The sequence below is a fragment of the Dipteris shenzhenensis genome, chromosome 22 (genome assembly GCF_047967505.1).
Source record: "Dipteris shenzhenensis isolate YYH24624 ecotype China chromosome 22, Dip_SZ_1.0, whole genome shotgun sequence".
Lineage (NCBI taxonomy): Eukaryota > Viridiplantae > Streptophyta > Polypodiopsida > Gleicheniales > Dipteridaceae > Dipteris > Dipteris shenzhenensis.
Genome location: NC_141617.1, coordinates 52,227,108 through 52,299,196, shown reverse-complemented (window position 1 = coordinate 52,299,196; position 72,089 = coordinate 52,227,108). Strand labels below are relative to the sequence as shown.

The following is a 72,089-nucleotide window of genomic DNA, read 5'->3' as shown; positions in this document are numbered from 1 at the left end:
GTAACTTGCACCAAAATATGCATATGATGTGACGAGCACGTAGAGCACAAAAAACCAAGCGACTTTCCTTTTTGGAGTGCCCTCAAATTCTTCCTAGATCAAGAGACACGACTTGATCTAGGCAGAGGGGCAAAAGGAGTGCAAATGGTGCTCAATGATGATGTGCCCCTATGGGTCACATGCAATGATGATGTGGCACTGTGCCTAGCAAGATGTGTGCCAGTGGAGCCCTGTGCTAAGGTGGCAAGAGTGGTCACATGCAGTGACTGTGGAGCATTGTGTGTGCCTGCAGAGGTCCAATGTGCCACGTGGCACTGATGATGTGGCAGATGCTAATGTCAGTAAAGGTGATGTGGCAACTGACATGGCAGATGATGTGGCACAAGTGGTGTGACAGATGATGTGGACTGTTGATGTGGCAGTGCTGATGTGGACTGTTGATGTGGCAACTGAGCTAGCAATGATGACGTGGTAGAGCTGAGGTGGCATAGGTGACGTGGTAGCTGATGTGGACTACCACTGTGGCAGATGACATGGCAATGTTGACTTTGATTGATGATGTGGTAGATAAGGTTGATAATGTGACAGCCTCACGGGGTTGCTAACATGGTAGTTGGATGTGATGATGTGGAAGATAAGATCTACCATATGGCAAGTAGGCTTGTACATAGATGACATGGCAAGTAATGATGACATGGCACACGGGCCACATGTCAGTCAACTGACCTTAGGTGATAAGGTTGGTGGTGACCTTGGGATAAGGTGGCCACCACATGTTGTAGGGAGGCACAACAGAATCTTTAAAGATTTTGACAAAGGACGTTGATTCCGTCTTTTGTGCTTCATCAAGCTCAAAATTTCAGCATCTCAGTTTCGCTAAGGACATAGCCACTCTATGGAGCATTCAACTCGAGCATTCAGCTCCTCTCACAGTTCTTGAGGTTGTAGGCTCTATGGCGCTAGAGCATTAATGGTCGTAGTGAGCTAGGCTACCAACCACGAATGCTTTGCTGTATCATTGACTCTCAGGCCGCCTTTGATCCTCATCCTTAGCCCTCAGGCCTCCAGAAAAGTGACAGTCAAGCCCAGGATTACGAGCCTCCTACTATTGGATGCTGCAAGGGCTGAGAGCCTTAGAATGGGAGTGAGGTCGTTGAAGGAGAAGCTTGCTAGTGCCCATTGGTTATGGTCGTTTCATCGGAGCTTTCTAAGCTTGTAAGGTCATTTGGAGAGCCATAAAGGCCATTGTGGAACGTGGCTGCCGTTGCATGTGGAAGGAGCTAGGAGATCTGCCAGCTAACCACAATGTTTCGGATGACTAGACTCAAAGTTTTTATGGATATCAGTGATGCGCAATATAGAACCGCATCGAGGCTGAGTGTTGGTGAAGAGCCACCACTATGAAGTGCCTGATGATAGCGATGAAGCTATCCTTGTTGTTGAGATAGTTCGTGGAGTGTATTGCCCGCCTACTACTACTAGTCACTAGGAGAAACCATCGTTGAAGGAGGCACTGGGTGTCAGAGCCTTAGAGGCTCTTGAAGGCTATTGCCATGAGTGCTAGCTGTGGAGCTATGTTATGTCACTGCTGCTATAGTAGAAGTGTAGGTGAGGCTTGGTAGTAGGTCAGAACATTGGAAGGCTGTTGGAGGTGTCGTGAGGCGGCACTTGTTGTAGAGGTTGATAGAAACTGCCTCAAGGATGCCTCAGGACTGCTGAGCCATTTGAGTCCGGAGCCAAACATGGACTCTAGAGTAGATGGCGAGATGGCTGAGGAGCACGTTTGGAGGCTACAAACTTTGGAAGCCAGTTCTTGATGAACTTTGAAAGCTTTATCAGTCTCTTAATCCGATGAACAAATCTCTCTCTCTCTCTCTCACAAGAAGCTCTCAAATCACAATGGAATGAACGGAATTTCCTTTTCTCAAAAGAGAAGAAAGCACTCAACAATCTTTCTCACATGGATGGAATCGAACACTCAATGAATGGAAATGTCTCTCTCAACGGAAGTGAACTTCCTCAAAGAACACTCAAGAGGACCTCACAATCTCTCTATCACTCTCACAAGAAGGATGGCACCTCAGCGGAAGGGAGAACCAAGCTTTGATACCATGACAAAATATGAAGAGGGGAGAGGAGAAGAGTGGAGATGAGGAGAGAGGGCACAGCTAGAGAGCACACCACAAATTGACTAACTGTACACTAGATTTAGTTGAAAAAATAGAATATATACAAACCCATTTAGGGTTAGGGTTAGGGGATCAAACCCTTTCCTTTATAGCACTCTATTGGGTTAGTGCTATGCACATATGATCACATGATGGTGCTATGCACACATGATCACATGATGTTGAGCGTGAACTCTCAATAATAACTACCCCTATAGCCACCCCCTTTTTGATCATATGAATTAGAGGCACAATACAAAGGGAAAACAACAATGAGGCCATAGAGCACTTTTGATGAACCAACTGATGAAGATGAAACCAACCCACTACCCCCCCAATTTAAGCATATGACAATCAAGGCATTACTAAACAACCCACCAACCATTTTGCAAAACCCCTCACCAAAGGGAAGTACTGCAAGCATGAAGTCCCACCTCACCCTATCATAGGATTGCTGACATTGAAACCGAGTAGAACACACCTTTGACTCAAGCAACATGATCCAAATAGCGAAGGTGTTTAGGATGCTCTCATATATATCTCTTGCCTTTGTGAAGCCATTTTGTTCTCTATTGACCACCTTCATGTAGATATCTTTGATTTTAAAAGTAAGATCCTTTGCTATAATTTTATATGAAGTCTTCAACATTGAGATCAATCAGCAATCTCTCATGTTCAACCTATTTTGTCTTTGAGGAAGCAACTTAACCAGACCCACATCAACATCCTCTGGTAACTAGCCTAGAGTCATTGCCTCATTTACCATTTCCACAAAATGTTTTTTACTTAGATTCCAAAAGGCAACATGAAATTCAGTAGTCAAACCATCTGGCCCTGAGGCTTTATCTTCCTCGAGTGCATCTAATGCTTCCCATAGTCCTTTCTTCGAGAACTCTCTCTCTAGCCTTGCCCTTTATCTTGTCTTGCTTGGATTTGATGTGTTTGTAAACTCTCTAGAGGGGGTTTGTTGTGCTGACTAGGAAGCAGCTGGGAGGCAAGGAGATCTTTCATGACTCTGGTGGTCAGTATTTAGTAGTATCTATCATTGTTTTGGTTTTTTTCTAAAATGTTATCAATGTTTATGTGTCCAATGAAACTCAAATCCGTAGCGAGTGGTTGAGGGAGTTGAATGGTAAAATTTTGGGGAGTAGGTGGGTCCTAAGGGGAGATTGGAACATGACTCGTTCTAGTAATGATAGATAGTTGAGTGTGAGGGGGCTATCAGGTCTTGAGTAGGAGGCCTGTGAAGATTTGTGTTTACACAAAAGATTAACTAATACAATTGAGTTGGATTTTGAGGGTCTAAGTACCTATTCTTGGAGAAATAAGAGGAAAGTGGCTAAGTATAGATCTACCTAGATTGATAGGTTTTATTTTTATGAGGAAGGTTGGTGGTTGTGTGTCCCTATGGGGGGCCATTTCTTTCTAGATTTTGGGCTTTTGGACCATGTCTTGGGGGCCTGGCATTTCTTGATTCTTGATTCCAAGGAATTTCAAACGGTCTTTTGATGTCCCATTTGAATTTGACAAGTGGCTATTATTCAAGGAGTGCTTCAGTGTGATGAAATCAAAAGGATGTGGTAGTAGTCCTAGTTGTGGACCCCCATGTGATATGGGACACATCCATCAGAGTAATTATGCAAGCAGCCAAATCTTGGGAGGCAAGGATCAAGAATCAAAAGAAGCGGCTTAATGACTATTTGGTGGAATCTAGTTCTAATTCCAGAGAAGCTCAATAGGTGAACCCCAAAGATCCAACCCTTCAAGTTGAAAATGAAGATGCTCTATAGGTGAAGAATTGTACATGGCAGAGAAGACAAGGATTCAAAGTCATTTGCTATGGATATCTCTCAGATATGACTGATCAAGTCAATGTAAGTTGACTAAAATTTGGCATATTACTGAAGTCTTTGAAAAGGAATTGGCCAACATTGTGGGTACTTCTAAGGAAGAGGACCAAGAGTGGGAAAGCCATCTAAATGAGGTCTTAGGTGATGTTGTGACTAAAATTTGGCATATGGTTGATGTCTTTAGAAAGGAATCGGTCAGTATTGTGGGTACTTCTAAGGAAGTGAACCAAGAGTGGGAAAGCCATCTAAATGAGGTCTTGGGTGATATTCAATCTAAAGTGTCTGTGAAGGATAAATTCTTGCAAAAGAATGACATCCGCTCCCCACATCCGCATTGCTACAACACAACCCTTTTGTTTCAATTTATCGCAGAACCCCAGGTCACCATCAAAACTCCTTGGCTAGCCCTCACACTCCTTTATTCCACAAATGCCTTCTAAGCACCTCGTAGGAAGTTAAACTGGTTTTCCTTTCCACCCATGCTCCTTGCCATATTTTCGATCCTTTTGGAAACCTCCTTTGGAGGTGGCCTATGAGGGATCACTTAGTCAATCGGTTTCTTGGACGAAGCCTTTTCGTCTAGTAATGTTTTTTGATGTTGGCATTGGCAACTCCTCCTCTACTTCATCAACTGCCATCATACAAACTTGCCAACAGACTACCTCTAACTTCTGCTGGGGCCCTTTCACGATAGGGGTGGATAGCTTCTTATTTTGCACTTCTATAAGAACTTTGCCTTTCCTTCCTACCATCTTTTTAGCATCATCATCCATTGCATCATGGTTGTTGCTCCTCTTTTCTTTTGATATAGCGCTTGTCCCCACAACCGCACGCGAGCTCTCCATATTAGATCGTCCCTCTCCTAAGTCCCTGTAGAGCCATGTATGTCATTATTTCTTAGACGCACTTGCTCCAGAGCCTTCGAATTCCTTGGATGTACTTGCATAACATCAATTTTAGCCTGATCGATCTTCAATTCTTTCGGGCATCCACCATCCCTTTGTATGAGATTAGATTTTGATCTCATCCCCTCAACATCCGATCGAGGTCCATTAGAGACCCCATCCATCTTATCACCCCTTGCTAGTTTCATGTTCTCCTCTCGGGTCAAGTAGTAGCATGCATAATGGGCTTATCTTCCTACACAAATAACAAGAATCTAGGAACGACCCAAATCTAACCATTTGGGTAACCACGTCAACAAAATTTGGCATAATGATCCTAACTATGGTCCCAAAGAATCAAAGCACGGTTCACACACTTTGTGAGGAGAAGGCGGAACAACCAGAATCCTACCAAGAGCATAAGCCACCATATCCAAAGATTATCCATCCATGCTGGCGTCCCTGGAAAATTGACCCAAACTAGACAGCCCTGAACATGAATTCATCAATACTAAAGGAAGGTTCGAGGGTATCGCCAACATCGCTCTTCCATGATACATGAAGGATCTACCAAGCACATCGTTTCTGATAGCCTTAGACACACAACATAGTAGAAAAAAGCCCTTATCGAGCAACATACTATACTCCCCCAATGTAGGCACCCTGTTGGTGAAGAAAAGAGAGTCCTCCATTGCCACCTCTGACTTAACAGCATCAAAATGTAGATGGCATGCAAACTTGTGCTTAACGCCATTTCCTTCTATGTCTCTTTTTGTATTATTTGCCTCCCTTCTAGCAACGTCTGCACACACCACATTCTAAGCTTCTTCCTCTGATAGAAGAGAAAAGCCAACTGCCAACTTTATGAAGCTTGCTCAGCCTTTTGGGCCTTTATCGCATCATTCCCCTGCCCCTTGGGCTCCTCAACACTAGCTCCTCACTCAGACTTTTTTGCATGCAAGCAATCCTCAGACCTTGGGGTAGCACTCCTCAACAATAGCTCACACACTACCTCCCTAGATCAGGCTGCTACTCATCGAGTTCTCCTTGGACAAGACGCTAAAAAGATCCTTACACGTTTGCCTCCATTAGGGCCCATTCCTCCATGGGAACCCTCACGCATCCAAGCACACACACCATGGGTATTTGAGGAGCCCACTACCCAAGTGAGCAACTTGAGGTACCTTGTGCATCCCTTCTTCTTGGTCCATTTATCATTACTTCAATGCCATCCTAATTAGTAACATATCGGAATAATTTTGCTTTATTAGCATTGCCCCATTAGGGGCAGGGCTCTAACATCTATAAACTTGCTATTTTTATGCCTTGGAAAACGGGCACAATAATTTAATGAAGTCGTGGTTGCCTAGTTCTAGATCGATATTGCCTTCACATAAATCAAACCCTCGATCACTCTAATTTCTTGTTCAGTCATGTTATCATGGAGAGCTTGCTAGCTCTCAGAAGTAGAATTAGGTCTCTTTGGATCTCCTTGATCCCCTTTCGGACCACTATCACTAATCATTCGCTTGTTGCAAGGTTTGTCTGCCGCTATCGATCCCTTGGGCCTTGGTTCCTTGGGAGATTTGATTATGGACCCATGAAACACTCCTATGGTTAGTGAACATACCTTCGTGGGGAAGTATTTTGGCATGCCCTCTCAAGTAGCCTTAGCAACAAAGAGGTGAATTTGGGAAAGCTAAAAAGTACAATTTTTAGAATTTAAAAATTCATTTATTTTGATTGGTTGATATGAATGAACTGCCACATCTTTATTGTTTGGTTGGCAGCCCTCCACATGGTGTTTTACAATGCTAACAGATAGTTAGTTGGCAGATTGAATGCTAACTGAGAGTTAGCTAAGTTAAAAGGGTTGGTTCCATGTTGCATGGTCTTGGTCCATGCATTGCAGGAATTTTGCTGTGCAAACGGGAGGGCTCCATGGCCCGAATGAGACTTTACTGCAGGGAAGGTCTTCACGGGGTGGAGTCTTCGGTGGTGGCAGCATCATTTGATGGCGATGGCAGTGAGAATTTGTCTCTTTTATTACATTCTTTGTGCAGTGTATCTAGGGAGGATTTGCCATCGCCAGTCTCCATGATGAGCTATCGAAAAGTTCTCATGAGCTTGGTTTCTCTCCTACCTATTTAAGTGGATGCTTTGAGATTCTTCCACAGTCGTTTGTTTGTCCAGGACCTCTTGGTTTTGTTTTGATGGTTGGTATCGAAGGATGCAATGACTACATGGACATTGATAGTGGAGCGTTTGAGCGAGGTTCCACTGAAGCTGACTTTTCTTCACTTCCTTCATTCTTTCTTTTATTTTAATATCGTTCTTTTCTTTCATAGAGCTTCGTGTGTTGTTCTACAAGTTTTCATTACTGTATGGATTCAATTCGCAAACAGTTTAGATTTCTCTGTTTTTTATATTTGTAAACTTTGATATAGTAGCTGACCTCTGGGAACCCACAATCTCTTTTGAAAATACCTTTTTTGATTATTAAAGCATGTCATGTAGGTGTGCCTGCCCATTCTGCATGTCCTTATATGGGACAATAGGCCCTCCCCACATAGTTTACAGTCATCTCCAATTGCAATTGCATCCCCAACAAGACCTCCAAAGGAAAATTTGCTAAAGAGTTTTGCTATCAAGAAGACTACTTCTAGGCATGAGAGGATCATTCCAAGAAGTCACACAAGAAACTTATGCCCAAGGTAGCTACATTGCAATTTTTTAATTTCTTTGATTTGATGTTTTATTTTTTATTTGTTTGCTATGTTTTTTATTAGTGAAGGAGCTCGTAAAGAAATATCCAGAGTATGTTGATTTTAGATGTAAAGTTAGCACACGAGTGGTTCGTTCAAGTGTTAAGGACCATGCCAAGTGTGCAAAGAAATGCACCTCCCTTACTAAAAGTGGCATGATTGACATCATTAATATAGAGTCAGATTGATTAACTATAGAGTCACTTATTATTGTTTTTATGTGATGGACTTGAGACTCAAGTAGAAGTCATTACTTTGACCTATTATAATATGGAATAATTTTGCAAATGTGCTTGTGTTATTAATGAATATATCATGGTACAAAAAGTCATCTTCACTATATTATAGTTAGATGTTTTTTTGTTTTCATTGATCTAAAGTTGTTTTTTGCAAATCTCATAATTCTTATTTTGATGGTAAATAAAAAAATTTGATGGAAATAAATTATATGAATGATGACATAGAATACAAAAGCAAACTCTCATTATTTTATTTTCTATTTGCAGCTAGCAAGCATGTCTCCACACAAAATGATGATGAAGTGAATTCCTATAATGGACCTAATGACAATAACAATTCACAACCACCACCCCATTACTTTTTATCCAATGCTAAAGCTATTGTCCCTAGCAAAGAGAATTTTGTTGGTGGTGGAAATTCATGAGTGTCCTTGGCCATAACCCAACTATCTGAATGTGCACCTCATAGGTTTGTATTCAAAGGCAAGCTCCTTGCTAAGTATGGTACTTATAAAGTACCAAATGCCAAATATGTTGTATTTTTTAAAGCAGATTTGATAGACAAGCTTTGTTCCCATACTATCACATTGCTTGTACCCTCCACCTACATTCACCAATTCGTTAACTTCTTGCAAGTTGGTCAATTTTATAGAATTGAGGGTGCTAGTGTTGTTGCAAAAGGAATAGGTGAGGGTGGAACCTCAAAGTTCTCTCTACTTGTTGATGCAACTACATGCATTATTAGAGGAGAGCCTTTTGATGGGAACCTTTATTTGGAACCCAATCATTCTCTATGCACCTATGTGCCTTGGGCAGCAGAAATGATAAACCTTTGCAATTGGAATGTTTCAAATGTTGTGGGAACCATTGCAATAAGGTTACTAGCGAGGATGGGATGATTGATCAAATCATTGCTGCAGACGGACCTAGGGACCAAGATTGAGCTGTTGTAAGTGAATTTTTCTTGTGATATCATAGGTTTAGACAATGTTTCAACAACTTATATCTCTATTTTTGTGTTTGATTTTGATGGTTGAATCTTCCATTTGTCAAAGAGCGCAAATCCACACTTACATAACTCATATAAGAGTTCAATGAAGATGGCGTGTCTATGTATGTGCTTAAGAATGTTTCATTCTTAAAAGCAAAGGGAACCATTTGTGTGTTTGATTTCACCATACTAGTGGAGCTTGCAAATGGCCCAACAAAGGATGGATTGAAGGAAGCATTTGTGGCCCAAGTATCCCGCTTGGGTTATGGTACAAAGGTAATTCTTAAAACATATCTCTGCTTCTTCAATGTAAATGCATCCATAATACTTCTTTGCTTTTTCTATGTATTTGGTATCTTGCACTTTACAAATGTCAATACCAATTTGATCAAGCACGAGTGCGAGAGTTGTGGAGGCCTTCGTGTTAGCCGGGACCCCCTTCGACCTTATTGCTATTCTTGCAAAAGTGCCCAAAGTATTGTCCAAGTTCCTTGTTTAACAGCTGACATACTACAGCGTAGTGGTGAGTGTGTGCCTGTCCAAATTATAGGACCATATGTGGATCTTGTACTTCATTTATGTGTTCCTTTTCTTGACATGTATGACCAAGATGTGATGCTAGCACATGGCAAACGTAAGTCGACAAAACCTAGTGGCAGCTTCACTGTCGATAGCTTAGGTTTTGTTATTGCTTTTGAAGCAAGTGAATGAAATAAGAAACATATATTTCAATTAATTATTGAGTTCTATATATTCCTTGAGAGTTCTAATAATTTGTTTAGTGGAATTTGAAATAGAAACAATGAATTTAGATGCATTATTGCAAGGCAAATTCTTAGTTTATGACTTGGACTTTGTGGAAAAGGACTCAATGAATAAAAATGCTCTCTTAAGGCTTAAACATATATATCAATGCCTTACATATGAACAATTGATAGAGATCTTGTTTCAATAGGCACTATTTAACCCAAGTACAAGTACAACCCCATGGCACATTCTCTCTACAATTTTCGTGAACGATACATTGACTATTAAAATGGTTCAAAACTTACTTTTGAATTCATCAAGTTCTTGAAAGTGCTCTCAATGGAAGCAAGAATGGAAGAGGGAGAGAGAGAGATAGAGAGCCATACAAGTTTTGGTGGGTGCAGAACACCCTAATCTTCTCTTTCATTCATTTATATATGCATTTGAGTATTATACATAACCGGGGTAAAGGCACAATGACCCTTAACCCCCACAACCTCCCACTTAAATGACAATGTGCCTTTAAGGGAGAACAACCAGTGAGCATACTATCCAATGCCCATCAATACATGACAATACTCAAACCGCTGATTAGGTAGACTCTTCGTCAGCATATCTGTAGGGTTATCATCTGTATGAACCTTGACAAGCTCTATGCGCTTGTCCTCAAGTACCTCCCTGATGAAATGGTACCTGACCTCAATGTGTTTGGTCTTTGCATGAAAGACCGGATTCCGTGCTAACTGAATAGCACTCATGGAATCACTATGCAATGTCGGTACACCTATATGAATCCCCAAATCTCCCACTAGCCGATCAAGCCATATAGCCTCCTTGCAACCCTCTGTGGCTGCAAACATACTCAGCCTCTGTGGTAGACAAAGCAATGCACTTCTGTGCGCGAGACATCCACGACAGTGCACCACCTGCAAAGGTGAACACATAACCAGAAGTGGATCTCCTACTATCCACATGCCCTACATAGTCTGAATCTGTGTACCCAAGTACACGCATGTCTCCTCTACCAAAGCAAATGCACATCTCCTTGGTACCCTTCATGTACCTCATGATGCACTTAACTGCCTCCCAATGCCTCTTTCCTAGATTAGCCATATACCGGCTAACAACTCCCACTACAAATGCAATGTCTGGTCTAGTAGCTATCATAGCATACATAAGACTCCCAACCGCTGATGCATAAGGAACCTTGGCCATCATGGCCCTCTCCTCATCTGATTTGGGACCATCTGTATGACTCAATTTCACATATGGAGGCAATGGAGTACTCACTGCCTTCCCCCCCTCCATATTGAAACGCTGCAATACTTTTGTAATATAATCCTTCTGTGAAAGCCAAAGGAGTTTCCTACTCCGATCATGTGTGATGCGCATATCGAGAACATGACCTGCAAGTGCCAAATCCTTCATATCAAAAGCCTCATGCAACTTGGCCTCTAATGCATCTAGATCATAAGTATTCTTGCTAGCCAATAGCATATCATCCACATATAGTGCTAGGATTATCAAGCTATTATCCTTAGAGGTAGTGATCAATTTCACTCCTTCTAAAACCCTAGGACTGAATGAAAGCATCAAACTTCTGATATTATTCTCTAGGCGCTTGCTTAAGACCATAGAGACTCTTCTTCAGCTTGCAAACTAAATGCTCTTTGCCCTTTTCTTCAAAGCCTTCCGGCTGCACCATGTAAATTTCCTCATGCAAATCCCCATGCAAGAAAGCTATCTTGACATCCATCTGCATAAGCTCCATATCCTCTGATGCCACTAGTCCAAGCATGCAGCTAAGTGTTGTCATCTTCACAACCGGAGAGAATATCTCATCAAAGTCCACACCCTTCTCTTGCTTGAACCCTTTAGCGACCAAACGGGCCTTGTACCTAGGCACATCATCACCTGTGACCTTCATCTTGTAGACCCATTTACATGGCAATGCCTTTTTTCCATGTGGCAAAGAAACCAAGTCCCAAGTCTTATTCTTCATAAGTGAACTCATCTCTGATTGCATAGCATACTCCCACTTGCGTTGATTCTCGTGCATCATAGCCTCTTTGTAGCAAGAAGGCTCCCCGCAATCAGTAAGCATCACATAGTCTACACCTAGAACAAACCTATTAGGTGGTCGAGACACTCTAGATGATCTTCTCAAGGGCATTTCAGCTTGTTGTCCCACTTGCATATCAGCCACATTTGGCTTATCATTTCCACCAATAGATGATTTATCATCTACCCTTGATTGTATACCTGTGGGAGTATTTGGTGGTACCATTTCTTGCACATTTGGTGCATGGACAGCTTGCTGTCTATCAACATATGCAGGTGGATTCACATCCTAGAAAGTGATTCTCCTCATTTCAACATCCCTCATGGGTGCCTTATGCATCTTCTTCTCATTGAAGACTACATCATGGCTACGTATGATCTTCTTTGCTTCTGGATCCCAGAGACGATATCCCATCTCTCCACTTTCACCATAACCCAAAAAGATGCATTTCCTAGACTTAGGATCTAGCTTCTTTCGAAGCTCTTTCGGCACATGTGCATATGCCTCACACCCAAATATACGCAAATGAGAGTAAGAGGGCTTCTTGCCACTCCATGCCTCTTCAGGAATACCACCATTCAAACTCTTACTAGGTGATCTATTGATCACATGCACTGCAGTCTTCATTGCCTCAGCCCAAAAACCACCAGAAAGACTTGCATTGGAAAGCATGCATTGCAACCTTTCTTGAATGGTATGGTTCATCTTTTCTGCAACTGGATTTTGCTCTAGAGTACGAGGGGATGTGAGCTCCCTCTTAATCACACGTGTATCACAAAAATGTTGAAAGTCATGAGAGAGATACTCTCCACCATTGTCAGTCCGTAGGCATTTAAGCATTCTACCTGACTGATTCTCAACTAAGGCCAGCCATTTCTGAAATACCTGGAACACATCACTCTTCCGAGCTATAGCATAAGCCCACACTTTCCTAGTTGCATCATCAATGAATGTCACATAGTATTCAGCCCCGCTAATGATCGTGTAGGCATGGGACCACATACGTTTGAATGCACCAAATCAAGCTTTTCAAACTCTTTCTTTCCCCTTCTTTTATGGGCTGATTTAGTCTACTTCCCATAGAGACAATGCTCACAAAATTCAAAATCAGAGAAACTCAAATGCGGTACATAACCCAAACGGCATAAGAGTTTCATCCCGTTTTGGCTCATATGGCCCAACCGGCAATGCCATAAAGAAGTGCTTGGCTGCTCGGTTATTGTAACAACATGATCAAATACCCCTGATACATGTAAGGGATACAAAGTCCCACACTTGGCACCCCTGGCCAAAAGCATAGAGCCCTTCTAAATTTTCCAACTCTGAAAGCCAAAAGTGGTGTGAAAACCAGCATCATCTAGCTAACCCACTGAAATAAGACTCTTGGTCAACTTAGGCACATGTCTCACATGTTTCAAAACAAATGCAGACCCATTTGCAAAAGAAAACTTTATGTCACCTGCTCCAACTATGTCACATGCATAGTCATTTCCAAGATGCACACAACCTGTCTTTCCACTGTCATAATTGGAGAACCATTCCCTATGGGGAGTAACATGGAATGAAGCACGAGAATCCAAAATCCAATCTTGGGAATATGCATCATCTGAAGTGGTAAGCAACTCTGCAGATAAACTAGACATGAACATTCTTTTTCTTATCATTTTTCTCTCTTTTCAGTCTGTAGCAATTTTTTTTCATATGGCCCTTCTTGCCACAGTGGTAATACTCAATGTTCCATGCCCTGGATTTGCTATGAGACTTCCCTCTTTCTTGGGACTTACCCCTGAACTATGATCTACCCCTTTGCACATTTAAGGCTGCATCCTGCTTGTTGCCATCCATAGACTTCCGTCTAATCTCCTCGGCCAACAAGCTACCCACAACATCATCAAATTTTAGTACTCCACCAGGTGCAGAGTTACTGACAGCTGTACGGAAGGTATCCCATGAGGATGGCAATGAACATAAGAGAAATATTACCTTAGTCTCCGCATCAAAATTCATCTTCTAAGCCTGAAGCTGGCTGAAAATAATATTGAATTCATTCAAGTGAGAAGCAATGGAGACCCCTTCCTTCATTTGCAGCTCAAACAACCTCTTCATGAGGTAAACTTTATTAGAGGCAGTTTCCTTCTCATAAGTGGCACATAGTTTCTTCCACAAATCTTCTGTAGCTTGCTCATTTACTACTGTGAAATAAACTGACTCTGCAAGATGAAGTCTAATAGTAGACTTTGCTAATGCATCCAACTCATTCCAATCATCCTCATACATATTTGCAGGCTTAGCTTCAATCCCTGCCAAGGGTTTAATCTGATTCTTTTGAATAAGCACATCCTTTATCTATTCTTTCCACAAAAAAAAGTTTGTCCCATCAAACTTTTTAATGTTGAAAAACTCCTTTTCAGACATGGAAGAGGATGCCATGATGCAAATGAAACAAAATCCCAAATGCTAGTACCTGCAAGAGAGAATCACACCAAATACCAGGTGCACCCAAATGTGTATGCCACAATAGAGTGAAATATCACCAAAACTCAAAGCTCAAAGCATCAAAATATGTAGGTAACTCATGTGCATGTACCATGCATCCATATGAGCAAATCTGGCCCAAAAGAAAAATGCCAACTGCAATGGCAATCCAAAATGCCAATAAGTGCCAAATGCCTCAAGCATAAACACCATCCATGGGCATAAGCATCAATAATATCTCATCCAAGAGAGCATAACACTATCAGTGCATCACCTGCAATGTGTCAAAGCTGTCCCTCAACATAATATAGCATCCATGTGCAAAGCGTCCATAAAAATAGCATCCCACAAGGCAATCTGGGCCTATCAGCGCATCCAATAAGGATCGCAATGCATCCAAATGGCCTATAAATCATCCATTGCAACCCAATGCACACACGAATGAGCGCACGTGGCTCAAACTGCAACCAGAGTGATCTGCATAAAGTATGCTCAAGAAATCATGGTCCCACGGAAAAGACCGCTACTGAAAATAGAACCTGAGATGCCTCAAAACATGGGCGCCATTGCATAATCGGACTCAGCAAGAAAATCTGCAAATGTCTCTCTTCTGTCAGAACTCCAAAATCCCAACCGATGAGTGAGAAATGGGAGTCAACACTTATCCACTACCATGTGGCATAAATCTAAGGTTTCAAAACCTTAGAATGAAAAATGCATAATAGAGAGATAAAATTGAATACACAGAGATCTATAACTCTGAAAATACTCCACCGAATCGTGCAAGAACTGACAGGTAGGGGTTTTTGGGCGTCCGAAATGCAATGGGATAGATGGTTTTGGAAACCGTGGTCTCAATCACTGGATCCAACACACGGACTGAAAAACGTTTTTGGAAACAGAGCTGTTTGTAAACTCCACTGGAGTGCGAATGATGAGTAACATAGAAGTTTTAGGACCTCCTGAGTCCAGCAGAACTGACAGATCTGTAAATGGTTGCTCCAAACTTAAGTTCCAATACTCGGGCAGAAAAACGTAGGAACTGACACAATGAGTCAAAAATCCAATGAAATGATCCCAGATTCAAGAATGAAGGTGTTTCCAAGCTCCTGAAGTGAAGGGGACACCAAAAGCAAGCAATAGTTGCCTCTACAAGTCAATACGGAGTCTCTATCATCGAACGGAACAGGGAAAAGCTCAAAAAATGACTTTTTCTTTGAAAACATTTAACAGGCTCTCAAAACCATTTCGCAAAACCAACGTAACTTTTCCAAAGGTTCCTCCAAGGTCTCTACACACGATGCAAGTAAAGTCACCCACAAAGCTTCCCACAGAGCTTCTCCTTCCTCCCACAAAGCTGCTGAGCTTCCAAGCATTCACGCACGCTCAGCTAGATCACCCGGGCTCTGATACCAGTTGAGAGTGCTCTCAACGGAAGCAAGAACAGAAGAGGAAGAGAGAGAGACAGAGAACCACACAAGTTTTGGTGAGTGCAGAATACCCTAATCTTCTTTTTCATTCATTTATATATGCATTTGAGTATTGTACATAACCGGGTAAAGGCACAGTGACCTTTAACCCCCACAGTTCTTGTGCGATAGTTCTAGAAATTCTTAATTGCTTCCACAAGACTTTTGGAACAACATTTACTTTGCTTTGCTTCAATGGTAAGACACTCAAAAATAAAGCAACTATAGGACCAACAAAATAATATATTGTTCATATACTATTGTTAGATGAGTCGAAGTCAATTTGCACAATCGTGCCACGTCCAATTGAATACAAAGTACACATATTTAAAGTGGACTCAAGAAGATGAAACAAAATTGCACAATTTACTCCTTGAAAATCTTGAAGAACCTGCCAAAACCATTGCAAAAAAGTTCTTCTCTCTAGATTACCATAACAATTACACAATCCAAAGCACATTGAACAAAATCTACAAGCTTAGAAAAACAATGCCATTTCCAAGTTCTATTGCACAACAAAATATCCCACAATTAATGATAACAAATAACTTGATCGATATGACCCAACCAACTATATCAATCATGTCGTAAAAGAAAACGAAATGTTGTTTCTTTTGTAGATCAATACGAGAAAAAAAAAATGGACACTCCTAGTTTTCTATGCACTTGTTGTGGATCTTTGAAAATTTTCTCCAACATGAAAAAGGTAAAATCAGACATGGCAATATTTCTTCAAGAAAATGGAATTGATACAACAAACTTGAATTTATCGAAGAACATGTTATGTTCTCAATGTTACAAACATGTTAAAAATGACAAAATGCCTTTTGTTGTCTTCAAAAACCATGAAGATGGCTATTAAAAAAAAAATTCACAAGCGAGCTTAATGACATTGAAGCACACTTAATCTCAATTCGAATACCTTTTGCTCAAATAAGAGAGCTAAATTATGAAGGTCAATATGGTTTGCATGGAAGTGTTGTTAATGTTTTTGCCGATGTTGATAGAGCTCAACAAGTACTACCAAGATTTCTACACCAACATGATAGCACTTGTAATCAAACGCAAGCTCGCATATAAGCATAGCTACATGAGTGGCATAGTGCGACTGATAACCACAATGCTAGCACTATCATAATTATTAGAATCTCCACTATATATAAAGTAAAAATGAACACATTGTGGGAAAATCATATAAAATCTTATCAAATGAAAGAAAAAGAACATGAAGAAAATGAAGAACAAAACATTGAAGACCATGAGAATGACTTCTTGGTGGATACTAATACTTTGGTCCATGGAATATATACTAGCCAACAAGTTGTTGACTTTGAAGATAAAACCATTGTTTTAGCTCCTTCAGAGGGCTTTGCCCCATTGAGCATTTTCAAAGATAAAATTTGTGAGGAGCTTGCATACCTAAAACCATTCTATGGTAATGAATGTAGCTATAGCATTCTAACGCGTACTTCATACCAAGACATTGCTTCTTGGGAACTTATAAACATGGATCGTCAATTTGCATTCTCAATTGAAAACATTTTTTTCAAAACAATGAAAGTTCTTGTCAAGCAATTACTTTCATCCTCTTGGGTTCGCATGCACAAAGCACAATAAAAAGATTGTGGAAACCTCTTTTAGATTGTTTGCACAAGCTTAATCCAAGCACAACAAATGAGCAAGAAGAAAATGCAAATATACAAATAAGACAACTCATACGCTTAGATCCAGTAACTACAGCACAATATTACGTTCACAAATTCCAAGCTCTTAAACATTTTCTTAAGAAAGATAATACCATTCTAGGGAAAATTAATGACTTCTTCTTTGTAACATAATTCCAAAATAGAGGAAGCCAACATGATCATGGCCTAATTTGGATTGAAAATGCACCTATATATGGGATATCAAACAAATGAAGAGGTTGTGGCTTTTGTAGATAACTACATTTCATGAGACATATCTTTATTTCAACTTCAAGAAAACCACATTCAAACACACAAACATCGCAAAACATGCTTTAAAAGAGAGACAAAATGTAGGTTTGGCTTTCCAAGAACACCAATGGCCAAAACATGTATACTCTTACCAATTAAAAATCATTGACAAACTGGCAACATATGCATGCCTTAGGATCTATGGAGCACACTAAGGTGGATGGAACCTATGTGGAAACATGATGAAGAGAATGCTCATGACATGTACCTCAAGTCAATTAGGTTCCAAGATAGATTAGCTTGGACTCATAAACAAAATCTTGAGTGGATGTGCATTTCTTATGCAATGTGTGTACTCAGCAATAGTAAATACATGATAGGCCTCTTATATAGAGAGTGCCCTTTGAATAGTCAACATCTGTGGGATACTCTGATCCACATCTCTCCTTGTGGATATCCTCAATCCACATCTCCACATCATGTAGTCCACATCCTAGGGTGGCTACTTTGATTCTTTCCTATACCATACCTTAGCCTCTAATTATGTGCTCATGGCACCACAACTCTCAACACCTCCCCTTGGTGCCATGATCCTTTGGCTATTGCGAGGTGGTCAGATGTGAGTTACAAATCCATCACCTCCCCTTAGTGCATGCATTGCTACTTAAGGTGGTAAAGTGTAGTTTACATGTCAATACCTCCCCTGGGTTTTTATAGCTACTCTCAGGTGGTTAGGTTTGATTTACAAACATATGGGTTGAAGGTGGCAAGGTTTTTGCTTCTTACTACATGTTGTTCATGGCATTGTCTTCTTTGCTTGATGTAGCTTGATGCATGATGCTTTGTTCTTCCATGTGCCTTGATGCTTTATGTGTGGATGCCATGTTCTGTGCTATGGTCATCTCATGCACTTGTGCTTTTGGCATGCTTTTTGCATTCATGTGTCGCTTTTCCATTTGTTGCAAAGCTCTTACCATGAGTGTTTTTGCTTCAATGGCAGTGTCTAATTGCAAACAAAAAATTTGAGTTGACAAGCGCGTAGAGCTCAAAAAATTGATTATTTTTCCTTTTTGAAGCGTGTCCAAATTCTTTCTAGATTGTGAGTTATGGCTTGTCGAAATTTATGTGAAGAAGAGGGCCTTTGATGATGTGGCACAGGGATTCACATGTTGAATTCCAAACTGTGCTTGGCAGGGGCTATGTGCTTAAGTGGCACTATAAGTGATGTGGCATATTAACCAATCCTAACCCTAAACCTAACCATGGTTATTTTGGGTTACCTGACCAATGACCAAGGTTAAACTAACCCTAGTGTGACCACACCTTGGCTAGCCAAGGTTAACTGAGCTTAACCAAGGTAAAGCCTTATCTACCATGTGTCTTTTTTGGAAGAACATGGTGATGCAGAAGGCTTCTATGAATCGATCGCCGCTTCGTCCCACCTTGCTCTCTGATAACTAATGGATCGTTTGATTGCAGAGGGGATCAGGTGTGCCGGTGGCTATGTAAGAAGCTCAAGTGCTAGCTTGCAGGGGATTTTCCTTGTGGGAGATTCACACTTCGACTGCTCACAGGAGAAGTCATTTGGAAGGAACTAACTCAGCCGACAGTCCTCAAACACAAACACTTTTCTGGCAATAGGCCATCCTTCTCCGAGTAGCGCAGCAACCCCACGAGCAAAGTAAGTGCGCAGCTGCTGGCGCTGGAGCGACTTGTTGTTAGAGGACTCTGAGGCTTTTGCAAGCCTTGCCTTATAGTTCTTCGATCTGATGTGGGTATAGGTTGCTTCTGCTAGAGTCTCTACTCATTGAAGAGGCTATGGGAAGCCAATTTGCAGTTTGTTGAGCAAAGTTGGCTTGCTTGCTAGAATATCAATCATTTTGCTCTGTGTGCTAGCAGCGTTTGAGAGCTCGCTGTGTTGCAAGGACTCGAGCGCTGAGAAGGCTTTGGGAGTCGGTGAGAAGTGTTGGTTGTAGACTCTTAGTAGCTGGTGTCACTCGATGGAGCAGGCAAAAGGTCATTGCGATGAAGGCTTTGAAGCCTTGCTTGTGAGTAGCAAGTCAGCTACTACTACCGCCTTGTTTAGCCGGATGTTTAGCAGCCTTAGTCGATGAGTACCGTTCCCTCAATCGGTAACCTGAGTAGCTATAGGGAGAGTAAGTTCATGGAGGTGCAGGAATCCTTCTTGAAAGCAATTGGTCTTAGTGAACAAGAATACATCTCAACACTTCAAGCATCAATTTCACAACCAACTATACTCTTAAAAAGACATCCTAAAGACATTTTTACAAAATATTTCAACCCAACTTTGTCCAAATTATGGGGTGCAAACACATACATTCAATTTATACTTAATCCACATGGGGCAGGCTCATACTGCACCTCGTATATTACCAAAAGCAACCGGGAAACAACTGAAGCAGTAAAAATTGCTATTTCCCAAAGCAATATGTCAAATGCAGCACCAAACAAACGTATTCGCAAAGTCGGCAATGCAATCAACACCCAACACATAAGTTCCCAACAAGCACTATACCTTGTTCTCTCTTTATCGTTAACAAGCTCCACGTGTCATTCCAATATATATATACAAACATAGCAAACAATCGAACTCTTTTACTCAAAAGATGAGGACAACTAGAGAAACTTCCTCTTCAGAGCACATATATATATTTTGAAGACAATCTCCAAATATCTCAAATGTGACTCTAGCCTCTTACATATTTGTCTTGCAATAGTTTCTAGTGAATATTCAATCTCAAAATCCAAAAGAAGAAAAATAAAAAACGCAAAAATCATTTGTTTCAACAACTACAATCAATTCACTGATCCTGAAAATTACTATAGAGAGCTTTGCACTTTGTACATGCCTTATAGCAAATATGAGCCAACATTGGATAATGATTTACCTACTTGGCATGACATCTATAATGAACACAAAAACATCATAAACATAAACAAGGACAAATATAACAAACTTATTCCAAAATTGCCTTCAACAAGCAATAGCAATACAACATCAAGCTCAACATCAAGATCTAATGTATCATCTATAAACAAAGAAATGTACGATATTGGAATTGAGTTGCACAACAGAGAAAAGAAAAATCATTTTCAAAACAATTCTTTTTTTACTTATAGACTAATTCCAAACATAGAATACCACAAATATTTGCGCTTGCTCAATAAGGAACAAAGACTCCTTCTTGAAGATATAATGTTGAAAAAAAGACTCTCATCACAAAAAACAATTCATCTATTCCTCATAGGTAACACAGGAATTGGAAAAACATTCACTTTGATGGCTATTGTGCAATCACTCTTAAGATACTACTCACATAAAGAAACCTCCAACATTGAACTTCCTAAAGTTCTCCTTCTTGCATACACAGGCAAAGCTGACTTAAACATTGGTGGTACAACAATCCATGCAGCTTTGCACTTGCCTTTAATAGCATCCCACTACACAAGTCTCTCGGCTGAAAAGCTCCAAGAACTATCTCAACTTTACAAAGACCTTGACCTAGTTGTTTTTGACGAAGTGTCTCTAATAGGACACAACACATTGTTTGTAGTAGATATGTGTTTACATGAGATTAAACATAACCATCTTCAACCATTTGGAGGCATATATGTAATTCTTTGTGGAGATCTTTGTCAAGCAAGCCCAAGCAAGGATCATGGCTCTTTGTAGAACAACCAAGCAATACACAAATGATGTCCTCTTATTGGAAGGAAAATGTCTTTCTATATGAACTACTTATACCAATGAGACAGAAACAAAAACTTCATTGACCTACTAAACAGAATTAGAATAGGTCAACACACGAAAGAGGACATTGAATATATAAACCACCATTACTTGCGACAACCACTCAATAAAGAAAACATTCCTCATTTGTTTTACACTAATGCTTCAAAAGATATTCATAACAAAGAACTTTTCGAGCTCTTGCAAGAACCTCCACATATTTTGCAAGCAATTGACACAAGACACAAGACACAAGACCTGCAATAAAACAATAACTATTCCAACAAACCCAAAGAACACATCTAGTTTGCACCAAACATTGCATTTAAAGCCAGGCATGATAGTCGAAATTTGTTCGGCGAACTTGGACATTTCAGATGGACTAGTTAACGGTTCTGATGGAATATTCAAGAGCTCCAACCAAACAATAAAGCCAAATGTTGTCTGAATTCTTTTTAACAACAACAACATAGGGAAAAAGGTAAGAATGAAGAATGCACACCTTTATTCTGACCACATCCCTCACTCTTGGACTCCTATGCTTGCAATTACAAGAGAATTTCAAATAGGAAACAACTTCCTCAACACAATTTCTCGCCATCAATTTCAATTCAACCAGTCGTTGCTAGAACTATACACAGATCGCAAGGATTGACAATGGATTCCCTCACCTTCGACCCCTCTTCCATAACATGGACTCACATACACAACACTATCCCGTGTTCGAGACCCTGACAACCTTTTCCTTATCAAACCTCTTATGCAACAACACATCAAAGTTGACATTCAAGTGCTTCGAGAACTTGAAAGGTTGCGGAACGACAGAAAATGGATTCCCAAACAACTTAACTTCTTTGCTAGCACCAATAAAATTGAAACAATACAATCCCTTAACACACGCTCTCTTGCATCACATTTGCAAGACATCCTTGCAGACAATAGCATCCTCTCTGCTACAATTCTATGCCTCCAAGAAATTCATCTACAAGACTCAAGACCATTGCAGCTACTAGGATTCTCATGCATTTACAAAAATACAGGAGTTGGACTAGCAACTTGCTACAAAGCACACGTGCAGCTCATGCACGAGAAATACATTTTCCAAGAATCATGTGAATGCTTACTCACAATGTTTGATCAAAGCAACGGGAATGTTTACAAATCACCTTTAGCATCAACAACTACACTTCTAACTCTACTTCAACAACTCCTACATGATATACCGATAACACCAACATCAATCATAGGTGATTTCAATATAGACTACTCATTATCAAATGGTAACAAAAACAAACTTAATACATTCATGAAATATTACAATATGACACAAATAATCAATGAACTAACCTCCACACACGCATCTACTATTGACCACATTTGGACAAACAAACCACAATATCACAAATTATTGGGAACAAATTATATTTATTGGTCTGACCTCTCTTTTTACACAAATTTCATTATCCCTTGAGGGCAGGCCTTTTGAATGAAATTCACCTTATGATGCCGCCTGACATGAGACCGCCAGTTTCGTCTCGTTTCGAAACGTGTTTACGTTCAAACCTTAAACCCTAAACCCTGCCTTTCTGTTCTATTGCACAAATATACGATGCATGGCTGTCAACCTCTGGGACGCTGCGGAGCCAAGCAGCGATTGCAATGGTGGCCTCAGCAATCCCGCACGGAGCTGCAAGAGTTAGTTTTGCTCGCACCCTCTTGTGGCAAGCGCTTCAATCCTACTCTTCGACCGCGCCTTGCCATTGCTCTAGCCAAGCTGCTCGTTGTACAGCACCGAAGGGTCCTGCTTCTTTTAGTTTTTCGTCGCATCGTTGGTCTCGGAGCCTTGGGGCAGCAATGCATGAGCTCTCCAGTCGCTCTTTGGAATTTGTCAGAATTGGCGGTTTTGCAATGCGTTACCGCAGATATACTATCTTAGTGGAGAAGCCCCTAAAATGGCCAGGTTCGAGGAGGAAAGTCGCCGTATTTTGGGATCTCAATGACTGCACCGTGCCGGATGGACTTGACCCTTTTCGAATTGGACCAAATATAGTGTCGGCACTAAAACTAAGTGGATTCAGTGGACCTATATCACTGAATGCCTATGGCAACACTCGCCGATTTAGTGACGAAAAGTTATTGCAGGCTTTAATAGCTACTGGCGTAGATGTCCATCACGTTTCTGGTGGTATAAACACGCTTCTTTCCCATTGGTTTGAAATAAAAAATTAATTTTCATAGTATTCTTCAGGCTTTTTTCAGAGCTCGTCATCCGATACGCTTAAGAAGTCAGCCATTTTCATAGTAGGGCTATCACTTATAAGCTTATAGAAACCTGTTTCAGAGTTTCTCCTACCTTGTGGGTGCTGATGATATGAGTAGGCTAATTCTACAAGTTTTTAGCATGTGTGTTAAGGACTTCTTTTGTTATGCAATAGCAATAATCATTATATGACCAAACATAGACATATTACTTATTTATGTCGTCCTATATTCTCTATTACATATCATAAACATATTTAGACGGTTACGTGTAACGTGGCAAAAGCATGTACAATCATAGACATAGGCGTAAGAAATGGGAAGGATCCTACAATTAAAGTGAGCGTACTTCAGCCACCCGACATTTATTTCACTCTCACGTACCAAGCTCCAGGCCAGTAACTTAATCATGCATAAAACAGTAGCCTAGTGGTTAAGGCGGGTGGGTGTGTGTGAGTTCAACCCTTGGCAGCGCCGCAATACAAAAAAAAAACTTGTTGAATTAGGATAAATTTAAAGATTTTCCCAATAGAGCACGGGCTGAGCAGGTGCAGCAGAGAAGGCCGATTATCTCACAAAAGACAAGGCTCTGATTAAAATTTGAAGCCAAGGTAGTCGAGTGAGGTGTAGGTACGTGAAAGAGTAGGTGGTATGAGCTGGGATAGGTGCTCACATCACTCTCGCCCTCGTATCGCGTTCGTCCCATCTTCCCGTACTCGTTCCATCGTTGACATTATCGTCCAACACTCGCACCATCAATGACACCATCGTACCCTGCCCATTCCATGCTTTCATTGACACATCCTACTTGCTACTCACACCAGTGGGCTTAAGCTTCCGATAACACTTCTGAAAGTAGTAGGATCCTGTTGGAATATGAAGCCAAAGTGAGTCTAAAATGAGTGTTCTAGGTGGTCTAGGTGTGTTTTATAGTCTAGTGAGTCCTAGACATGCCATGTGTCATATTGGGAGTTATCCCATATACGCTATGGCTTTCTAGAGTCTAGTGTATAGTGTTGTACTTGTCTATTGTCTATCACATCAGTCAACATCAAGCTCTTTGGTATCATGTGAGTACTTGTCTATTGCTTTCATTTTCTTTCCATTTCATTTCCATTATGCTTGTTATCATTCCTTTCCATTCCTAGTGTTAGCTTGCTTCTCTCCCTACCACTATGATCTTTCATGTGGTATTAGAGCCATATTCCTAGCCTTGCTCTCTCTTTTCCTTTCCCTTCCAAGAGGTTGAGGTGAGGGAGGCCAATGAAGCTACTCTACCTCATTCTCCTTGGAAGGCCGCCCTTTCCTCTCCTTCCTTGAGCACTCCCTCTTCTACCCAAGCCTGACCATGTTCTTTCTTTGCCATCAACTACCCCCTCCTCTCCTTCCGTGAGCACTCCTTCTACCCAAGCCTCACCATGCTCTTTCCTCGCCATCAACTACCCCCTCTTCAGCTACTACAGCCCCTGCAAATAGGCCGTACAGCCCGCTGTAAGCAGGCCATACAGGCCGTATGTACCAGCCTGCTTGTACAGCCTCAAAATGCGTGCCAACTCCAGCTGCTCCTGCCCTCGATTGAAGCGCCACTAGCAGTCGTCTCTACCCTCGCCATGTTGCCTTGGAACTGTCACCAACAGTACATGCTCCAACCTCGATTGCAGTGCCAAATTTGCTCATTCTGCTCGACATTCTCTCGGAGCTGCTGCCCGCAACCATGGAGTCTTCCAAATCAACTACCAAGGTTTGGAATGGAAAGGACACTTGCTAGGGTAAGCCAACCAAATCGGCAGGTATGGAATGGAAAGGACACTTGCTAGGGTTAGCCAAATCCATATTGGCAGTAACAATCCTTAAATGAGGATTGGGGCCTACAGGTGTTTTGGGATGCAATTATCATTAATTAAATTAACATGGTTTAACCAGGGTTGAGATTGAATTGCATCCCTATAAACTTCTCCTAATCAATTTATACAAAGGCAACGAACTCATGTAACTGTTAAGGCTAATATCTAGAGATAGGTATCTCAGACTGAATCCAAACTTTGCACAAGTGATGCTTATCATATCCTTGTCGTCGTGATTCTATGGCCTGCAACCGAGTTCTTGTTGGGCAACATACGTTTTGGTATCTATATTCTACTGGATCTTATCAATGTAATCAGATGGTCGTAGTTTGCTTCATAGGGCCTCTCTCTACTCACAAACCAACTCCGCATTGAGAGTGGACGAGCTGAGGGAGTACCTAGGGAGAGGCACTTGTGTACCTTGTGTGAGCTACATGAGAGCTACAGGAGATCGAGTCAGAGGAGCATTTCATCTTTAGATGCCCAATGTACTAGAAGATCCAAGGCTGCTTTTACTGTCTCTTCAGAGATAGCTTCGGGATGCTCTTGCGCTTCCTTGCCTTCCTAGACCAGAGATGCTTGGCCACCTTCATCCATGAGGCAGTTAGACTCGAGAGTGCCTTCTCAGATCACAGAGACAGGGAAGGGAGGCACTCACAGACTCTTCTCAGAGTATGATCACAGAGTTTTTCCACTCAGACCGCACAAGTTTTCACCCCATGGGCATCTGACACGGGCGGGACACACCGGATAGAGGAAGGACACACAGATTATACAAATAAGAATAAGTTATAATATTTTGATTCATTGTGTCAAGAAATAGGTATGACTTCTACGGGCATCTCAGGCTTCTAGCGACGTCTAATTTTCTTTTTTGCTTGCTATTCTACAGTAGAAGAGGACATGCAACCCCCCATTTCAATTGTTTCATTGAACTTGCAACGTTGCCGTTGCCGTTGCCTTGTTGAGGCATACATACATACACTACCTTGGTGGGATACATGGAGGCTGTTTAATTGCAACTTGAGCATTCCATGTTTTGGTTTGCCTTCGGTGCTTGAGTACTAAGTACGTATAGGTGATAGATCTTTGAACTTATTTGTTTGTTTGTTTGCATCGCCACCGATATGAAAAAACGTCGCATAGCTCAGTTCAATTTATGTCCTATCCACTTTTTTTCAATGTTCCCATAGCACATTCTTGTAGTGTTTCTAAGAGAGGGCACACACCTCCCTAAAAAATGGGGGCTATAGCCAGCCAGGATGGCCGACCCCACCCATTGCTCTACAGCCCACAAAAAGGGCCCCATGGGAGGCGCCTAAGGGCAGCAAGGTGAGACACACCTGCTCACACAATCTTGCACCCCACTCGGGAACCTCCGTGGCCTACGTGGCACCACATGAGGCTCTGGAAACCACACCTACGCTCATGGGGGGCGGGAACACCCACAATGCTAGCCCTCACTCTCTACCCTAGCCTCACTCAATGGGTGGGCACACCCACAATCAAGGCCCTCGCTCTCTAGGTGACATCAGGAAATGTTGACCCCTAGATGGAACAGAGACGCCAAGGAGCTGGGCTCCACCGCTGAAGACCACCACAGGTGTTGTTGCAAAAGCCCCCTTGTGGCACGAATCGCCTCAGCATAATCACTGGAAACCTGGAACTGTTGCTTCCAGGCCACAAGTGCTAGGTACACTCCTTTGGACTGATAATGGTACACTGGGTCAACTAGTAATTGCTGGTATTGGTACATGACTCCAACAGAGGATCCTGGAACAATAATCCAACGGATACTGCCTCCGGTGCAAGGTCTGCTTCCCTGCATGGGCACCTGTATCTCAGAGCTAGATAGCCCCCTCTCAAGTCCAAACTGGTACACTGTCGCCGGATCAATGGACTTCAGTGCTCCAATGGCAACGGGCATTTCACAACTCACTAGGATCAATCAATTGTGTCTGGGATCCGCACTGGCAATTTACGGACCCATTTGGATCTCCAACAATATGAGACAATAGTTGCAGCAGAACACTAGGAGACCCCCTCTGGATTTGCCAGGTCATAACGTCCAAACAAAAAAACAAACTAGTAACATATTGCCACCTGAGTGAGCGGGAACAACTCCTTGTGGCTCGTGGTCCTGCCTGAAAGCCTGCCTCGAAACATGACTCCCAGCTTGGAGCACCTGATCGATAGGATCTTGCTGCCACAAACAAGCAAGAAATCCTCCATTTGTATTCGGAAAGCCTGCTGGCAGTGCCTGCCAACTGCTACTAAAAGGCTGGAGTATACGCGGTCACAGCAGTCACACTATTGGCCACCTGGTTACTGGACCCCTCTGCGTTCCGTTGAGGACATTGACGCCAATAATAACCTTTCTGGCCACATCGGTTACACGTACGGGATGCCTTGAGAGCTTCTCGTTCCTTAGGTGTCAACCGCTTTCTACCTTTTTGATCAGGTGTCAAAGCCTAAGGCTGACTGTCATAGGTACGATCAACGAACCGCTCCTCACGGTCAAGCACCATGGGGACCAATTCCTCCTAGGTCAACTCATTCACCCTACCACTGGTGATCAAGGATGAATAGAAGGTCCTGTACTGAGAGGATAACTGGGACAGAAGAGTTATGGCCATGTCCTTTGATGAAATCTGCTTCCCCGCCTGGAGGATCTCCTGCTGAAGTTCCTGTAACTTGTTGATGTGGTCCGCATCGATGAAGACTTCTTGGGATCCAACCGCCTCATCTGGACCTCCAGTGAAACCCTCTTCATGGGAGAGGCTAGATTATACATGGACGCCAAATGCTCCCATATACTTTTGGCCATTGTCATGTGCTTCAGAGGATTAATCACCGGAGGAGTATAGTTAAGAAATATAAATGATCTTACCTGGCATTGACTCGATCCTAGAGCTGAGATAGGGTCTTGGCCTCCTCTTGCTCGAGGATGCCAAAGTCCTTTGTCAAGGGATCTGGTCAAGCAACACCGATCAAGATGAAATCTGCCAGGTCATATGACTGTAACACAGACTCCATCATCACCCGCCAGACACTGTAATTGAGCCCATCCAACTGTTGGTCAACTCGGGAACGTGGGCAACACTGGAATTCTAGTCTTGTTCTCTGTCATCGCGATCAAAATCGCCATGTTGGAGTGAAGTGGATGATGAACTCAAAGAGAAGGTGGATGGGATAGAAGGGAACTGAGGGTTGACAAAAGGAGAAGGCTGAAGAAGAGGATGAAGGGACTGACAGTCCAATGTACTTTCGCACCTCGCTCTCCGTCCCTCGGGAACACCTCCTATCTGATTTGAAAACACCCTTCAAAGTCACCCGAACAGTCCACTCTTCGCACGCGCTCCTCCTCAAAGACATCTCCGAACAGCACCCTAATCCTCCTCTGTGTGTGTTGGCTCAACACTCCCTCCACTCCTCGGGTCTCAAGCCAACCGTGGCTCTGATACCATGTGAGAAGGGCAGTGGAAATAAACTGGAGAGAGAGAGAGATAGCACGCCTCACACACACACCATACTGAGAAGGAGAGAAAGGAGAGAGAAAGGCACAGGAGAACTGCAAGTGATCTCTGGAGGAAACCCCGCTACAACTGGGGGAAAACCTTGGAACAAATGGGCTGCTTGAGAGCTCAGAGAAACAGCTCAACAATCAAGGTCGAAGAGAACAGGAGCACAAGTGTGAACTGCTCCACTACCCTGCTCCTCAAGTGTGTAGTAGGAGAGGTTAACTCTGCAGCAAAGACGTATTATTGTTGTATACCTCAATAGGATTTGATTTTGAAACATCAAAACTTTTGTAAGTCTTTTGGGTTCATTTGCAACCCAAGTCTTCCTTATATTTGTGCAGCTTGGAAGTTTCATAAAAATCCTAGAAACCTGGATTCATTGCAGCGGCTTGTAAGACTTCTATAACTGATGTCTCAAAGTGGTTGAGTTATTGCTTCAAACCATGTTATCAACTGTCCATGAATTCGGAGAAATTTATTGAGAGAGGCTGATGTTCCAGTAGATTTAAGTTGGATTTTGAGTGATTCGGTAGGAGTTAATACCAGTCATACGATTTTTAAACTACTCTCGGAGTGTAGAAGATAAGTGTACTCCAATCTTGGTTGAAACATTTGATTTTACTACTCTCTATACTAAGATAGACTTCGAAGTTTGAATTCATGAACATGATCATGTTTCACAAGTTTTCAACTATAGATATGAAAAAGATTGATGCAAAGTTTTAAGAGGAAAAATCAGCCTTGCATTCTGATTTTTGTTGGATGAAATCTAAAAAGCAAGAACTTGATTGAAAAAGAAAAGGGGCACAAAAGTTGTTGCTACTGAAGTTGTCCTTTGTTGGTCAGACTTCCATCAACAAAGCATTGGTATTCCAATGGGCACTAATTGTGCTGTTTTCTTAGCAAACTTCTACCTTTTTACTTATGAATTTGAGTTTATGCAGCAATCGATCTCTTGTGAGACTTGTCCAATCGTTCTTCATAAACGTAGTTAGGTCAGGAGATTTATAGATGACTTACTTGTGGGCACATACGCCAAACTTTAAAGTTTTATGTACAAAGATCCAAACTCTTTTTTTTGTGGAGGAATTTATTCTCACAAGTTTTGTGAACTTTATTGTACAGCTATTGGAGCTATTGTAGTTTCTTGGATCTTAGCATTACTCAAACTTCTTTAGGTTGAGATATTGTTATCTATTATAAACGATAATAACCGATATCATAAAAATGCCTCACATTGACTCAAACAACTTTGATGTGGCTAAATATGGAGTGATTACTTTCCAATTCTATCGGTTCTCTCACCTTTGCACAAGTAAGAGTGCATTTATCTCTCAATTTAGTAGTTTAATCCTATTACTTCTGAGAAAGGGCTATGATACAAGAAAAGTGATGAAGAAACTCTGCTCTATCCTTCATTGTATTTATTATATCTTCGGGATTTCGGCTTTGGGTATGTTTAGGATCCTTAGACCAGAAGGGAGCTTCATAGCCCATTTTCTTTTTAGTTCGTAGGTTTCTTCTATTTTTGGAGTTCATCTACTTTTAGGAACTTTTTAGTTTCATTTAATTTAGTTTAGTTATGCTATACATATATATACACTTTTTAGTTCCTAAAAGTAGATGAATATATATATCTCTTCTCACTCCCTTATTTTATTATTTATTATTATTTTAAAATTAAAATAAACAAATAAAAATAAACTCATTAAATCTCTCTCTCTCTCTCTCTCTCTCTCTCTCTCTCTCTCATGCGCGTGCTCTCTCTTGCTCTCTCTTCGCATTTCTTCTTCTAATTTTTTGCTTTGTTTCTTCCTTTTGATATCAAGTTTGGTTGTGATTTCAAAGCTTGGTAAGCATTGAATTTACCCAAGAGATTCCAGAATCTTTCAAAACCTAGATGACAGCCTATGCTTGGCTATTGATGAGAACATAAGTGTAGCTTTGCTTATGAAGTTATTCTTCTTTTTTATTTTTCTCATTTAATCTCAATTTCGTCTAACGTCGCTTACAAACCCCTTTCCTTTGTTCTTTTGCTTGTTCTATAAAATATTTAATTTGTAAGATTGGATTTGTCATTTTTTGTATTCTTATGAAGGTGTGTGTGTGTGTGACATGTGTATAGAGGAGACTCCTATGATGCATGTAGATCTCCAGGCAATCGTCGCAACCAAACACATTCAATTGTTGTTGTGAAAGCTGACTTATACCCAGCTTCACAAGATGAGGTAGCAAAACGTTGACTGTTTCTTACTCAAGCATGAAATGCATGAATGTTCAAAAAAGAAACAGTTTCCACTTGTTGTTTGCCAAGTGTAATAATTGCTAGCCCAATCCTAATACCAAAAATAAAACCTATCTCAAAATCAAAATACTAGCCAGGCACCATGGGGGCTCTCCTGTGAGGTGTGTAGGGATCTCGTATCTGTGTCTGTCTTGTTGTCTCCCGTTGTGGCACGGGGCATGATCTCCGTGACTTTTGTATCCAGTGGGCCATATTGAGAGTAACGCCTTGGCTTGGGCGGTCCCCTCTGAGTAGAGCTGAGGGATGGGTTGGACCTCCATGGTGCGTGCTCTGGTCAACCTTTGCATCGTGCGTGGCTCTTGCATCTTTGGATCCATCGCCCCTCGTCGTTTCTTCCCACTAGTCCATGCTGCCCTCATGTCGGCGATCTGCTCCTCTACTCCACTATGTCTTGGGCATATTCACATGCATAGACATCTGTGACTGTCATTGGGCTTGATCCATCTCTGTCTGATCTGATGCCGTAGAGTCTCTCAACATCACCGCATCTCCATCAGATAGAGATTAATGCAGACGTGGTCATCAAAGTGAATTAGGCGGCAGGGAGCCCAAAATCGTGACCCTCATGAAAGAGACATGGTATTGTCCCTGGACCTAAGAGTAAATTGGGTAGGTACATAAGAAATGCTCCTCTGTCTCCACCTTTGCCAACGTGCACAACGTGCAGATCCGCTGCTCTCTAGGTGTCTCAATCCTCAGCTGATGGGACGAGGCCCGCATCTATCCGATGGCAATGCTCGGGGCGTGTGAAACTCGTCTGTCACATACTAGGGTTTGATGATCACTCCATCCTTTGATACTCGCGGTGGAAGTGGGTCTTGGTGGGAAACTCTTGGTACCCCCCCAACACACACACACCCCCCTAGTCTGTGATGTGTAAAGCTGGAGTAGATCCAAGCGTATGGTATGGCTCATCTCATCAAGGGCATCCAAGCTGTAATGGAAAGGCGTGAGACGATCCATCTAGATACCTTGATGGCAAGCCATCTGGATATTTTGCGTACTAGGCCATGCTAACCCCTCTCTCGGCTAGTCATTTGGAAGACTCTAGTGCCAATCTTGGTAGCTGCCAACTAGGTAGGGCCCAAACCCTGTGAAGGTAGGTGCCGTCTGGAAGATGGCATCAATCTGGAGTGGTGTCATGGCGAACTCTGCCTGTATGATGTGGTGGGGGACCAAGGGCTTACTCCGAATCATCTTGGTATCCATAATCACGTGTAGCCTCTCAAATTGTGGCCAATGGTTGCCAATAGGTCACTCCCTCAGAAGGGTGCTGTGTACATGGCTGTCGTTCTCACAAGTGTATCAAATAGCCACCCCTTTGTCGAGGGGTCCTAGAAGTGTGCTTGAAAGCACTGTTGCTCCGAGCCGCTAGAGCCCCATGCCCTCGTATAAGTCGTGTTCTGGCTGCACACAAAGAGAGAGAGAGAGAGAGAGAGAGAGAGAGAGAGAGAGAGAGAGAGTAAAGCATTTTGTTTTTAGTGACATTACTGGGTGCAGAGCAATGTATCTCGTTTTTAGTGACATGACTAGGTGATTGTTTAGGCAAATTGAAATACAAATCATAAAAGATCATTTTTCATTGCAGGGGAAAATGATTGTAATAGCCGTTTACTAGTGGAATTATTACTATGGGTAAAGGAAAATCCACCTCCTGCTCATATGTTTCTTATTTCTGGTGACAAGAACTATTCAAGTGTTCTGCACAAATTGCAGATGAGAGGCTATGATATACTTTGGGCTTATCCACAGGGAGAAATCTCACCTGCTCTTCTCAATGCTGCAAGTAAAGTGTGGGCTTGGGATGGCATTATGACAGGTATCGAATTAGTTGCTAGGTCGTGCATAAATGGAACACAAATCTATACTGGGAAACTTCACTGCCCAAAAGATGTATTACATACATCACACAGTAGTTTGAGGCCTCAGGTCTATTACAACCGAAATTTTCAGTCTGAACTGGAACAGAAAAATGGTTTTTTCCCTCACGAAAAAAGAAAACTACAGACCATTCCCCAGGACGTTGTAGAACAGGTCATTGATATCATAAAATCAAAATCAACAGGTTTTACTGTGGGGTCTTTTAGACGAAAGTTAAGAGAGTCAGAATTGATACTGGACAAGAGCCTTTATGGTCATAAAGATTTACTGTCCTTTTTGCTTTCAATTCCAAAATTAGAAGTAAGCCTATTCTGGACAAGTAATGGAACTAGAGCCCATCTGTTTACTGCTGTAAAAGGTGATGAGGCTACAGATATGCCACTCATTAGTGAAACAGTATCTCCTGAGGCTACAGATATTGAATATAAGGATGTGAAAGATAGCAGCCTGGCATCTCTTGTGACATCCAGGATGGGGCATATTGGAGATAACAAAGAAAAGATGAACCAATTAAAGGGCAGTATTTCAAGGGAGCAGAAACGGCTTGATGAACATGCTCCAGACTTTTATATTGGAGATATCAAAGAAAAGAGGAACCAATTAAAGGGCAGTATTTCAAGGGAGCAGAAACGGCTTGATGAACATGCCTCAGACTTTTATCCTGACAAATCTGGGAAAAATGAGCTTGCAGTAGACCATGATATTCCAGTTGAACCACTAGCACCCAACAGAACGGTTGTTTCAAGCACCTGGATGAAGGGATTTTTGGATTTCAGCATTGTTGGAAGGTTTCTACAAACCATTGGGTTCAAAACTCGGACATTAAATGCCAAGCTTCAGGATGGTTTGCCGGCCAGTAAGGACTCAGATCCCAGTTGCAGGAACATGACAGAAGAGGAAATGAAATTTTCTGAAGGAAGTAAGGATGTAGGGGCTTCTGTCTATTCTGAAATACCTGAAAAGTCAATGAAGAAGAGGATATTTTTGGAGCTGAGGCGGAGGAGACAGCCACCTGTTCAAGGGGAATCAGTATCGAGGGTTTCATTGTCACAAGAGAAACCGCCGAAGGATGATTCACCTGTATTGCACCAGCATGGGGAAACGAACATTGTGACGCCTTCTCAAGAGACAGTGGAAGAAGTACCCAACGGGAGAGTTTCAAAGGAGCTGTGGAAAGAGGTCAAATTCTTTATGAAGAGCATAGAGGGAAAATCTGCAGTCAGTAGAGCAACAACTATGTGAGTATTTTGCAGACCTTGGTAACAATATATATTTCTTTGGCTTGTTTTAAGGTTCTTTTGATTTTTTGGAAATAATAGAGTACACATTTTATGAGGGCATTGACTGGTCAACCTGTAAATCCACAAAACATCAAAGAGATCCTAGCAAAATCTTTCCCATCTGCATAATACAAAGATATCTAGAGGAATTGTGTCATTGCATAGCTGCCAAGAAAGGTTGTTCCCCCTTCTTGGAACGTGGGAACGCCATTCCAGCCAAAGCCACATTCCCGAAACGCCTGGAATGGTTTTATATTTTATATTTTTTTGTTCTCTTTGTATAGGGATATTGGAAATTGTCTTCTCATATATTAGGGAAGCATTTAATTATCCACACAGTAGAAGCATAGATAATGAAACGTTCCAAATGTCTGTTTGTCAAAGTTCTAGAGCTGGAATGGAAAGTTCAAAGCTGTAAAAAGTTAGTTTCTTTCATGTATAGTTTTATGGCATGACTCATATGATGACGTGTTGTATGGCATGGCATTCCCATTCCCGTTTCCAAGCCCCCCCGTCCTGAAACGTTCCCACTCTGGCATCCGAAGTTCCCATTCCTTGGTAACTATGGCATTCCCATTCCTGTTTCCATGTCCCCCTTTTCTGAAATGTTCCCCTTCTGGCATCTGAAGTTCCTGTTTCCTGGTAACTATGATTGTGTGTGAATGGATGAAAGAGGTTATAGAGGGAAGAGCTAATGGAAAGAATAAGGGATTCTTTTTTTGGGGTCAATGAACCGAAAAGGAAATTGGATTCCTTGTGTATGGTACAATGAAGTGACATAAGATAAGGAGTGACTTGTGTAACCCACATGGGATATATGTTATCTATTGTTTTGAATGGTTCTCCAATAAGAAGCTTTGGATCCCGGGAAAAGCACAGAAGAGGCCAGCCGAACAGCAAGTATCAACAATGGGAAACAACCTATGGAGGGGGAAAGCATAACTGATCCACCTGGCAAACAACCGATGGACTTCTAGGCTGGGAAAGCAAAGCTGATCTACGTGGAAATTACCCACGGCCTGAAAGTTTTAACTTACGAAAAAGAGATATTACCACTAAGTCCTCGAATCGACATCTATCAATTGAAGGAGCAGGACTTGAAGCGATATGCACAAAGGTATTCGAAGCGGAAACATTAGAAAACATTAAGTGCACGCTAAAAACAAATATCTATAAAAGTTTCCACTTTTGGGAGCTTAATGTGAAGACGACGGCTCACTTAGTCTGAATGTTATTTCAAATTGGGTAACTTGGATGAAGACTCCATTGCTTGGATTCCATATTGTAGTTAACAACACATGAGCTTTCGGAAAGAAACATCCATATGCTGCTAAAACCACCGCTCTTGAAGCAAAAATTGAAATTCCAATCTGCCTCGTTTATCATTTTCTCGAATTCAACTAAGCCATCCGCAATAGGAACCAATGCCAAAAAATAGTAGTCAACATGTGACTTTACATGGGTGGCGTGTGTGTGCAACAATCCTGAATCCTAGAGGAAGGTAACTCTACCAAGTGTCACACTGAAGTGCCGAACTGCTAAATGCTAAGAGATTGGTGTCAGAGGTGTGAATGTGTACACTGATGATAGATCGGAAGGGTCTGATGCCGCTGGGAACTAATAGGGTAATATGGCAATGGCTTACTTGGCTTGGTTAATCTACTCTATGGCTATGCTAGTCTAAATCTAGACTACAAATCAAAGTGCAAAATGCAGCAAATGAATTTTATCTTGATTCATTTTATGTGATGGGTATGCTGCTACGGTGCAATGGATTAGTAGGTGGTTTCAATGATGAGGATTGGATGCTTTTGATTTATGCATAAGTCAAAATGCAAATATGAGGTATTCACCATGTAGATCATGATCTGTTGATCATTTTTGCTTTTTGGATCACCTGAAAATTCCATTTGGATCAAAAGTGATGGGCATTTGAAATTCGCACTTCAATTAGTCTAAGGTAGAGTCTAAATTGATGATGTGGCAGTGCGTGGTCACATGATGTTACAAAAATGTGAGTGTGTGGCACTGTGTGCTGAGATGGCACTGCATGCTGATTGGGCATGCTGATGTGGATTGAGATGATGGGGTGGGGTGGAGTTATGATGTGGCATGCCACTTGGCTAGGCTGATGTGTCACTGGTGATGTGTCTCTCGGGTGACATGGCATGCTGATGTGGAGGATAAGATGAGGTGGTAGATGAGGTGCCACATGTTGTATGCGTAAAGCTCCAAGAATCTATGAGGGATGCCAACATAATCTTTTAGATTCCGTCAACGTGAAGGAGATTCTGACACTGTCAGATTTCAGTTGACATTGCTTCTTGCTCTGTTTTTGTTGCTCGTGTGCTTCCTACATTTTACTTGGCTAGCTGTAGGAAGGGTTGACCGTGGTGGCTGTTCTTGAGCTATCATGGTTGCCACTCTCTTTGTGGCAGAGGAGCAGAGCTTGTGGGTCACTCGAGGTGGCTGAGTGCTGCGAGCTGCTGTTGGTGAAGTCCACGGAGGAGCTTTTCGGGTCTCACATGAAGTACCTGTGTAGCTGATGTATGATGTTGATGCAAATATGTTGCTATGGTCATTTGGCGGCTGGTTGTTGCCAACAGCTTGTAGGTTTCCAATGGCCTGCTAGTTGGGTCGCTTGTCAGTTGATTCGTTGAGTGCGCCTTGTGTTGACATTTGCTTGCAGCCGCTCAGCCATGATATGCTGTTTGCTTTCTCCCATTGGAGCTTTGTGTGTGAATGCGGAGCCATTTGCAAGGACCGGTGGCGCTATTAAAAGATGGAAGAAGATGCCGCTTGGTCGTAGGAGTATGGCGAGTTGCTTTGATTTGTTGGAGAGGGAGAAGTCGTGCTTGTTAGTTGATGATGCATTGCTTGTAAAGCTGAAGGCGTTGTGTATGCAATTGCTTGTGAAGACAATATGGACGTTGAGGTGCTTGGAGATCTTGCTCCTGCTGCAATTGAGCGATGTGCTAGTGAGACGTTGTTGATGGCTATTGGTCATGCTTGGAGATCTCGCTGCAGTTGAGTGTCGTGTCATTGCTTGACGTTGGATGATATTGACATTCAACCCCGCATCAATATCGACAACCACCCCCTTTTTTTTTCAAGAAAAGTACTTCATTAAGTATGAATAAAAACCGCAGAGCAAGCTCTAGTGCGGGAGTACATCGTGTCAAGCATGAGAAAAAACACTTCAGAATGAGCAAACAAAAATCCTAGGTGGCGGCTGAAAATGCCACCTCATCCCCGAAGGAGAGTCAAAGAAGAAAGGAGAACCCTTCCAGACTCTGAGAAAAGCAACTCTCCTAGCAGTAGCAGTCCTGGAGGTTCCCTGTATGTTCGCCCAAATGGCCATCAAAGTGTGTATAGTATTTGCCCTGATATTGGCCATAGTCTGAGAAGGGTGAACCTGGGTGTCCTCCAAAGCCTCTGTACATTTGGCTCTCCAAATATGCTATGCTGTAATACTCGCCAGAATCTCCCAAGATGTGTCTACAGATTTGAGGGGAGCTCTGAATGGAGTAAACGGAACATCTCGGAGGGAGCATTGGCGACCACCTATTTCCTGTTTCATAAAGCCTCTAGCTGTGCTAGCTGCGAGTGTGTTCTAGTAAGGGGGAGGAGTCGTATGCAACTTGCGGCATCTCAAGGAAAGAATCGCTGTCTATAATGCCTTCTTGTGAGAGCGAGAGGTGCAAGGGGAGGATGGGTGTCTTGTATTAAATTTAGTGAGGTCTCTAAGAGTCGTTGGGTTGAACATTTCAACTTCATACCTCACTTTCAGGCTTAGGGCTGCTAAATATTTATTTCTTCTATCTTCCTCCTCTTTTTAGGTAACTCTAGAGAGAGTTTAAAAAACCTGGCTGTAAATTCAGCATTATTCTCATTTCAAATTGGCTAAATTGTTCCCATCGGACGGTCAAGTCCTCTTCATGCCTTGGTGGCATGAAACTGGCTTTCAACTACTCCACAAACTTAGCCCAAGGATAGGCTCTTTTCCCTTTTGCGACAAGGACCACCAGATTAAAGCATCCTTTTGTGGAAGGTGGATAGAGCAAGCTTTGCTTGATCGGCCTTGTCTTGATGGGTAAAATACAGCTGAAAATGGCAAATCCAATTAAGGATTTTATCAGACTCCCTTGCTCCATTATATTTAGGGAATTCAATTCTCTCTCATGGTTGGAATTTCGACTCTTTTTGAAGGAGTATTCAAAACTTCATCTCCAAAATTAGCACTTTCTTAGTCCCTAATTTGATCATTATGGACTGCTCAATCATGTTGCTAAGCTGAGAAACCAGCTTATCAACGGGAGACTTTACTTCTCTTCTCCTCCCATTTGGATTATAATTATGTGTGAGGGATTTTGAGTTAAGGGTGTAAATTCATCACCTTGTTCTCGGGTGGACTCATTTCTACTCTCATTTCTGAAGGAGAACTATCTATCAAGAGGTTCTTGTAGGAAAGAGGAAGGTAATTCTATTTGTGGGTTATCGTTATCAAGATGCGTATAAGTCTTATCTAATCTATCCTCTTCGGGAGGTGGTGATGGTGTTCTATGGGTAGTGGAGGAAAAGGGACAAGTTCATTATTATATCTCCCTTCTTTCCTTTTACTAATAAGAGAGAGGAAATGACTCGCTGTAATTTTAAAATAGAGGTATATTTTACAGCAAAGGTCAAATGTTATATAGTTGTTGGTACTTATTTGACTCCCGCTTTGGTTGTGTTGAAAAGCAACCTGAAATGAGCTCTTCATCCTCGCTTTTGGGCTCTTATTCCTTGTCTTTTTGCTCTAAACTGGTACACTCAATCTAGGCTGCTTATTTTGAGTGAATTGAAGGTGTGCACACTGTTATAGGGGGTACTTGGTGGGTAAATCACATTCTTAAAACCTCTTTCTAATCCGACTACTCGTTAGGGAGAACGGGGGGGTCCCTTTTCTTCACAGTTTAAGGGTTTTAAGGGAACATTCACATCCTATCCAAAGAGCACAAATTTCGAAGGGGGGGGGGAAGTCACCGTTAGAACACCTTGTTCCCTGGTCCAAAGAGCAGAAATTTATGGAAAACCCCTTCTCTCAAGACGTCCGAATTCAAGATTCGGGAACGGGTTGAAGCGCAAATTCAATTTCGGTGTCTTTGGTTTTGTCTTTTGGAACTTTTAGAGGGTCAAGTGGTCAGAAAATTGATAGAGTTGCATCTCGTGTGATGTGGAAAACTTTGGGCGCCGTGTCGGTTTGCAAACCCTTTGCGTGAGATGAAGTTGCTGCACCCTCATTGGCCGTGCGCCTGTCCACATGGTCCATGTCTGTATGTACTGCACTCCCTGCCCCCGTGCCGGTGTCCTTTCTTCTCTCTTGCCTCTTGCACTCCCAACCCGTACTGCTCTTCCTCCTCCTTGTCCTTACTCTGGATTGTACCTCTTTGACGCCAAATGTGAAGTTCTAAACTTACAAGAATGCAAATTTTGTACAAACCGTGCAGAAATTCGACGCTCATTTGGCCCTCCATTGGACGAAGGTGTTGGGATATCTCAAGGTGTATGCCCCAGGCACACCTTGGTTTCTATGTGTGTGTGCTAGAGGCACAGTTAGGTGCCCATAAGTGCTGTTAGGTGGTGGTAGAAGCCACATAGGATGATTGAGAGAATCTAGGAGCAGATTGAGGAGATGATTGTGGAGCTCAGAGGTCATCAGTGATGTCAGTGATCATGTAAGAGGTGCCTACTTAAGGACCTCACCTTTCTTCATTCTATAAGCAAGAATTCTGAGTTTGTATTCACTCCATGCTTTCCTTTCAGTTTACCATGGTATCAGAGCCCTTTGATCCTCCTTGAGCCCATTTGTGCCACATCATCTTGTTCTTCTCCATCTTCTTCTTCTTCATCTTTACCATTTCTTCCCCTTCTTCCCAAATCTTGCTAAAGCTTGTTCTCCTCCATCTCTCCGCCATTCTCCAAGCCCTTCCTGCTGGAGATACCTCTTGAAGGGACGAACTTCCATCTGCAAGCAATTGAGGAATCATCGTCGCTACTAGTCGCCATTCCACGAAAATCGGCGAACCTGTCTTCTGCGATTTCTCTGTGTCTGCTCCATCTCTCTCTAATTCCTTTTAGGGGAAGCTTCTCCATACCTTGGGCTATCTTGTGTTGAAATCTGAGCAGCAATGGCTGCATATTCAAGGAGAAATCAAGCAAAAACCAGTCGACTTTGACGACGCTCCAGCCTACAATATCGCGCGCCATTTTGCCCAACCTCTGTGCTGGATCTTCTCTGGTATATGAGCTTTCCTTTGCTTCAGAAAGCCCCTTTTTCTTTGCTTTGGAGAGTGAGATACAAGCCCTCCAAGTTCAGGCCTCTGTTTTGGACAGTTTTGACAAGGTTGTGAGTGTGATGCTACATTAGATGCTACTTTAGCATTTCTAATGTTTTAAAGTGTTAAATAGCATCAGTACAACTGTGGCTACAGCTTTGCTTTAAGTTGCTACACCTGGATTTGCTTGGAAAGCTTTCTTTTAGCTACCTCTGTGAAGCATGCAAGTGAAAGCATCATTGATTTGTAGTATGAAATTTGGTCACAAGTCTTTGCTACATTAAATGCTTATACTTTGAAGCTTTTCAATTGTTTTTTCTAGCCTTGTAAGAGAGAAGACACTGCCCAATTCTTGGGTTAGACCCTCTCATGGTTACCATCTTGAATATGGATAAGTTCAATGGTAAGGGCTTTCACACATGGCAGATGAAGGTTAAGTTTGCATTAATGAGGGAAAACCTCTGGGTGCTTGTCAAACCGGCTTCAACTTCTTCTTCAACAGCCTCCAATGCTGGAGAATCCTCAGCTCCGACACACCCAGCAAGAGATCCTGCTAGAGAGGAGAAAGCATATGGCATCATTGCTCTTGCCTTAGGAGATGACTATATTCATCACATCTCTGACTTAGAGTCTCCTTCAGAAGCTTGGCAGAAGCTTGATATTATTTTTGGTGCTAGCTCTCACATCTCAAAATTGTCACTTAAGATTGCTTCCTTTGAATTGAAGATGGTTAGTGGCACTCCTTTGGCTGCCCATGTCAATTACATGCGGAGTCTCATGACTCAACTTGCTTCTATCAACTCTCCTATCACTACAGAGGATGCTATGGCAGTGTTGCTCAAGAATATGCCTGAAGATTATGATCATGTTGTTACCACTTTGAAAAATCTTCCTAATCCTAATCTTGAAGGTCTTATCTCTGCTCTTCAAGAAGAAGAAAGACACATGGAACTACGAAAAGGCAATGACACAGCCTATGCCATAAAAATCTAGAAGGGCAAGTTTTCACCTTGCAATCATTGTGGGAAGTCTAATCACCTCTCAAAAGACTGCTTCAAGATCAATCCATGCAAACACTGTGGCAAAAACAATCATCATGAAAAGTTTTGTAGAGCCAAAAAGGAAGCAACTTCAAAGTCAGAAAATGCCAATCTACTTTCAGTTGATGTGCCTCCACAAGATGAGGCATCCCATGAAGATTATGCTTTTTGAATCATCTCCATGTATGCTCCAGATCTCTCTTTTTTGTTGAGTCAAGGTACTCAGCCTGGATAGTCCTCCAAAATGAATGAAATAAACTATTGTGTGTTTTGTAAACACCTCTGGTCACCATATGATGTAGGCCATGTGTATGTGTTTTTGCTCCATGGTACTTCCTGCAGACATTGTGTGCAGGTACATGCAGGGGAGATAACCATTGGAAGGTCTTTTGTATCCCTTTTGTTTACCTTACACCCATGGGAACCCTTGCTAGCTTGAGATCCTAGCCATTGATAGATCCATGACCACCATGAGATGGCATGTGACACCTTGTGCTAGCTGTATCCGTGACATAGCCTGAGGTATGATTCCGTACAGCTTCTGCTTTATATCAGGCTTTTGTTGACCTGCTCCAGGCCACCAAACCTGCCCCATACTGTGCCGTATTATTACTGCTGACCCCGCCTCTGTTCCGTATAGATGTTGACCTCGGGTGAAGCTCCACCTTGCCAGGTATGCTTCTAGGTGTGTTGCCCACATGACAGCCCCTTTTTCTGTTTGTTATGTGTTAGTTTGCTGATATGGGGGCTTACAGATGGGGAGGTGACCATTCCAACACAGACATGATCATGAAAATGCATCAGCAGAGAAAGTGGTCCGAACCTGTGCCCCTTCTAGAAAAGGTAGTGATATCGTCCATGAATCTTGTAGTGAACTGGGCATGCACATAGTCTCCACCTCCTCCAATGTGCATAGCTTGTAGATCTATTGCTCTCTAGGTGTGCCTTTAGCTCTTCTATGTTAAACATGGTGAGAGAGAGAGAGAGACAGAAAGAAAGAAAGAAATTTTATTAGAGTCTTCGGAAGACCGATGGGTCTATGAGACTGAAAGAAAACCTGATACAAATCACAGTAAGGGTGGAGCTACTTAAACGAGCATCATCACCAAGTCTGATCATACATAATCAAATACATCTAGATGTAACAATGAAAAGAAAAGGACTGGAGTGGAGCGGAATCCTCCGTATGTCATGTCGCCCTGGTTGGTGCATAGCCGGTGATGGGACGCTGGTGCCCGTCAAGGGGTGCCGTGCGTCTCGGTCTCTTGGACGAGGCTCGACGCAAGACCAGAGCCACCGTGACTCCCGTGGGACGTATCCTGGGTCTAAACAATGACGGGAGGTTCCCCAGAGTGATCTGTGTGTCCCCTCGATGTCTCGTGTGCCGTGCTGCGATCGTTGGGTCGGGGTCTCTGTCACGTCTGCGGCTAGAGACTGGACGAACAATGTCACTCGATGGGAAGAACTCTGTGATCCTGCTCTGAGAGGTGTCTGATGATGTGGCCAAGCCCTGTCGCCTAAGTAACTACTCTGTATGTCGGACTCCCTCGTGAATGAAGGCCGCGAGGCATCTCTAATCTGGGTAGGCGAGGAATCTGGAAAGGAGCTTGGAGCCGTCTCTGAAGAGGCAGTGGTAGTGACCTCGGATCTCGTAGTTCACTGGGTACCTGAAAATAAAATGCTCCTACGACTCAACCTCCTGACAGTTGCACAATATGCATAAGCGATGCTCCCTAGGAATCCCCTCTGCTCTGCTGCTCTCTATGCGGAGGCGGTGTGATGATACCCGAAATTGTCCGATGGAGATCCGTAGTGAGTGAGGCATATGAAGCTCAGTGTACCCCGATGGTGTGATGAATCCCTCCGAAATGCGAAGACAATAATCTCTATAGAAACTCAGCTTCATTGGAAGCTCCCTCGGCTCCAACCAGGTCCTAAAGGTGTGTAGCTGCAGGAGATCCTCTCGAATGACCTGGTTGGTATGTGGCCCGATCGGGATGGTGGGTGGAAGTACCAGAGGGGCATCTAAACTGTACTGAAAAGGAGGTATCCTATCGATGTGGAACCCTAGTCTCACAAACCATCTGTGAATACCAGCATCGCTCGTCTCCCTCTGCTGCCAACCTTATGGAGGAATCGAGAGCCAACCATGGCAACCTCTGTCTCCCTGATGTGGAGTCCCCATATGATCTAACCCGGTGTAGATATGTGATGGTTTGAAAGGCTGCATCTAGCTGGAGTGGAGAAGCACCAAACTCGGCCTGAATGATGTGATGTGGTACATATGGTTTCCCCCGGATCATCCGTGAGAGCATGAGGATCTGCAAGTGCTCCACCCGTGTCCACTCTATCTCTGACATGTCAGGCCCCCAACAAGGGCTGCCATACATACCGGCCGGTCGGACCAAGGAGTCGAAGAGAAGAGCCTTGGTCCGAAGGTCCTGGAAGTGGGAGTGAAAGTATTGTCTCTCTAGCCGAGCCAGTGAGGCATATCCCCTACTCAGTCTGGCGTGCATCACTGGTCTCATCGTGAAGATCGGGCCGGAGAAGATGACTCCCAAGTAAGTGTATGAGGATACGATCTCAACTGGTGACCCACCCAAAGTGAAAGTAAATTGCTTCCGTTGCATGTTTGCTCGAGAGGTGTTAAAGATCATGACCTTGGTCTTGCCAAGGTTGACCTCCAAATCATGGGGATAAACAAAAAGCCTGCAGTGCATCCAGGTGTCGTTGGAGTCCCTCGAGTGTGGATGACAAGAGTGCCACATCATTTGCATAAAGAAGAATCCTGATGATGATCCTGGCAAGTGAGGAACCGGTCCCTCCGAATGTCCCGACTCCCCACGAAAGTCTCAAGCTCATCGATGTAGAGGCCAAACAGGGTCGGTGATAAGGGACAACCCTGTTTGACCCCTATGGTACTTAGGATCTCATCTGTCCAACCTGTGTCTGTACGAACTCGGCCTGAGACTCTCTCATACAGTGCCATGACTGCCCAGATGATCTCCTGATGAAATCCTAGTGTCTGTAGGCGTGTGATAAGACGAGCTCGAGGTACTGTGTCAAAGGCTTTGCGGAAATCCACAAAGCAATAGTATACCCTCTCCTTCCGTGATGTGGCCTCCTCAATGACACTTCTGAGTGTGAGTATGTGATCCATAGTCCCATGGTCTCGCTTGAAACCGGCCTGACCCTTTGCTCTGAGCCCTCTCATCTATGTGAACAGGTTGACCGATGCATCCAATACAGCTGCATAGATCTTGGACATCACATGTCCAATCATGATAGTCCTGTAGTTACTTGGATCCATGGGATCCCCTACCTTGTGGATGGGGGTGATGGTGTTGAGTGTCCAAGTGCGGGGGAAGCCAAGGCGAACAGCGTCATTGAATAGCTTTGCTAGGATCGGGGCTAACGTGTCGATCCCATATGCGATAAACTTGGTGCATAGGCCCTCGTGATCCTTAGCTCGGCCATTGTGCAATTTCAATGTTGCGTCCTTGACTCCCCCTTTGGTGAACTACGTGCAAGTGGTGGGACGAGGTGTGTGTATGAGGTCTGGAGTGGGTTGGTGTGACATCATATAGATGGTGTGCATACGTGTGCTAGAGGTGGTGGTCTAGTGGACCGTGTGGTGTTGGAGGGCAGCCTCGTGGAGTGTGCGACTAAACAAGGCAGCACGATCCTCTATGAGCGATATGTGATCGATGTAGGTTAGGAGTTTGTTTAGGCGTCCAGAGTAGGCCGGTGAGAGGCTGTGATCAAAGTTTATGCCGTGATAGGTGTCATGCTTCCTATGTGGTGTGTGTGGTGTGGCTAAGCGTGGGGTGGCGATAGTGAAGAATAGGTATGTGTGATCAGCTCCTGGAGGGAGTGGTGCTACGGTGAAGTCGGTGATACATGAAGTGAAGGTAGGGGATCACTTGTCGTTCCTCAATTTGTAGTGGTGTCAAATCCTCGTCCATGGACAGGGTGGGATGCTCTCGTAGAGAGGCTCGGCGTCTGAGTGTTGCTAGTCGAGCATGTGAATCTCTAAAGCGAATGACTAGGGGCTGCTCTCGGTTGGGATCTCTCCCAACACGCCACGCTCCCTCTATGCCATGGTCGGGGACCCCCATGGTGGTGGTCACAAAGGTGATCGCCTCCTCCATGGGCGTCGTAGTGGTGCTGGTGCTGTCTCGCGTGATCCCTCGTATCCGGATGTTGAGGGCCTTCGAAGCCCTCTGCTGCTGCTCCTGTATGGCGGCTGAAACGGTTGCCTTTGCGGGCTCCTGTTTCGCCACGTCCACCCATCTAGTCATCTCTACTATAGCCCACTGTATCGTGGCTATCTGTGCCTCATCTCTGTGACTGGGGTCCCTCCAGGCGCTGCTCTGAGGGTCCCGAGCTCCTCTTGAAGCTGTGTGATGTCGTGTCTTGAGTCCCTGGATAAGGGTGCCCTGCTCGTGTATAATGCGGGCCTTCTGGGTGTATCGAGCCTGCTTCTGGGTGTAATGTGTCAGCTCTGCCTGAAGGGCCCGGATGCTGTGTATCTCAGCCAATAGGGAGTCCCAAGCATTTGGCGAGGGCCTAAGATGTCTTGGTCCAGGTGGGAACTGGATCTTGAGAGGGGTTGGAATGAAGGTGGGCTGCTGAGGTTGTACTGAGGGTGGGGACAGCATGATCTAGGCGGGGGAGTGATATGTAGGAGTAGCGAGGCCGGAGGAGGTGATGAAGGGTGGCTAACTGAGAGGTAGAGGTGATACGAGGGGAAAGTACTGTGGAGCCGTGGTTGGTGGGGCCAGTGGTGAGGCTATTGGAGAGGAGACCTGTGATGATGATGCAGGAGAGGGGAGGAGAGAGGTGGCGTAGATGATGAGGCGGATGATGGTGGTGAAATAGTGGTGGTAACCATGGTAAGTGGCATGGGCTTTGGGTGGGCCCCTTTCTTCTGGGCCGTGGTGCTGTCCACTGTCAAACCGCTCCGGTTGCTGCGTTTGTTGAAGTCCTCTAGATTGAGTTGCTTTTGTGTTTTCGCCTTGTCACTGTTCCCCTTTCCCATCTCCACGCGTATGCAGATTTGGATTGAGGGGTCTCCTGCCTAGTCTCTTGTCCTCATCCCCCTGTTCCCTTCATTATGGAGGCAAAGAGGGACTGCAGGAGGTCTGCTTTTTTTTTTTTTTTTGGGAAAAAAAACCGGGGGTGTAGCGGGGGGGTTAGCGGAGGGGGTAGCAGGGGGTAGAGAGGGGTGGTAGCGAGAGGGGTAGCGGGGGGGGGGTAGTGAGGTAGCGGGGGGTAGCGAGGTAGCGGGGGAGTTAGCGAGAGGGGTAGCAGGGGGTAGCGAGGTAGGGGGGGTTTAGCGGAGGGGGTAGCGGGGAGGTATGTAGCGGAGGGGGTAGCTGGCACCTTCAAAAACATTGTCAAAACTGTTTTCTCTCCTAGAGCTTCAGTGGGCTGCGTACTGCTGATGCCCTGCAATAAACAAACCTCCTTGCTGTCCCGGTGGACAGTAAATGGTGAGGCGCCTGACCTCCTTGCTACTTCCGTCTGTAGCCAATGGTGAGGAATAAGTCTCCCTTGATTCCTGTCCTCCTTACTGCTGTGAGGATCTATTGTAGGTGCCAACCCAAATCTGCAGACATAGGTGGCCTGATCTCCTTTGACTTGATGCCACGTGGCAGCCTTGCAGTCTGGCCTGTCTGCTGCTGGTTTCCTGCCTGTTTCTCTGCTCCAGACTGCTCCTATAATCTGCACAGATCTGTAGGTTTCTCTGCAGGCCTATGACAGGATCTTGACAGCCCATGTTGACTGTCCTTGCATGGTCTTCTCTGCTCCAGACTGCTCCTATAATCTGCACAGATCTGTAGGTTTCTCTGCAGGCCTATGACAGGATCTTGACAGCCCATGTTGACTGTCCTTGCATGGTCTTCTCTGCTCCAGGCTTCTACTACATCTGTTGCAGTCTTTTGACAGCATCCTTGAGTGTCCATGCTGCCATGCACATTAACACATATTTTCCCCTATGGCAGCCCTTTATTCAGCCCACATGGCCTCTCTTAAACCCTGCTGGTACACGTCTGGGCTCACAGGTGGGGAGGTGACGCTGATAATCCCTACAACCCCTCTCACCGACCCTCCATGGTCCAACTCCCACACGCTGATATAGATGCTCCATATGTTCCCATTGAGAAGCACTCAGTAACAAGTTGGAGACCTCTTTGATCATAGGTCTTTGAACCTGCAGCTCATGTTCCTGCACCTTCAGGTCCGCAAGCAAACCATGCTGGTACACATGTATGATCTCGGTAGCCCCAAAGGTCAATGGCACCATTCTCGATCACGAACCCACCAGCCGATCACGAACCCACCAGCATTCTCAAGCAATCTTGGCACAAAAATTATTCAGTTGCCCTCTTAGAATCTAAGGACAGCCTAGGTACTGCCAAGCACCACACTCCCAAGGTGTGTTTCAACCTTATGAGTGACTATCGTGAGATTGAAACTGCACTATGTTGTGTTTTTAGAGGATGAGTTTGGGAATGTTCCTGGATTCATCTAGGTATATGCTTTTGTTGTATTAGCGGACATGCAAATTTCACCTTGTGAAGTTTTCGTCCAAGTTGCGACCTGCTGGTATTGCGATAATTCTTTCTATCTTAAATGGTGTGTTGCCCTATCAGCTAGATTTAAATTTAGATGCTCGTTTGGGAGAGACTAAAATGAAATCGTTTAGACTTCACAAGCAGTTGTAGCTTGAATGAAGAGATTTGGACTACTTTTTGATTAGCCTTCTCCTTTAGTGCTAGCCTTTGTCATGGCTGAGTTTGCCCTTCACCTCCGGAGTGCCGACAGAAACTCAGTACAAAGACTTTGTATAAATGGATGCTCTAGTACGTGTGGGTGTGTGGATTTGTATGTGTGAGAGCATGCTTTTATACTATGGTCTACACCCACTGTTGGGCGCTGATGACGTCAGTGGGGATGTCATAGTAGCTAGTCCCTGCTATGCATGATGGAGTTTATGGTTTTCAATCTTATGAGTGACTGTTGTGAGATTGAAATTGCACTATGTTGTGTTTTTAGAGGATGAGTTTGGGAATGTTTCTGGATTCATCTAGGTATAAGCACCACACTCCCAAGGTGTGTTTCAACCCATCTTCACTTTGGCAACATCAACACCCATATCCTTAAGATGAGTGCTCAACTAAGTAATACTCTTTTGACATGTAGATGTCCCTATCTCCACCATGAAGGTTTCAGTAGGCTCATCATGTTCTCCTTCTAGTGAACGTGCAATCACGCTTTGAAGAAGTGACAAGACTTCCCTCTCTGCCTACCAAGAGGCTTTCATCCTGTAAGCATTATGAACCAATAGAATCATTTTCGATAGCCATGAACATCAATTGCTGGCTACATCTCACTACAAGAGGTTGTGGAAACACAGAGCAAAGATTTTTGCCCATAGCATGCTATTGAATGAATGTGCCCGCAATGAATATACATACGGATGAATCAACCTGTTTGTCTGCTTGCTTTGAGGCACCCACAAGATCCGTGTGTAACTCTGACGTGCCATCTTCAGTAAATTTGATTCTAATCCTTGAGGTCCGCTCAAAGACACCTCCCTTATGCAAGTGATGTCAGCTTTGTTCCCAAAACAACTGAAGCAAACATTGCTATCATTTACCTTCACAAAGGTCTATGGTCCCTTTGACTCATTAGATCATCTCTCAATGTCAGACATACACACAGGTGCAGCAAGGTCTGCATACCTATTCTCAGCAACACTTGGAGTTATCACCTAGAAAAGCTCTTTAGTTACCACATTGTCTGTTGGCTTTGATTCCTTTGACTCTTGATTGGACTCCTCTTTTGGTCAGCTGTCTTCTTTATGCAGTCCTTCACAAAATGTCTTGGCTGATCACAGTGGAAGCATTTTTCCTTTTTCTTGCTTCCATTGGATGAAGAGTCCTCCTCATCAGGTTTGTCATCCTTGTTTATGTTGCCATTGGGCTTGCCGTTTTCGGGCTTGCCCTTCCTTGTGCCCTTGCTCTTGGTCCCTGTGCAATAAAGGCTTTGTGCTGAATTCCATCGTACTCTCTCTCTGAGGAAGGACCGATTCTACAGATGTGCCAGTAACTATGGCCAGGGCCTCTGCATCTCATAGTACCCACCCTTTGATTGCATTTGATTCCAATGGTGTCACCACTATCCGAGCCACATTTTTTATATCTTGTGGCCTTTGCTCAACTCTTGTCTCATAATCTCCCAAACTACCCGAACCAGCAGGTGGCTCCAAATCTTCATCTTCCAAAGAGGGCAGTTGCTTTCATCGACCTTACTCGACTCCCCACAGCTTGGGATGGGCAGTTTTTCTCCAGAATTCCTTGGAGTCACAGTTGAAAAGCAAGCTTCTCAGCTCCTCCTCATTCCGGGCTAGAAATTGGCGTTTCTTGAGAGAGAAAGAAAGAAAGAAAGAAATTTTATTAAAGGTCCACGGAAGGCCATACATGGCCTATGGGACACAAAATCATCCGAAAGGAAAATACATCATCAAGAGAGAGGCAATGATAATTGTATATACAGCAAGAAAAAACTCTAAACAGAGGAATAGAACAAGCTCCAAAAGATGCCCTACAATAAGGGAGGCAATTTATAGGCCTACTAGTGAGCCGACCCAAGGGCTGCCACATGGGTCAGTCAACCGACCCAGGCTGTGTCGATTGACCCGACCTCCTGGTTGGTTAACCTGACCAAGGTCAAGCCCCAAAATGGGCTGGCCCTCCTGCCCTACAAACTGGGCCATTGTGGCCTGGCAAACAGGCCACAAATAGGCATACACATTCAGTCAAATCTATCGCCCTCATTCACTATGAGATGCACACAACTTTAAAAGCCTCTTTGCAGCTCAAAGTGAGTAAATGATCTAAAGAAGCATGCTGATGAAGACTCCAACATGGGCCCTTCAGCACTATAGGAGTGTTCGAGGAGAGAGCTCCGGATAGCCTGGATCCTTGAAGAACTGCCACCTGGATCCTTGAAAGAGTCGTCCTCAACTGTGATTTCCCAAGCCATTCGCACTAAGTCGCCAATGGATATGAACTGTGGAGCACACCACGTCATGTATCCTGTCGGTGAACTCGAACTCCTCGGTCCATAGTCAATGCAACCCGAAGCAATGAACCTCGAACGCATCTTGTTCATAGCTCCACACTGTTGCCTTGCCTGCCAAACTTTCAACTGATTAGAGCCAGAAGCAACCATCTCTCCCACCCACATGCCCTCTCTGATCGTGACCCATGGGGGGAGACCTATTACTCTCAGAGAGTTGGTACTATCTTGTGGTCCTTGACAGTCATAACTACTGCTGTCTTGGAACCACTTGCCTGGTTAGAGTCTGATGACAAGTCTTGATCTTGAGACTTAGTCTTGGACTTTAAGTCCCTCACCAAATGCCCTCTTTTGCCACACTTGTAGAATCTACTCCTGTCCTTCTCAAACTTGTGCTGAGATGTAAGGGCCTCGTTTGCCTTGGGACAATGAAATTGACTCCTTAAGCACTAGGGAGCATAGGTCATCAAAATCCAATTGGTTTGACGTGACCTGGCACATAATGTTGGGAGACCATATCATATGCTGGGGGAAGCTTGGTGAGAATCAATGCTGCTCACCAAAGGGATGTCAAAGCAACTCCCATAGACAAAAGTTGGTCGTAGAGGACCTTAGCCTTCATGAGGAAGGGCTACATCGTACTGCCATTGGGGAAGTCGAGACGAGTAACATCCCTCATCGCTAAGTCCCTCGCATAAAGATCTTCCAGTTTGGACCAGACCTCATAGGCACTGTCGAGGGTTTGCACTAACGGAGAAACTTCCGGTGTGATGGTGCACACCAATGTTGAGTGTGCCTTTGAGTCACGATCCTCTGAGTTTGCATTCTCCTCAAGAAACCCATCCTCCTAATCCTTGGTCCATTTGGTTCGTAGGGCGCTTAGTTTTCTTATCGTGTCCCTAAACCTGCTCCTAGAGCCCCTTGTGTATGAACCAAACCTTGAGTTGAAGCCTCTAATGAGCATAATTAGCTCCATTCAACTTGTCCTCCTTACTCTTGCACGGGGGAGCCATATAAAATTGGTATGCTTGGAACTATTCCTGATCTTGACAAAAGAAACAGACCCCATTGGATCTACATGATCTTGGTCAAGACGCAGGCGATGGTTTCACCCATGCACGATGCAATCAATAAGTGTGGGTAAGGTATGGGCCGAAACAATACCCCACTGCTTACCCTTTTCGTTGTCCATGCCGTGTGAAGACCACCCAGCTGCCTCTTGCACTAGCCAGCTGCTCGGGATGTGTACAGATCTATGCCAGAAGGCCAAGCAAACAGCGACCTCTACTTCCAATCCTCTTCTGGATCCTGCGTGGCTATGCTGCTCCAAACAGCCACCAAATCACCTCAAAGGCAGGTCGCCTTGAACTAGATCGTGCAGGCAGAGAGCAGCAGCTCCAACTACCTCAAATCAGGTTCAAAAAACCTTGCCAAAACAGCCCGTGAACGTTGGCGCTTGCTAGGAAGAGTGCCTCCGAATGGAATGTCCTCAGAAGTACGTCGCAATGCCTTCAGCACACATGCCTCTGGTGGCTGCCCTTTCTTGGTCCCTGGCTGGTCCCTAGCCCGAGCTGCCTGAAATCTGATACCATGTGAGAGTTGTGAATGCAGAAGCATACAGCACGCGTGCGCGCGCACACACACACACAGAGGCGATGATAACTGTATATACAGCGAGGGAAAATGCTAAACAGAGGAATAGAACAAGCTCCAAAAGATGCCCTACAATGAGGGAAGGCATGGCCATTTATAGGCCGGGTAGTGGCCGACCCAAGGGCTGCCATGTGGGTCAGCCAACCGACCTAGGCTGGGTTGGTTGACCTGACCAGCTGGTTGGTCGACCTGACCAGGGTCAAGCCCCAAAATGGGCTGGCCCTCTTGCCCTACAAACTGGGCCATTGGGCCCTGCCAAACAGCCCATAAATAGGCATTAACACTTATCTTGAATAGGGGGGGCACACCTACATAGAAGCCCTCACTCACTATAAGATGCACACAACTAAACACATGCCAGGTCAGCATAGGGCATAAACACCTATCTTGAATAGGTCGGGCACACCTACTTAGAATCCCTCACTTACTATGAGATGCACACAACGTGCTAGGTCAGCATGTTGGAGATATCATAGCTAAAGAGTGTTGATGTGGTGTTGGTGTGTAGGACTAGGAGATCTAGTACTAGCGCATGTGTGTGAGTCATGTGTGAGTGCCACGTGTCACTATGGGATGTATCCCATATGCACTTGGTGCAAGTGTGTGAGTGTGTAGCCTATATAAGGCGGCTTGGACTTCACTTGTCAAGCCATGCTTGATGAACGAATGAAAGCCTTCATTATGTCTTCATATGAGTATCACTTCTTCACTTCCTAGCCTATCTCTCTCTCTCTCTCTCCCTCACACCATGTTTCTAACATGGTATCAGAGCGAGGTTAACCTTGCCATAGTTGCCTTGCCACTTCATAATCTCCCTAACCCTAATGCGTCCATAGCTGCCTCCTCCTTTCAGTTGCTCCTACCCGATTAGGGTTTCTGCACAGCTGCCTTCTACCTCCTTTTCCAGCCTGCCTACTACCTTCCAAGCCCGCCTTTATTGCTGTCCTCATTTCGCCTCTCTTTTGCAGCTTCTTGTGCTCCTTTTTGCTTGTCTACCGTCTCCTCAACCAGCCGCCATCACCTGGGATCTCTTGGAGCTGGAGTCTGTGCATTTTTTCCTTGTCTGTTGGTCGTGCTTTTTCTTGCTGGTTGGTACCTAGCAGCGACAAGCGCCTGTATGTGTGGAGTTTTTTGGCTGGCTGGCACGTTTTCCTAGAGACGCCTTGCACACGAGCTGATTCTGAGCTGTTCCATTCCCGTTTTTAGAGTTTGCAGGCCACTACAGCAGAAATCGACCACCTACCCACATTGGTTGCAGATTTTTTCGAGCTATCTTAGAGCTGTTGCTTGTGTTCTCGAGTTGTTCTAGGGTTGCTGCTGCAGAACCGTCTTCAACAGAGCTGTTTTCGGGGCTGCTCCTAGCCTCTAACTCTTCTAGAATAGCCAATTTTCGGCGTGGTGTCGTGCTGTCCTGCTAGTGCATTTTGGTCCACCTACACTTCTACTACAGCATCTTGGCATAGTTTGGAGCTGGTTTGCTGAAGTGCTTCACACATTTCGAGATATATTATTGGCTTTGGTGCTCCTCCAGCTATCTTCTTGAGGATTTCGGACCTGCTACAGCACCTAGAGCAGTCCTCATGTGCACAAGTGCTTTTCTATTGGTTCATTCTTGCACTTCAGGGTATCTACTTTCTGGTATTTGACTTGGGTTCGCTCAGTTCTTCATTTCCAGGAGTATTCTTGCTGCTTTTCCATTAGGGTTTGCATTTTGGAACCCCGGGGGCATCCACTAGCTGCTGGACACATTTATTCAAGCATTTCTGAAGCTGTTGATTCATTTTAGAGCCCTAGACAAGCTCCTTTATTGGCTGGTTATCTATTTCAGCTTGTTGCCTTTGCTACCTCAGTTTGACACCATGGAGCCTCGTCCTCGTGGTGAAGGCTCATCATCATCACTTTCATCTTGGGATGAGCAGCATGACAAAGCACTAGTGCTTATTGGTGTGAGGTTGATCAACAAATTACTTCATCAACTTGACCTCACTATTTCAGCCAAGGAGAACCTGGATAAGTGTAGACCATCTCATGGGCTATCCATAGATGTCCTTATACCTTCGTATGTGCCTTGTAGGCCTAGTTATAGTCAGTCAGGACTATTGGTACAGTTAGTTTATGTACCATTTAGGTCAGTTAGGACACTTAGTCCAGTTAGGACAGTTAGCCCTAGGGTTTTGTTATGTTGGCTCTCCCTTGAGCCTCCACACTTCAGTTTTGCAGTAATCTATTACAACATCTCGTTTTTCTCCTTCTTGCTTCCATTTGTGAGCTTCCATTGCTTGTCATAGCCAACAGTGGTATTAGAGCAGGTTAGGGATCCACCCTCTAGCCAATTCCAGTCACCTGGAGCCCTTCTAGTGCCATTGGGAGCTGTTTGGCAGCCTGTTTCTTGTTTGTTTGCTGGTCTTCTACACACCTATGAGCATCTGAGGCTTCTCCAAGCAATTCTATCGCGGGAAGCTTGCATTTTGGAGTGCCTGCTACAAAGGAAGACCTATTTTGGAGCATTTCGAAGCTGCAACTGCCTCATAAGTGAATCCGTAAAGCAGTACGGCATGTACGACCATCCGTATGGACTGTACGAACGTTTTTCACATGCATTTATTGCTGTCTTGCAGCTGTACGGACCTGTCAAGGCTGCATTTAATGCAGTACGGCTACCGTACAAGCCCATAGCTGCTGTACGGAGCTGCTGTGTCAGTATTTACTGCTGTACGGGTCTTCCCAAGGTTCGTGACAGCCATTTCTTGCATTTTGGAGCAGTTTCGTGAAGCGTGCCAGTGTTTGGAATCTGCCTCGATCTGCGTGCCGGTTGTTGAAGCTCTTTGGAGCAGTTTTCTTGCTGCCTTGAGTTGCATGCCGGTTGTTGAAGCCCTTTGGAGCGTGTTGAAGTGATCTGGACTCTATTCTCTAAGCCCATTCTTCTTCTTTTGGCATCCTTTTGCCTCGGGCTGCGAGTTCTACTCCATTGGATCTCTTTCTCTCCATTTCTAAGTGCTCTCCTCCTTGTGGGAGCCCTTTCTTTTGCTGTAATTCTCATTTCCAGCCCTCTTTTGCCCGCATTCAGAGCCTTACACTGCTGTCCTTTCGGGCTACATCATTGGTTAAGCCGTTGTTGCATTGGCTCTTTCCAATTTTTGCTTCATTTGCATTTTGGAAAGGCCTCGTGTTGCCTTGGAAGGCCTCGTGTTGCCTTTGGGGATTTTTCTTGCAACAGCTACACCTTGGGACAACAGAGTCTCTTACAGGCATAACCTTTGAAGCTTGGGCAGATTTTTGTTACTTGATTCTGAGAGGCTGCCTTTCTCTCATTTGCTTTGCGAGTTGATGCATTTGTCTTGTATTTCAGCACCATGTCTGGTGGCAAAGATGATTTGTTTGGGATGATTGGGACTGATGACAAGCTTGATGGCACCAATTATCCCATGTGGTCATACATAATGGGACATGTTTGGGTTGCCAAGAATCTATGGCATATTGTTTCAGGTCTGAGGCCAGGACTACACGCATTGTTGCTTCTGGTGCTCTACACCTATAGCCTATGCTTCTTCAGGTGATGGTTCTAATGCTATTGCTAGGACACCTGCACCTCTTGCTTCAAGTGCTTTGCCTCCTTCACAGGAGAAAATTCAGTGGGATGGTCGTTGTCCCTCATATCCGGTCTTGCAAGATAGCTAAGCAAGCATGGGATCTACGTGCATCTTTGTATCAGGTGCGGAATGGGCGAGGGTTGCCTATCTTCGCAAGCAATTGAAAGATTTGAAGCTTGATGAGGGTGGTACCATGGATGCCTATCTCACTAATGTGAAGGACCCTTGATGGGTTGCCTGATACATGTCAAGGCTTTGCTACTACATTGAGGTTGGTTGAAGGGGGTGATGCCAATCATTTCTCATTTGACCAGCTGGTTGCTCTTCTTCTTCTGGAGGAGCAAAGTCGTGTGAATCGCAATGCTTCTATGGCTAGTGATCAAGCATTTGCTGCCCATTACAAACACAAAGCTAAAGGCAAGGTTTCAGCTGGAAAATGCTCTCATTCCCATGCTCATCATTCACATGGTGCCTCTTCTTTAGGGGATAACAAAAATGCAGGAAGTGCATAGCATCTGAAAAGAAAAAGAAAGTCTGGTCTTGCAGTATTTGGTTCTTCTAGTGTAGAAGATCGTCATGAGTCCGCTAATTTTGCACAAGACCAGCATTGGGATTTCTTGGTTACGTGTCAGTACAATCCTGATGTTCATGATGCTTGTATGGCAGTTTCAGATGTTGGTGATGCCTGGTTCTTTGATAGTGGTGCTAGCAAGCACATCACTTCCTGCAGGAAGTTATTCAGCTCATTGGAGCTTACATCTCAAGGGGGCAGTGTCACATGTGCCAATAATGCATCATATACCGTGAAAGGTATTGGGCAAGTTGCTCTTACTTCTGTCTCTGGTGGTATTGTTACTCTAGAGCATGTGCTTTATGTTCCAGGCATTCGTAAGAACCTTATTTCTATTTCAGCCATTGCTACATGTGGCTTTCAGGTTCTTTTTGATGATGTGAGGTGTGCAGTGTATGATGCTACACATGCCTTTACCATGGTTTTGACTGGCACATTGGATGGAAATGGCCAGATGCATGTTGAAAGGCAAACATTTGCCTAATAAGTTGTGGTTGGATGCGGTCATGTGTGCAAATTACATCTTGAATAGATGTCCTACAAAGGCATTGCAGACTATCACACCTTATGAGGGTTGGACGGGTCGTAAGCCTCGCATTTCCCACACATGCTTCACAGAAACACACTTTGTTGGATGATGAAGCTGTCAAGTGCATTTTTCTTGGGTATAGTTTAGAGAGCAAGGGCTATAAGCTATATCAGCGCCGCACGGGCAAGTGTTTTGTCAGTCGGGATGTTGTGTTTGATGAATCTTCCACTATGCCTTTGTTGGACTGTCAAAAACAGCTCGTTATTGATGCCCTTGACATATTTGACAGGTTGATGCCTTTGTTTCCATCCGATGCTCGGGATGATGTTCCATCTGAGGTTGTACCTCCTCCATCTGTTGGTCATTTGCAGCCACATGTGCAGCCATAAATTCAGCCTGATATGCCTCTCATTGATTAGGATCATTTGCACAGGGCTCTTGACCAAGAAAGAGCAGAAATTCAGGAGCACAAAAAGGTACCCCGTTGGCTCTTGACACATTAAAAGACAGCAAACAAGATACTCCTATGCCAGCTCGTACGAGAGAAGTTGTCCGGAAAGAGCATGCTACTTTTGTTGCTTATGCTTTGGTTTCTATAGCATGCAATGAAGAGCCCTTATGTCATCAAGATGCCTTTCAGAATGATTGTTGGATGAAGGCCAGGCAAGCTGAATATGTCATCAAGATGCCTTTCAGAATGATTGTTGGATGAAGGCCAGGCAAGCTAAATTGGATTCTATCCATCAGAATAACACTTGGGAGTTGTGTGATTTGCCTCATGGCAAGAATGCCATTGGAACTAAGTGGGTTTACAAAATCAAACGGAAAGTTGATGATTTAGTGGATTGTTACAAAGCCCGTTTGGTTGCTAAGGGCTATGCTTAGCAGCATGGCATTGACTTTGAGGAGACTTTTGCTTCCACTTCCAGGATCACTATTATTTGCATTGTTATTGCCTTTGCTGCCCACTTTCATTGGCAGATACATCAGCTTGATGTTAAGACAGCTTTCCTTCATGGGCATTTGTAGGAAGTGGTCTATGTTTTCCAACCTCCTGGCTTTGAGGTTGAAGGTTCTGAAAGCAAGGTATGCCGCTTGAAAAAGGCCCTCTATGGATTGAAGCAGGCACCTCGGGCTTGGTATTCGAGAAGTCATACTCATTTGCTCACACTTGGCTTTCAGAATAGCCCTATAGAGGCTACCCTTTACATCTGCAAGCGTGGGACAGATTTGGTGAGTTTAGTCCTTTATGTGGATGACATGCTTGTGACTGGGACACATGCTCAGCGAATTGCAGATTTTAAACTTGATTTGTGGCAGACATTTGCTATGTCTGATCTTGGTCTAGTGCACTACTATTTGGGCATCCAATTTGCTAGGAGTGAGGGGGGCATTTTGATGTCACAATAATCCAAGTACATTGGACAGATTTTGCAGCGTTTTCAGTTTGAGGATTGCAAGCCAGTATACACATCATTAGAGACAGGTTTTCACTTCTCTGCTGAGGATGGTAGCGGTACATGTGATGTCACTCTCTATCAGTAGACAGTTGGTTGTTTGATTTACCTATGCCATACGAGACCTGATCTACAGTATGCTGTCTCACAGTTGAGCAAATATATGCACAGTCTATCTATGAACCATTGGCATGCCGTGAAGCATGTTTTTAGATATCTTAAAGGCACTCAGCATTTAGGCCTTCTTTATGGGGCTGATACTTCATGGATTCACTGATAGTGATTGGGCTGGTTGTTCTGACACTCGTATGTCACATAGTGGCAACTGTTTTATGCTTGGTACTTCATGTGTTTCTTGGTTCAGCAAGAAGCAGAGTACAGTTGCTACTTCTAGCTGTGAAGCTGAGTACCAAGTAGCTTTTATAGCTAAAGTGGAGTGTGTTTGGCTTCGGACGCTACTTGCAGATCTTTGTGCATGTCAGACTGCTCCTACCGTCATCTTCACTGACACTTAGTCCAGTTAGGGCAGTTAGCCTGCTTCCATTTCTTGTCATAGAGCCAACAATAAGCTCAAGAATATTTATGCTATATCTACTGGACGTGAGCAAGAAACTTCATCTGCGATGTTGCATTTTCTATTCCTCTCTGACGTGGTAGATGATGTTTAGCTCTATGTGTGTTTGTGTTGAGTCAATAAAGGTTGTGAGCCTTGAATTGTCCCTCTAAAATGAATGTCTTTGGAGTCAATAAAAGGTACTCTACCCTAGGTTGTCCCAAAAAAATGAATGTATTGTCTTTTACTTTGGTTTGATGGTATTGACCACCCAGTTCAGAGTAAGGGGGGGATGATGAGTGATGGTTTGCCCTTGCCGATGGTTGCAAGCTGACTGAGAAGTCTCTATTGCACAGGAGGTGTTGGATAGTTGGACTTGCTCTTTGCAGTACTGCGGTGGAGGGGGGATCGGTCTATTCTTTGCGTGTTGGGTCTCACACTCTTTGTTCTGAAGCGGGGTGTTTGAGATATCATAGCCAAAGAGTGTGTTAATGTGATGTGTTGGTGTGTAATACTAGGAGATCTAGTACTAGGTCATGTGTGAGTACCACGTCACTATGGGACTTATCCCATATGCACTTGGTGCAAGCGTGAGTGTGTAGCCTATATAAGGCTTGTACTTCACTTGTCATGTCATGCTTGATGAATGAATGAAAGCCTTCTTTATGTCCTCATTTGAGCATCACTTCTTCACTCCCTAGCCTATCTCTCTCTCTCCTCCCTTACACGATGTTTCTAACATAGCATAGGGCATAAACTCTAAATAGGCCTAAACACTATCTTGAATAGGACGGGCACACCTACATAGAAGTCCTCACTCACTATGAGATGCACCCAAATCTAACACATGCCATTTCAGGTGGCATGCTGAAATTGTGAACTAGGGTTATTTCAACCACTTTTTATTTACCCGACTCATAAATTCACTTTGGGTGATCAATAGTAGTCTGATTTTACTTTTGTTTCCACTCTTAGGTTCTGGGTAGTTGGCTCTATTCAAAAGGACTAGTCTAGGGTTAGTTTGAGTTTGGTTGGCCTTCTCACATAACCTATTAGGCCTATTTGTTTGTCATCATGTTGTATCGTTGTGACTCTTTCATGTTCATATTGTGACTCTTTCATGTTCATAGGCCCAGGCCCAAGGCTATTGCAACATTCTCTTTAATAGTGGCTTGTTTGGTGTGCATTCTATGCATTTGATTGGTTCCATGTTTGGGCAGTTAGGGGAGGGGTGGTCTTTTCATTCTCCAACAGAGATATGTCTCAACTTGTGGGACATTAATGCCCGTAACCCTTTCAATGGGGGTCCTTCTAAACCCTTCAATTGGGTTCCACCCTCAAATGCTAGACCCTAGCTGACTCATACCTAACTAAACGGTAGGAAAAGATATGCATTCTTTTGGCAAGCATCTTGAAATTTCAAAAGATAAAGATATGCAATAAATAAATTACCAAGCAAGGTGTGTTTTGTAAAGCGAAGCGACACTCTAATCAGTCTTTTATTCTATTTACCCCAATTGAAGTGCTTCCTCATAAGCATGGAGGATGTTAGGAAACTCTTGAACATTGCTCTTTCCATCCATTTAGCATTTGTTGATGGAGGCCCTTTGAACTTCAAGAGATACTTTTTTGTAACTTTTCTTGATCCTTTTGTGATGAAGTCGTGGAAGATTATTTGTTCTAGGACCTAAAGTATCTCATTATCTTCCACGTCTGTTGGATCTAGCTTGGAGAACCATATCGCTTTCAAAAAGCTTTGGGCATACATGATCACATGCAACAAACCCTATGTTGGCCACATGATCCAGTCTGTGATACATTGTCTTTCCCAGTCCAACAAAGAGAATGAGTCAAAGTACACTATACAATGTCTAATACTAGGGAGCCCCACATGTTGAGTTTTTTTTCCCTCTTGCTACTCCAATGCTGCAGCAATAAAATTCAGTCAAAGTACAGTGTCTAGAACTAGGAACACACGTGTGATATTATACACAAAAATTTGTGTGAGCTTGCTACTACCATCCAAGACACCAAATCCAAAGGCTGATTTGAAGCAAAATTTTCAGGTACCTATCTCCAAAATGACACTACACATCTACCGATGCATAACCAAGACTTTTGCAGCAATCTACCTCTGTTCAAATTGACATGGAAGGCGCTCTGTATCTTCCAATGTGAAACTTGATCAATAACTCCAATACTCTAAAAGAAACGTAATACCTGAAAAAGAGTTTTAAATAGATCTTCTTTTGTCCCACCTTGGTTTTCGGCCTAGCTTTTTCAAACTTCTGTATATCCCATTGGCCTTCCTTGATCTCAAAGGCCCTCTGTCTTTGCAGCTGCCCTGGTTTTTCCTAAGCCTTTTGGATGGCTTTGCGGATTGTGGCATAAGCGGAGTCATAATCCTCTACAAATCGATCAGTGACAAAGATCTTATCATTGGTTTGCATTAATGGAGTTGGTAGGGATCAACCATAGATGATTTGAAAAGGAGTTTTTCCCTCGGAAGAGTGTATGGGATATTGTAAGCTAACTCAACTATGAGGAGATCGTTTTTCCACATGGTTTGCTGGTTACGTACATAGATTTTGATCAGACCCACTAAGGTGCTATTAGTAATTTCACTTTGGCCATTACTTTGAGGATGAAACGCTCAAGATAAACTGAGAATGGTTCCACGGTTTGCTAGAAATCACTAGTGAATTTAGTAGCTCTATCGGAAACTATAGATTTGGGTATTCCATGATGTCTGAAGATGTGCCTAACAAATAGGTATGCAGCTTCAAGAGCCTTTAGTTATTTCCGACATGGGATAAAATGAGCTTGTTTACTAATGAAGTCCATGGTGATATGCTCCCATGGTCTTTCTAGAATAGGCAAAGATTGTATAGTCCTTTGGGTTTTCCTCTATCATACTTTGCCTTTCGACATGTTTAAATATAAGTTAGTGTCTTTCTTCATGTTTGGCCAATAGAAGAGTATTTAGAAACCCAGTATAGCTGCTTATGCTGGGGTTGATGACAAGATAAGTGTTGCTTTGCTTGCTAAGTATGTCTTCTTGATGTTTAAAAAAAAAAAAATTGTTACCTCTTTATTTCTTTGTAGAATTTTGGACTTTAGAACAACAAAAAATCTAAATTTGTACGATTGAATATATTTTAGTCTTACAAAGGTACATAATAGAAGAGTCTTTCCATGGTTGTAAATGTAGCCACAGTGCCTCTATGACCAGCATAGGGTGGATTGTGGTTTTCCTCTAAAACCTTTGGTTGGAGTTCCTTTGTAATACATAGTTTCTCTTGCATATACAAGTATCCATCATTGATGTAGTAGCATGGTGAGTGCCTCCGATCATCAAATGTGTCCATCCTTTTGCTTACATATCATTAATAGCTGTCGACTCATCATGACATATGACTGAGATATGCTGAATCTTTGGCCTGCGAGAAAGTGCATCTAGCTGCCCCTCTCTCTCTCTCTCTCTCTCTCGATTTGTAGGTTTTGATGATCAATCTTAACAAGGAAGTCTCTTCCACACAAATCATGTTTCCAAATCTTTAAGGCATGTATTTTTTACTAGAGTTTTTTCTCATAGATGTCACAATGAAGTTAAGTATCTTTCAGCCTTCTACTCTCATACGAGCATCTTGAGTTCGAGAAGCTTCAACACTATCACTGGGTCGGCTGCTACCAAGAAGTGTCTTTGTAAGTTAGGAATGACGAGATTGGATGCTACGGTTAATGCACGTTCTAGCATTTGAACAGCTGCTCTCCTTTTAAAAGTCCATCTAAACTTAACCTTCTTGGTGAGATCTTGTAGGGCAGTAGCTAGCTGTGCAAAATGCCAAATGAATCTCCTATTACATAAACATAGACCACGAAATGATCTTACCTCATGAGGAGTCTTTAGAGCCATTTGACAATTGCTTGTATCTTGGATGGATCCATTCGGATACCATCTTTGGAGATAATATGGCCTAAGTATTGGATTTCTACTAGGAAGAATTCACTCTTCTTGTCATTAATAAGGAAATTTCTGATAAGTCTTTGAGCACAATTTTCAAACCTCTCTATGTTCCTCCTCATTCTTATTGAAGATAAGAATGTCATTGAAGAAAAGTCATGTGAATTCTTAATAGTTTCTAAATAATCATTCCATCATTCTATTAAAGGTGGTTGGGGCATTAGTAAGGCCAAAAGGCATTACTAGATACTCATAAGTCTGAAAGTTGTTTGAAATGCAGTCTAATGAATATCTTTAGGTGTTACTCGAATATGATGATAGCCACTCTTAAGGTCTATGCGACTAAAAATCGTAGATTCTCCTAGACGACCAAAGATGCCATCCATTCTAGGAACAAGGAAACGATTTTGACCGTCTATTTCTTCAAGGCTCTATAGTCTACACACATCCTGAAAGATCCATCTTTCTTAAGGACTAGCAAGGTTGGAGAGAAAAAAGGGGAACTACTAGGTCCGCGACCAAAAGTCCTTGAATTTGTTTGAAGATCTCATCTTGTTGGGTTTGACTAGCTTGGTATGGAGGCCTATTAGGTGGATAACATTTGGGAACTAAGTCAATCATTTTGTCTTCGGGCTTTTTTGGTGGTAGTTGACTAGGCAACTCTCGTGAGAATTTTTTGAAAATACTTATTGACTAAGTGGATTTGAAGAAATCTCTTTTGGAACTTCCTTTTGAGCATCATAAGAAAACTGTGAAGATTGTGAATGGCTTATCATAGAAATAGTATTTTCTATGCAAGTGAAATGCTTACATCTCCATCTCTATGTTGAATGGTCAGGATATTCTTTGCATAATCAATTCGAGGATTGTCTTACTTATACCATTCAGAGTATAACATCATCACCTTGAATCGAGGCAATCATTGCGAGGCAAGTGATCAAGATACCCCTTAATGTGAACACTCATTTTGCCAATGATAGGATACATCTTTTATTCATGGCACTTGAAAGCACCAAGCGCCTCTTCTGCTTCACGTTTGGCTTCAGTTGCTATGCCCAAACTTTGTGCTAACTCATGTGAAGAGGGCAAACGATGGGTTGATAGATCCTTGTCTTTTTGTGGGAGTGTCTGCATGTTCTGGGGCGCCCTCTTTAAAATCTCCTTGTTGTTGGTTTTGGCAGCTTTCTTTTGGGGGCACTCGTATAAATTGTGGCCACACTCTCCACATTTGAAGCATCGACCCTCAAAGCAATACCTTTAATTTTGTTGATGAGACAAGGTATTTGAAGACTCCTCTTGATAGGCATGTTTTGAGGTGGTCTATTGGATGCTCCTTGATTCCTCTTGAATTATTTTTGGAAGCTCCTCTTCTTTGGATCACGCTTGCCAGAGAAGAGTAGCTTCTTCTCAATCTTTAGTGCAATGTCATTAGTGTCATCCAAAGTTATGGGGCTGATGATGTTGACTTTGCTTTGAATGGTGTATCTCAAGCCCATGTAAAACTTTTCGTTGCTCCACCAAGTCCTTTTTACTGAAAGCTTGAACTTTGACGATAGTATCCCAAAAGCGAGTAACATACTCAGAATTTTTCATCTTATCGTTATGGAAGGACATCCCATTGCACCTTCATGTCTCTTTTGAACTCTTTTGGCAAGAAATGATCCTGCAATTGCTTCTTAAACCTTCTCCAAGTGTGAGGTTGCTGTCACGTGCTAGTCATAGGAGCCCAGCATGGTCTTGCAGATGTAAGGTTGCAAATCTGATGTTGGCTTTTTCTTCGTATCTATCTCCATCAAAGTAGTCAAGATCTCGTATCCATGCCAATAGAACTACGGGCTAATCTTTGCCTTTGTATTTGTTGAACTTGAACAGCTTGTCTCCAAGCTTGATCTTTGGCTCAGCTGGTCTTTTCCTTCTCTTATGCCTCAAAGCAAACAGGCTACGATGTTGTTTTATTCCTATTGAAGGAGAGCCAGAGGGTGACTTACGCATGGCATCTTCCTTGGGATGGAGGCCTTGGTTCATGGGAATCAACATGGTTGCCTTCATGAACATGAATCTGCTGGGCTATACTAGTTAGGAGGTTACTCACCTCATTGAGACTGAGAGGGAGATGGCGACCATGACTAGCCACGATGGCTGGTTGACTCAATGAGAGTGTCTCCGTAAGGGAGCACAGAATTTGAGGATCGCCATCCTAAGCTTTGACATGAATGAAACCTCTCAGTGCCCTTTTGAAGGCAAAGGGGAGAGATTGCTTTGCATAATATTGCGGAGTATTTCTTTACTTGATAGCATTGAGATCAGAAATTGAATTACTTGAGAAAAGATGAACACATGATTAAGGGGCCAAGGCGCAATCCCCCCCCCTCCCCTTCTCTTCCTCCCCTCTCTCCTAGGGAAGGTGCGTGCACAAGTACCATTGCTTCTACACATCATTAACACTTAGCCAATGCTTTGAAAAGGAATTCTGATTTAACATGACTGTGTGGTTCTAGTTCGCTGATGCAAATTGAAAAGCTATGCAGGAAACAATGAAAAATGCTACAGATTTGCCTTGAAGTTTGAGTATAGCTATTGGGAGAGGGTAGGATTGCATCGAGAGTGTTTTCCTGCAGGACTGTGCTGATAAATAGCTTGCAAGAGGGCTGCTGTAGGAGGTGCTGCCACAGAAGGAGCTGTTGTAGAGCTGCTGCAGAAGGGGCTGTCTTTACATTTCTGTGCTCATCTTCCCCCATGGCATAAAAGGATCTGTATTTTTAGACTTCCACATTTTTCTGCTTAGGTTTCACATCAGCATATTTCAAATTTGTATATTGTAAATTTGTTATTTGATATTAGTAATAATATGCTATTTGGATTTCATTTACACATGTATGTGGAGTGCATGCTTTTTGGGGGCACATTCTTTGAGAGCCCCTGTTTTGAGACGTTTGCAGTTTGCAAATGTTTACTTGCATTTGTAATGGAAACCAACTGCTTGTTCTTGATTTGACTTCTATATGTCATTTTTCAAGTCTGGTTTTTTAAAATAGATGTGATCTACGATATTTATCACTTCTTTCCTGGGCTTTTTTCCATTCTATCTTTCCGTTTCATATCTCTTGAAGACTCTGGAAATGGTGCCTGCTTTACTTTTTCCATGCACATGTCTGTGCCGTTGAAGCGAACTTCTATTGTCTGTAGAGGCATGCAGCATTTTAAAACTTGTAAATTCAATAGTTAGTAGTGCTAATAAATAAAAAACAGTACATGGCAAAAACTGAGTAAGATAAGGGTGCCATGGGGTTCAGCGAGAAATGAAATGATGTTGTTAGTCTCATGGGGAGACGCTTTAAATGCTACATGGAAATACAATGAATATTTATCTGTGACCTACGAATTGTATCTAATGAATGTTTGTGTGTGTGTGTGTGTGTGTGAGAGAGAGAGAGAGAGAGAGATTGAGAGAGAGAGAGAGAGAGTCCAATGCTAGAGTGCCCTAGTTTTCTATGTCTTATGTGATTGAAGTCTCTTCATTTGTTTTGTTAGAGAAAAGCCTCAGAAGTCGGAGGTTAATACCTGATTACCACCCTCTGCACAAAGACAGAGACGTACTGTATTTGGATGCTTCTAAAAGTCTTTTGTGTTGGTTGTCGTTTGCAGCGAGGATCTCATCAAACTATTGAAAGAAAGCAGTCTTACTGAAGTAGCTCATCTTCAGCCGAACCAGCTATTTCAACTTGCAAGGAGGGTCAATGAATGCAAGGAATTGAGGCAAATTTATCCCAAACACTCAAATCCTGTGGAGGCGCAGATTTCAGAGGTCGAGGACACAGGAAGTGGGATGCATTCTGTAACTGCTGCAGACCCTGATTTAAATGCACATACTGTATTAGAGAAGCATGCCGTCACTCTTGCAGGTGACAGGGGAAGCAAAGTGCTGTCTGTAATTGTTGCAGACTCTGATTTGGATGCAAGTATTGCATTGGAGAAGCACAAAGAATGTCTGGCAGGTGACGGGGGAAGCAAGATGCATCCTGTAGCTGCCGTACACTCTGAGATGAATGCAAATATTTTATTAGAGAAGCGCGAAGGCACTCTTGCAATCATGGGAAGGAAAGAAGCCGTGGACCATGGTAGGCATTCAGATGCCTCTGCAGTCACTGATTCTGCAGAGCTTGCTGCTGATTCAGCTCTAGTTTCTGTGCCTCCTGTTTCAGAGTCGATTGTACCCTCAGAGAGAGTTCCTGCATTTAATCGGTTCAAAAGTTGGATGAAGAAAGTGATTTTTCCTATAAGGAGCATTGATCGCGAGTCTCTTCTTGAGAGATTTCAGGAGGAATTTAACATTGCACTTGATCCTCAGGACTATGGGTTCTGTCATTTCAGTGACCTGATAGATGTGACAGGGGTTGCACAAATATTTACTTTTAATGATGGTTCTGCAGTAGTTCTTGCAAAATACGAGGACAGGATGTCTTGTGCCAAACAAGACAAAGCCGTTTTAGAAGACTTGAAGGGAATTTTGCAGGACATCTTGCAGAGCAGCAAGCAGGGGTTCCCACTTGTCGATCTTAAAGAAGCCTTCAGAAAAAGGTATGGGTATGATTTGAATCACAAGGCTTTAGGCCACAAGACACTCACTTCACTTGTAGTCTCATTGCATGAAGTGGCAATCGTTTCTCTAGTTGTTGCAAAATCCAAGGGCACGACAAAGTCTTGACTAAGCCCTCATAATAAGATAGATTAAATGTTGCTGCCACTTGTGGTCTTTACAAAAAAGGGATATGGGGAGGATTTAATTTTAAAAACTGAAGACACAATGCTGCACAACTGACACAAACTTGCTTGGGAAGAATGCTCTCTAAGAAGCGCAGAGGGTGAGGATCTGCAGTTATGCCTCTGCTTTCTGTGACGACAGTATATCACAGGGATATTTACAAGGGGGGCGAGCTGAAAGGACATATTTGCTTGGCTTATGAGGTTCGAAGGTTCTGATTGCATCAGGGAATTGTAGATTTACAGGTATTGTCAAGAATTTCACGGATTTACTAGTGCAAACTGTTTTCGACTGTCCAGCCTCCAGTGTGGAGGGCTGGGCATTAGGATTTTAGAGAGCTTGAAGACGAACATGCAGGTCGTATGATGATGGATTGGGTGGCATGAATAATCGAAGTAGTTGTTCAAGTTGTATATGCATGCAATTATTTGCCGGAAGTTGCCAGCTTGGTGCTATCCATATGATTCGTTTATATCATCTCAAGAGCATGCATGGATTTAGCTAATGTGATGGGACAATGCTTTTAGGAAGGAATGTTATCTTCAATGCTCATATATTCTTAACTGCTGCACAACAGGTACATGTCTTTGAAGTTGTCATAGAAAGTTCATTAAAGGAATATTTAAGAAGAGAAAAATAGAGTTGTAGGTAACAAACCTAAAATAAGATTTTAGGATACCGAAGGTATGTTCAATGTGACGAAATTGAAATGGCTTTCAGAAACAATAGGTAAGGGACCTAGACAAGACACAATTTCATGCATAGTGAGGAAGAACAATGGACTAAGAGCTTATATTTGTCAAACTAGAAACTTGAATCTCTATATGGTTGGGCCAGTAGTCCTTGATTTGAAAACGTGCAAGCATGTCCAAGTTCAAATGGGACACTATCAAAATGCACTTCAATGGAGTTAATCTATAGCTTTTAAACTCCAAATGTGTTGCACTGATTACAAACCACGAGGGCATTTCCATAGACTTGTTATAAAGAGCAGAATATATTGCGACACAATTTGCAATATTTTTTCATTATCGAGATGAGATGACTCTAGGAGTGTGATTGAGAGTTAGTGAGAAAACAATTGAATCTTATGCATAACACTGCGGGACTTTTGGACTCAAAAAGGGTCTCATGTGTTTAATGGGTAATCTACCTAATTGTAGGGGGAAAATCTAGTAGAAACATGTGTTCAATGAAGTTGAGTAGATGTGTGAGTTGGGAGACATGTCCTTACTTTTGAAAATTTAAAATATTTTTGTTTTGGATGACTTAAGATAGGTCCCATTAAACTACACATAAATACCCAATTTCAAACCCTTCATGGACCTTTTGTCTCATATTTCACCTAAAGGTTACATAGGTGGAGCATATCCCCATCTCAAAGGAAGCGAAGGATGGTGAATGAAAGCATGTTTGTGTCCACCTTAGACCAGAAGTTGTATGAATATGGGGCCACATCATGCTTCAAGAAACCACTAAATTGTGTGCCATGCAAAGTCCTTGTTGGCCCTCTTGATCTAAGGCATTCCAAAGAAAAAAGGTTAGCAAAAATTGGGTTCCACCTTTGGCCTCTTCCCTTTGAAAATTGCATAGAGATGGGTCCCATGGTGCTCCCTACCATCACCAAGTTTTATTCCATTTGAGGCACTCTTGGTCCGTGTTTTACGTAAAGGGTATATATTTAGAGCGTAAATGGGGGCTTGAGTTGATTGCTCAATGAAACAAAGAAATATGTAGCTCTAGGAATCATTGGTGAGTGAGAGTGAAAGGCTCAGATTTGGTTTTCCCTTGTACCAAACTTTTTTATGACCATTGTGATCGTCTTGCTATGTGCAAACATATAATTATAAGCCATTAAAAGCCCTAAGTGTCTTTGATTCAATAAATGTATTTGGAGCTAGCACGTATATGTTCTAGCATGTGCAATGTCGCAACCAAGTTTCAAGTTTCATGTAAAGGATGCATATTTAGGGTATAGGTGGGTTTATGGTTTGAAACAATGGAAATATGGGGAAACAAGGTCCCAATTCGTTCCCTTGTATGATTGAAGTTCCATATAATACTTGTAACCATCTTAAAAGAGAGAAAGATGGTGACAGTAGGAAGCACAATACTTCATTGGGCTCCGAATTGTGCATCATCATGCTCCATGCCACAACTTTGTGCCATTGTAAATTTCTTGCCCCATTATGGGGATATATACGCCACTCCAAATTGTTGATGACGTTGGTCTCCATCGTGCTACATGCTACCATTCAAGATGATACTCCATGTTTGAATTATGCAAATCTAAAGAGGATGTGGGGTTATGCCTAAAGAGTCTCAAATAGTTGGCTTCACATTGGGCCAATTGTTTTTACAAAAGAGATGCACACAAATGCAACCACTAAATCATACTCCTTTTCAAAGAATTCTTTTGGCAAAACTTTGTACTTTGGACCAAAATCTTTGTAAGGTGAACCGGAAAGTTTCATGCCATTTATATGTGGTCCACTCGAGCCCAAATAAAGCATCCACATTCCATGTCCCAAAGGCATTCCAAAGAGTCATATGGGGTTATGCCTAAAGAGTCTCAAATAATCGGCTTCACATTGGGCCAATTGTTTTTAAAAAAGAGATGCACACAAATGCAACCACCAAATCATACTCCATTCCAAAGAATTCTTTTGGCAAAACTTTGTACTTTGGACCAAAATCTTTGTAAGGTGAACTAGAAAGTTTCATGCCATTTATATTTGGTCCACTCAAGCCCAAATAAAGCATCCACATTCCATGTCCCAAAGGCACTCCAAAGAGTCATATTACTCACCTTATTATTACGAATTGTGCATGGACGTGGCATTTAGCCTACTCCATATAGCCAACAAGCTGCATGTGATTTGTGGACTTGCTACTCCACATTGCTAAATATTAGGAGAATAGGTGGGTTTATGCTTTCCAAGGTTTAGAAAAAGATGATGTTACATCTTGAAGCATGTTATATGAGGGGTGATTTCTACTATGATACATTCTCGCAATAGTTTCTATGCCATTTTGCACCCTTGGTTGGTCCTTTTTCAGCTCTCTTTCCGCACAAGAAGTGCATTCATAATAGACATTTTTCCAAAGAGTCAAAGTGAGTCCCATTTTCTTCCAATTAGTTCCAAAGTATGCATGAATATTGGTTCCATTATATATTGTTTTAAAGATTTATTGTAGCACATATTCTATAGCAACCAATTGCAATATATTACTAAAAATACATACTTGGGTATATGAGCCTATGACAACACCTCACAAGTGACTGTAAATGATGCACATGATGAATATGCAATCTATAGATATGAAGTTGCATCTACGTGAATCACAAAACAAAAGCCAAGGTTAGATAGAAAACTACTTATAAACTTGCTTTATTTTGATCCATGACTCATTATGAATAAACTATCTCAAAAAAATTTCAATAAAATGAGGCTACATCTTATAGATTCTTCTCACATACATTCATTAAATCGTGTTGTTAGATTATAAATGTATGGGGGATGTTGTGTTGAGAGTTGTGGTGCCATGAGCACATAATTAGAGGCTAAGGTATGGTATAGGAAAGAATTAAAGTAGAAAGAATTAAAGTAGGATGTGGACTACATGATGTGGAGATGTGGATTGAGGATATCCACAAGGAGAGATGTGGATGAGAAGATCCCACATGGTTTGACTATTCTAAAGACTCTCTCTATATAAGAAGCCTATCATGTATTGTTGAGTATACATATTGCAATAGATTGAGAGTTTGCTACCCTATGTCTCTCTTGTGGTTCTTTGATCCCCCTTGATCCCTCACTTTGTCATGGTATCAGAGCTCCCATGCCTTCCGTTGGGACATAGTGATCCTTGCGTGAGAGTGTGAGAGATCTAGAGCAAGAGAAATTTCCGTCCACTATTTTTTTATGTGTGAGAGAGATTCCTTGTGAGTTCTCCTATTGAGAAAAATAGAGAAATAGTGAGCGAGAGCTTAGATATTCATTCCTGTGAGAGAGAGATAGAGGTAGTCCTTTTCTTCGATCCACGAGAGACAGAATCCAAGCTTCAACGACTCTCTAGCTACAGCGAACTGCAGCGACTTTAGCTAAAGCTAATCTAGCCAACAAAATCCACC

At 43.0% G+C, this 72,089-nt stretch overlaps 1 protein-coding gene across 1 annotated transcript; it reads left to right on the top strand.

Moving 5' to 3' along the window:
- Window positions 1–22,866: 22,866 nt before the first annotated feature.
- Window positions 22,867–68,459, top strand: LOC147888271 (uncharacterized). Its single transcript, XM_087393786.1, has 3 exons — window positions 22,867–23,523; window positions 32,856–34,386; window positions 66,838–68,459. The coding sequence occupies exons 1-3, from the start codon at window positions 22,998–23,000 to the stop codon at window positions 67,895–67,897; spliced, it is 3,117 nt and encodes a 1,038-aa protein (XP_087249912.1). The 5' UTR covers window positions 22,867–22,997; the 3' UTR covers window positions 67,898–68,459.
- The last annotated feature ends 3,630 nt before the right edge of the window (window positions 68,460–72,089 follow it).

Bases quoted from the DNA above. Each gene is read 5' to 3' on its own strand.
- LOC147888271 (XM_087393786.1), top strand. From the start codon at position 22,998: ATGGTGGCCTCAGCAATCCCGCACGGAGCTGCAAGAGTTAGTTTTGCT. The intron at 23,524-32,855 runs GTATAAACACGC...TTTTCATTGCAG, and splicing joins TGTCCATCACGTTTCTGGTG to GGGAAAATGATTGTAATAGC. The intron at 34,387-66,837 runs GTGAGTATTTTG...TGTCGTTTGCAG, and splicing joins GTCAGTAGAGCAACAACTAT to CGAGGATCTCATCAAACTAT.